This window comes from Pseudophryne corroboree, chromosome 10 (genome assembly GCF_028390025.1).
Source record: "Pseudophryne corroboree isolate aPseCor3 chromosome 10, aPseCor3.hap2, whole genome shotgun sequence".
Taxonomy (NCBI): domain Eukaryota; kingdom Metazoa; phylum Chordata; class Amphibia; order Anura; family Myobatrachidae; genus Pseudophryne; species Pseudophryne corroboree.
Window position 1 is genome coordinate 325,374,054 of NC_086453.1, and position 72,089 is coordinate 325,446,142.

General features: G+C 46.9%; 1 protein-coding gene across 1 annotated transcript; it reads right to left on the minus strand.

Annotated features, from left to right (window-relative positions):
- Positions 1–10,811: 10,811 nt before the first annotated feature.
- On the minus strand, positions 10,812–51,711 carry SLC45A1 (solute carrier family 45 member 1). Its single transcript, XM_063943556.1, has 9 exons — positions 51,484–51,711; positions 40,746–41,159; positions 38,049–38,141; positions 32,583–32,807; positions 27,881–28,611; positions 20,863–21,016; positions 19,349–19,525; positions 14,546–14,751; positions 10,812–11,236 (listed from the first exon to the last, which is right to left on the minus strand). Exons 2-9 carry the CDS (start codon positions 41,137–41,139, stop codon positions 10,970–10,972), a joined length of 2,247 nt encoding a protein of 748 aa, XP_063799626.1. The 5' UTR covers positions 41,140–41,159; positions 51,484–51,711; the 3' UTR covers positions 10,812–10,969.
- Positions 51,712–72,089: the final 20,378 nt, after the last annotated feature.

Here is a 72,089-nt window from a genome sequence, read left to right on the forward strand (position 1 = left end):
AGAGGGGGGGGATGGCTGCCTATTATATCAGTCCCGGGCCCCACAAATTGTGATGGCAGCCTGGCATAAGGTAATAAATCTTTACCTCATATCTGTATCAGGTCCATATGCAACATGGTCTTTTTCTGTGGCAATGATTTTAGAAGCTGTTTTTGAATTGACATGAGGTCTTTTTTATGGTGGCTGGCAGCCGTCGCAGTTTGCTCTTGTGGTGAGAACCTCCCCTATTCCAATTATAAATTGATTCAGCAATGTGCCTGTATTCTCCTTCATCATGCTGAATGTGAAGACACCCCTGGGAGGTCTGCAGCTGCTTGTGTGGGCCCCCCTTGGGGTGTATTACTTACTGGCGTGTGTGGGCCCCCCATGGGTGTACAGTATTACTTACTGACGTGTTTTGGCCCCCATGGGGTGTATTACTTGTTTAGAGGAGTGGGTGCTGTGAAGTTTCACTCGCAAATTAAATATACTACATTTATCCGTGACCCATGTTGGTACTCCTACTGACTGGTGCTAGGATAGTCCAGTCAGCAGGAGCACCATGAAAATGATGGAGAGTTTACACATGTACTGTATTTACTAACATATGCAACTGAGACTCCGCTTGTGTCATTATTGTAAAGGAAATTATAAATGTCATTTTTTTTTTTGCTATCAGCTGAGCTCAGGGCGATCTTGTGGGTTGGGGATATGTGACCGGCGGTCAGGACGATGGTGGGATCCCGGTATTTAGATCGCCGGCAGGGAAGGGGGGGTAGGGGTGAGCGCAACAAAGCCCCTTGCGGCCTCGCCACAGGTTCTACTCCCATTCTATGGGTGTGGTATGGAAGGTAGATAGTAAGTAGGTCAACAGTGTCTAGGTCGACCACTATTGGTCGACAGGGTCTCTAGGTCGACAGGTCAAAAGGTCGACATGAGTTTTGTATTTTTTTTTGTGTCATTTTCTTCGTAGAGTGACCGGGAACCCCAATTAGTGCACCGTGTCCCCTCGCATAGCTCGCTTTGCTCGCCATGCTTCAGGAAAGGTGCCTCGCTCCACTACCACTTCGCTCGGCACAGGTTACCGTTCCAATCGTAGTCCACGTGGATTGTTAGGTATTAAAAGGTTCAAAAAAATGAAAATATTGTGAAAAACTCATGTCGACCTTTTGACCTGTTGACCTAGAACATGTCGACCTAAAGACCCTGTCGACCTAGAAACCATGTCGACCTATTTACTGTCGACCAATAGTGGTCGACCTAGTTACTGTCGACCTAGAGACCGGATCCCGAGTCGGCACGCCGACCGTCAGGATAGTGAGGGTCCGGGATGTATGTGCCGAGACAGCCGCAAGGGGCTTCATTGCGCTCACCCCTACCCCCCTTCCCTACCGACAATCTAAATACTGGGATCCCACCATCGTCCCGATCTTACCGGGATCCCACCACATCCCGATCTTGTTTCAGCTGTTTTGTGTGATGCATTGTGTGATGCATTTAACGTGTGTAGATGGTAAATATATGTATATCTGTTTACAAAGAACCAAAACTAGCCTGAAACACGTTTTTTTGCGTGAGAACGCGCATCCACCTGTGTGCGGCTTACGGACCCTATTCTGCTTCAGGGCCAATAACATGCTGGAGGCCGGGCCAGCACAGGTCAAGGCCGCCCAGCATGGTAATTACCGCCAGCGATGCGATCACAGTTCCATTGCGATCACATCGCAGGGCGGGAAATTAAGGATGACATCCTGCATACAGCCTTTTCGCCGTCGCAGCGGCCGTGTGTGAAGTCATGCGGCAGCCCCAAAAAATGGTCCAGACATGCCTCTCTGGGCAGGACAACTCCCCTGACGCCAACTGCTGTCAATCACATGATGTGATCGCTGTGAGAATGGCTGCGCACGTGCGCTGCGGCCAGCTGTGCATGCACAAATGCCTGAATTCGCTCGTTAGCTATTTTCGAATATTTGCATCCCATACTGATGAGGGCCTATGTCTGAAAGGGTCTAACTGGGTTGAGAGTCCCGAATTTGCTACCCTGCTTGAGAACAGGGTTTTTCCTGGAACTTGCAACCTGGGTAGACGACCTGGCTAAGGTCTGAAAGACGCGATCCAAGTCTTGATGACCCGGGTAACGTCTAAGAGAAAATGATTGACCGGGGACAGTAGATGGAAAATGATCTTCAGTGCCCACTGAATGCCTGAAGACCCGTGTCCGGTGCAAAGGGGGATGACCCGGGAATAATCTGGGTCATCTCATCACCCATGTATGAAAAGGGTAACCCCGGCTTTAACTCAAGCTCTGTTTCCCAGGTCCGAGCCAGGTAGTATCACTGAGGCATAAAGAATTGAACTTATCTGGAAAATGCCTGTCTGGGACGTTATCACACACCCAGCACACCACTGCTACACCCCCATCTTGCTTTGAAGACCTCCAATAATGGGAGATTTGCTTATGCTTTGTCATTTTGCAGACTGGATGTTTCCCACAGTATTTAGAGGTCTATGTACTAAGTCTTGGAGAGAGATAAAGTGGATGGAGATAAAGTGCAAACCAATCAGCTTCTTACTGTCATTTTTCAAACCATGGCAGTTAGGAGCTGATTGGCTGGTTCTTTATTTCCATCCACTCTATCTCTCTTCAAGGATTAGTACATAGATCCCTTAATGTGCAGGTTCTCAAACTCGGTCCTCAGGACCCCACACAGTGCATGTTTTGCAGGTCTCCTCACAGAATCGCAAGTGAAATAATTAGCTCCACCTGTGGACCTTTTAAAATGTGTCCGTGAGTAATTAATACACCTGTGCATTTGCTGGGTTACCTGCAAAACATGCACTGTGTGGGGTCCTGAGGACCGAGTTTGAGAACCCCTGCCTTAATGTGTAGTGCTTTAGATCAGTGGTTCCCAACTTCGGTCCTCAAGTACCCCCAACAGTTCATGTTTTCCAGGTCTCCTCACAGGATTGCAAGTGAAATAATTAGCTCCACCTGATGGTTTTTAAAATGTGTCAGTGAGTAATGAATACACAAGTTCACCTGCTAGGTGATCTGGAAAACATGAACTGTTGGGGGTACTTGAGGACTGAGGTTGGGAACTGTTGCTTTAGATGATAAAAACATGGCTGGTATGGTGCGGTAGAAGCACATATTCAGATGGAGAGACCTACCATAAGGCTAGTTCAGGTTATAATGGTGCAATTAATGGTGGTAGATATAGATATAATGCAACTTTTATATACACTGTGAGTTGGCGCTTTAGCCCCTCACATTCTGAGGCTTGGGCCTACCAGGGAAGCGCTATGTAACGGAATGAGCATAAGGTTGAAGCAGGCACAACGGGGGCAAAAGATGCAAGGATGGCTGCTGGAAATCAGTGTCTTTCTCTTTTTTTTCCTGGTGCGCTCCTGATTTTATGAGCAAATCTCATTGTCCTGAAATTAGTGGTAAAAATCACATTATATTCAGTTTGCTATTTGTTCTGCAGAAGATCCACTTTATTCCACATTAACAATGATATTTCACATTTCTGTAGCACAAATTGGCCGAAGTACAGATTAGAAAATGAAAGCGGACATCTGATTGCTTTGTAAGGGCCCCACCACCGTTTCTTTTTATTCCCATAAACAGTTTGCCTCTTGTAGCTGCTTTCGATTACCGATTTACTGAGCAACTGATTACTCTTAGCTAAATTGCACCACCTTGTGGTTCAGTGCATGTGTGGTTCCGTCTGCGAATTAAAACTTCGGAAATATACATAAATACTACATTATATTGTAGCGCTGTAGTTCTACACCCGATTTGTACAAAAACCAGTGTTCATTATAGGTTATGCTTAATACATAGGCTATTTAACAACAGTTTTAGGTTTAGACGTCACTGGGAGAATTAGGGTTAGGCTGTGGTGGTGGGGGGAGGTTAGAGTTAGAGGTTGGTATTAGGGTTAAAGGGAAAATACTCACAAGAACACTGTGCATCAGCTGACTGCGCCACAGCTCCTTGTCACATGACCGCTGAGACCCTGAAGACGACGCTGCTGCATGTCGACATTCTGATGCATACCCACATGATAGCTGTCAAACTTACATACTACACCCCACCCCCAGGCCCTGTAATGGCCACATCCCTTGTAAAATGACATACCTACCTACAGTATATATATTACCCGCTATATCCAATGGACTACTATGTTATCTTCACTCAAAAGCTGTAAAGGCTACTATGCCAAATGCTAAAATAATAATTGTACACAATCAGCTGAAAGGTAGAATGATGTCGCGTCTGAGTCAGGGAAGTCCGGCCTGCTCCCCGTGCTAGTGGGATGTGTACGGTAAAACAAAATGTTGTTACTTTAATCATTCTAAAAACTGTCAAGGTAGAACCTGCTAATTTAAGGTTTTGAACATTCCATTGGCTGCTGTCTGCAAAGTTCCTCTGTACGGGATAGGAACAGCATCTTATTTTTCAAACTCACCTGATACATTTCGACTGGGGTTAGGTATGTAACACCGAAATCCAGAATGTCGACCCATAGTCTTGACATGGTCAGATTATTGACATTCAGGATGTTGACATGTTTAGAATGTTGTGATTTAGCAAGGTTGACACTGACAAAATGTGGACCTGCTCAATATGTTGACATTATGAGTGCCAGTAGTCAAGATGTCGGCACTCATGTTTTAGCCTAACCATAACCGCAGCCTAACCCTAACCGCAGCCTAACCCTAACCGCAACCTAACCCTAATCCTAAATGCAGCCTACCCCTAACCGCCACGTAACCCTAACCGCAGTCTAAGGGTGTGTACACACGGTGAGATAAATCTGTGAGATTTTGACTATATAGTCAAAATCTTATGAAAAGTTAGTGCATATCTCATGGTGCTAGGCAGCTTGCGATACAGATTCGATCCCGATGCGCGCTCCCGTGGGGTCGGTATCGTAAGGCTAGATAGACTGTGCAGGCAAGTCAATCTTGACTATCTACTCTACAATCTAGTACAAAGTATAGTCAAAATTGGCACTTAGTCAAAATCGTACATAGACAAAATCTCAAGCACAGATAGTCAAAATCTGTCCTATCTGTGCTATCTGGGCTCTGGGGGAGTTCAAGGGAAATCGCATAGTCAAAATCGAACATAGCAGGGTTCTCACCGTGTGTACACACCCTAACCCTAACTCTAACTGCAGCCTAACCATAATGCTAACTGCAGCCTAACCCTAACTGCAACCTAACCCTAACTGCAGCCTAACTCTAACCTTAACTGCAGCATAACCCTAACCCTAATTGCAGACTAACCGTAACCTTTATTGCAGCCTAACCACAGGCTAACTCTAACCCTAATTGCAGCCTAACCCTAATAATAATAATAATAATTATTATATTTATATAGCATTCCTTCTCCACTAGGACTCAAGGTGCTTAACAGATAGAATGAACATAATACAGTACAGAAACAATGAAGTACAGAAAAGCTTTTCATAAAATACAGAAAGCATGGAGATACTAAAGCAGGGGTGGGGAACCTTTTTTATGCCAAGGGCCATTTGGATTTTTTCGACATCATTCGCGGGCCATTTTTTAAGCGCCCCCCACCCCCATGCACACACTCTCCTAGGAAAGTAGGCGTGGCATTAAATCCCCTTCTCAAAGCAAGAGTATTTTCTACATTGAAACTTCTTGCCCACAGAAATACCCCTCGCTCACTGATTCCACTCACACTCCCTTCCCCTGCGTTGAACCACACTTGTCACGATCTAGGTAATTCCTTATCAGTATTTACCTTCCAAATGCCTCTTGAGACTGTCCCAGTGTTCCAAGCCTGGATTCCATCTGCACTGTCTGTGTGCAGCACACTGCATCTCATTGTCTCAAATCTCTTTACTGTGATTCTGGCAGCTTCATGGTTAAAGCTCACATTCAAGTTACAAACAATCTTTCCCTCCAAAAGCTACCATGGGCGCAGCCATGTTTTCCTAATCACATGTTACCTTTCAGCCTATCAGCTGCACTCTGCTCTCAGCCTGATTACACAGCAACTGCACTCTGGTCTCTGGTTAATCAGCCAGCCAATCCCTGCTTCCCAGCAGGTATAAATATCCTGTTCCTGGGGTGGAAAGATGTCAGTGCTTCAATTGTCTTCAGTGATTCCAGTGTGCAGTTCTCCCATGGACTGTCTCTGCAGTACAGCCTGACTCTGCAGTGTCTCAACATTGCACCCTGTGACTGGCAGTTAACCAACACCGGCTTCCAGCTTCTAGCTTCCAGCGGTGCTCTGCCCTGCCAGTAACCATCGGTGTTCCGCCATCGATCCCCAGTAATCATCGGTGTTCCGCCATCGATCCCAAGTCTCCATCGGTGTTCCGCCATCGATCCCAAGGTACACATATACCTCAGCCCCTACAACTGAGGCTTCCCCCTGGTCAGCACCAGCCCTCAGTTGTGACAGTAAGCACTGACCTAATGGATCCGGCCGGAGACCAGGTCCAAGCGACCAGGCCGATGCAAGAACTTGCAGCCTGCCTTGAACGTCAGGAGACTCCACAGGGCCATGTGATCCGCTGTCTCCAGGATCTCTCCTCTCGGCTGGATGGAATACAAGTAACCCTCCGTGGTTCAGGGGCGTCCAGTGTGCCGACTGCAGTACCTTTGGTGGTATCTCCACCCACCATTCCCGTTTCTGCTCCTTGTCTCCATTTACCGACACCTGCCAAGTTTGATGGTTCCCCAAAAGCCTGTCTGGGTTTCCTAAATCAGTGTGAGATATATTTTGAGTTACAGCCTGGCAGTTTCCCAACTGACCGCACCAAGGTTGCTTACATCATCTCCCTCCTCAGTGGCTCCGCCCTCGATTGGGTATCACCTCTATGGGAGAAGTCTGATGCCCTGCTCTCTTCATATGCAGATTTCGTGGCAACCTTCAGGCGCATCTTTGATGAACCAGGTCGTGTGACCTCTGCCTCCTCTGATATCCTCCGGCTACTTCAGGGGACACGAACAGTCGGTAAATATCTGGTACAGTACCAGATCCTAGCGTCCGAACTTTCCTGGAATGATGATGCTCTTTACTCAGCCCAAGGAGGGGCGTCTGTGTCTACAGCCCTAGGAGCGGTATCCAATGTTCAAGCTCTAGTAGGGGCATATGAGTCTTCTCAAAAAGGAGTTTCTGATCTGGCAACCCCAGGAGGGGTGCTGGAGAAAACAACCCTGAGAGAGGTGTCTGATTCATCAACCCCAGGAGGGGTCACCAAAGTTTCAGTCCCAAGGGAAGTATCCAGAGCCAAGTTCCCAGATGGAAATTTTTGTGCTACAGATGCAGTTATGAACTCCTGTTTGCCATCTTCAGAGAGCACCACCCTGTTGGCATCCAGCATGGACCAGGTCCAGGATGGTCTAACTGAACACTCGGATACCACTCATTCCGGTTCTAACCGGATTCTGACTCCTTCAGTTCCAGCTGATTCAACTGTCTTTAGACTCAATCCGGTTCCATCCGTCTGTCTGAAGATTCCTTCGGTTCCAGCCGATTCCGATATCTCTGGACCCAATCCGGTTCCATCCGTAGGTCCAAAGACTCCTTCAGTTCCAGCTGATTCAACCGTCAATCCGAAGACTCCTCCGGTCCCAGCCGGTTCAAGCTTTTCTGGACCCAATCCGGTCCCATCCGTCTGTCCGGATCAGCCTCCTTCGGTTCCAGCCGATTCCAATACCTTCGGATCTAATCCGGTCCTATCCGTCGGTCTAAAGTCTCTGCCGGTCTCAACCGGTTCAAGGTTGTCTGGACTTAATTTGGTCTCGTCCATAGATCCGGTACAGTCTCCTCTGGTCCCAGCCAGTTCAAGTTCATCAGGATTCAATCTAGATCCTTCCATTTGTTCAGGTAAAGAACTTATAAGAAGTGTCCTGGGGCCACTCCTAAAGGACGGGGTGCTGTCACGATCTAGGTAATTCCTTATCAGTATTTACCTTCCAAATGCCTCCTGAGACTGTCCCAGTGTTCCAAGCCTGGATTCCATCTGCACTGTCTGTGTGCGTGCTGCATCTCATTGTCTCAAATCTCTTTACTGTGATTCTGGCAGCTTCATGGTTAAAGCTCACATTCAAGTTACAAACAATCTTTCCCTCCAAAAGCTACCATGGGCGCAGCCATGTTTTCCTAATCACATGTTACCTTTCAGCCTATCAGCTGCACTCTGCTCTCAGCCTGATTACACAGCAGCTGCACTCTGGTCTCTGGTTAATCAGCCAGCCAATCCCTGCTTCCCAGCAGGTATAAATATCCTGTTCCTGGGGTGGAAAGATGTCAGTGCTTCAATTGTCTTCAGTGATTCCAGTGTGCAGTTCTCCCATGGACTTTCTCTGCAGTACAGCCTGACTCTGCAGTGTCTCAACATTGCACCATGTGACTGGCAGTTACCCGACACCGGCTTCCAGCTTCTAGCTTCCAGCGGTGCTCTGCCCTGCCAGTAACCATCGGTGTTCCGCCATCGATCCCCAGTAACCATCGGTGTTCCGCCATCGATCCCAAGTCTCCATCGGTGTTCCGCCATCGATCCCAAGGTACACATATACCTCAGCCCCTACAACTGAGGCTTCCCCCTGGTCAGCACCAGCCCTCAGTTGTGACAACACTGACACTCCACTCACATTCCCTCTCCCTGCACTGTACCACACACTGACCCCAACACACCCTCCCCTGCAACACACTGACACTCGCACTCCCTCCCCTGCCCTGTAACACACACTGACACTCACACTCCCTCCCCTGCCCTGTAACACACTGACACTCACACTCCCTCCCCTGCCCTGTAATACACTGACACTCACACTCCCTCCCCTGCCCTGTTACACACAATGACACTCACACTCCCTCCCATGCCCTGTAACACACTGACACTCACACTCCCTCCCCTGCCCTGTAACAGACACTGACACTCACATTCCCTCCCATGCCCTGTAACACACTGACACTCACACTCCCTCCCATGCCCTGTAACACACACTGACACTCACACTCCCTCCCCTGCCCTGTAACACACTGACACTCACACTCCCTCCCCTGCCCTGTAACACACTGACACTCACACTCCCTCCCATGCCCTGTAACACACTGACACTCACACTCCCTCCCATGCCCTGTAACACACTGACACTCACACTCCCTCCCCTGCCCTGTAACAGACACTGACACTCACATTCCCTCCCATGCCCTGTAACACACTGACACTCACACTCCCTCCCATGCCCTGTAACACACACTGACACTCACACTCCCTCCCCTGCCCTGTAACACACACTGACACTCACACTCCCTCCCCTGCGCTGTACCACACACTGACACTCACACTCCCTCCCCTGCGCTGTACCACACACTGACACACTCCCTCCCCTGCCCTGTAACACACTGACACTCCCTCCCCTGCTCTGTACCACACTAACGCTAACAGTTACACTCCCTCCCCCTTGCACTGTATATATTCTTACCGGCGGCTCCTGAGTATGCACCGGTCTTCCCTCAAGGTGGCCGCGCTGCTACCTGTAATGCTGGAGACGGGCGCGGAGCAAAGGCCCATGGGAAGGGCAGCTGCGGCATCAAGGGAGATGTAGTTCTCTCACAATGTACATTGAATACAGTGCACAGTGTGAGAAACTGCATCTCCCAGGAAGCCATGCACCGGGGACGGCTTTACACAGCTGCCTCATACCTCTCTGAGCCGTCTGCCGCGCACTGCATCATGGGAGATGTAGTTTACTCACACTGTACATTGAATACAGTGCACAGTGTAGAGAAAACTACATCTTCCAGGAAGCCGTGCGCCGCAAACGGCTTTACACTCGGCGGCTGCCTCCGGGTTGGTCAAGATGCCTCTCCGGGCCGGATAAGGCCCGTGGGCCGGAGGTTCCCCACCCCTGTACTAAAGGAACATTAAGGGAACGTGTGAGTAAACAGGAAAGTCTTGAGTCTGTTTTTGAAGGATTCTAGAATGGACGCCTCTTGAACTGTGTGGGGAAGTGAGTTCCATAGCGTCGGAGACACATGGCTAAAAGCTCGGCCCCCAGATGAATTTTGGGAGATTCTAGGTACTGCTAATAGTACTTCATCTACAGATTGCAGTAAGCGAGCGGGGCAGTATGGAATCACAAGCTGCTTCGGGTACCCTGGGCCCTAGTCATGTAGGGCTTTGAAAGTTGGTAAGCCAATCTTCAAAGCGATTCGCCATCGTACAGGCAGCCAGTGGGGGGAGTAGGGGATGGGTGAGTAGAGGTTGGGTAACAGCCTGGCAGCTGCATTTTTACCAGATGTAAGTGGTACAATTCTTTCGCTGGGAGACCCAGGCAGAGGGCATTGCAGTAGTCTAATCAACAAATGCATGTATGACTTGGCAGATCTTCAGAGGGAATTAAGTGCTTGATTCTCGCTATGTTCCTCAGAGAAAGGAATGAGGATTTGATTGATTATTTGTCAAACCACTATCCAGGACAACACCAAGATTCCGCACATGATCAGTGTTCTGGAACTCTGAACCCCCAAGTGTAAATCCAGTTGGTTGTACTTACAGACTATCCCTAACTACAGCCTAACTCTAACCCTAACTGCAACCTAACCTTAACTGCAGCCTAATCCTAACTATAGCCTAACCCTAATTTTATGGTGTCGACATTCTGACAGTTGACATGTTGACTACAACCCATCATCTGAAATCTGAAGGCTCATTTTTAAAACATTCCTTTTCAGTCTAGACCAGACTGCTAGTAGTAATTACTCCATTGACCTATCACTTTCCATGGGAGACGTTCTACAGGTACATCATACCAGTACTCACACACGTAGATGTTGTGACATTGATAATGCTTTATTTCGCACTATTTTATCACTAATTCATATTTTGTTACGGTTTTAGTAGGACACTGGGGCAAAATCACCCAAGAGCAGCTCAATATCCATCAAAGGGGTTTCTTTTAAAACAAAGTCACTGTTGTAAACTGTTCATCAGATATTAAGCAAAAGTGGTTGTTCCTCATCCTCGAGATCTCCACTTGGTGGAATGTCATAGATGACAAATAAGGAGGAGTAGAAACAGCCAACAAATGACATGAGGCTGGAAAAGTACATTACTCCATTGGCACTGCCAACCATTGATGTCAAAGGTCCCATCACAATCGATACGAGAATCTGTGCAAGAAAATACTGGCAGCTCAGCAGCGAGATGTCCACGCCCATACCACGCTTAGTTCCATCAGAACTCGAACCTACAAACTGAAAGGGAAAAAATTAGATTGTAAACAAAGGTGGGTACACAGATACATTTCTTAGCATTGGTGTGCTCAATGTTCCTTGTAATTTTGGTTCCTCAATAACAATTCAATTTGTGTTCAATTTTTGCCCCATGTCGTACAGACCAAATTTTGTTACTCAATCATAACTTTTTAGGAAATTGATCAATGTCAGCATGATTGTTGGTGGAACACACACAGAGCAACAAAACTGCACTATGGGCCTAATTCAAACCTGATCGTAGCCCTGCAAAATTTTGCAGGGCTACGATCAGTCACACAGACATGCTGGGGGACGCCCAGCACAGGGCTAGTCCGCCCCGGATGTCAGTCCCCCCCCCCTGCAGAAGTACAAAAACATCGCACGGCGTCACATGTGACATCACACGTGACAACACACGCAGCCGCTGCAGCCCGCTCCACGCACGGACCGGCCACACCTGCGTTGGCTGGACCGTGCCCACACAACGGTGTCCGAACGCCGCCGTGCCGCCCCCTCCCACCCAGCGACCACCTCTGCCTGTCAGTGAGGCAGAGGCAATCGCTAGGCAACGACAGCTGTCTGCTGTCAGCCATGCACCGGCGCACTGCGGCACCGGCGAATGCGCACTTCTGACCTGATCGCTGCGCTGCGATGAATGACAGCATGCGATCAGGTCAGAATGACCCCCTATGTGTAGCAAGATGTATGCACCAGTACTTTATTGTGCTTCCCATTATTTGGCACACTGTAGAGATAATTGAATGTATGAAAGTGCAAAAGTGCACTTGCTAAAAAAGTCCATTGATCTCTATAGGAGTGCATTTTGTATATACACACAGGGTGATTTAACCATTATAGTGCTGTCTTCTACTCATTCCTATAACCCATTTAGTTAATGGGTTTGTACAATAGATGTAGAAGCCCCATTGATTCTAATGGACTATTGACATGGATGGAACTGCATAAAAATGGTTATTCCCCCCCCCCCAAAAAAAAATAAATCTCTTACTAATCTCCATTGATGTGAGATCAAAGCAGGGGCCGAGTCTGCTGCCCCACACCCCAAATTGCCTACGTTATAGCACTCTCCACTGGGTGAAGTCCAGAGGAGAGGTGTTCCTGAGTGGAGGTGGGGCGGGGCCCGGCTCTATGTATCATTAGGCCCCGTCCTCTCGTGGGGAATGCCGCGATTCGAGGATCGCTTGTGAGGAGGCGAGGCCAATATGACGCTATTTACATAAAAATCCTCCCAGTAGTGCCCACTTCATTATGAGGTCAGCAGGTTGTGGGAGGACAACCCAGTCTTCTGGGAGTACAGGGAACTGCCACCAGGTTATCACATTGCGGGTAGCATGGGAATGGCTATTGACACTCCTGGCTTTGGTTGGAATACAATAAGAAATGATGGACAAGGGTTTGATGATTTAATTTAAATAAAGGCTGATTTCACAAACATGCTATTGTTTAATTTTCTTTTTTGTCTGTGTTTCTTTTTTTCTCTTTACAGCAGTGGTGCAGCCTTACAAAATGCCTGTGCTGGTACCACAATCACACACTAGGGCAATGGATTCCAAACTTTTTTAAATCACGGCACCCTAGAATATCAGAATTTTTTTCACGGCACCCCTAGGCCGAAAAATTCTTATTGAGAAATATTACATTAAGTAGATCGTGTTTATATGTCATCCTTAGGGTCAGTTGTGTGGTGAGGGACAAGATTTGCTTCTGTTTGACCACATATTTTATGACTGGCAGCCACCAGCACTGGTCTTTCCGATTATATTGACCATGAATAATTTGAATTGGTCCTGGACCACCAACCCAGGGCACCCCTGCAAGTGTCCCGAGGCACCCCAGGGAGCCACGGCACACAGTTTGGGAACCTCTGCACTAGGGTCTTTTTTATTTCAGTGGCCCATTCATTTACATGATGAGTCACTCACTGGAACCAATGTAATAAATCAGATATTGAAATGAATGGGGAAAGTTCTCTGCAGCCTCAAAAAAAAAAAAACTGCATGCAAGTGAAAGTGCCCAGCTTATGGGGGTCATTCCGAGTTGTTCGCTCGCAAGCTGCTTTTAACAGCTTTGCACACGCTAAGCCGCCGCCTACTGGGAGTGAATCTTAGCATATCAAAATTGCGAACGAAAGATTGGCAGAATTGCGAATAGACACTTCTTAGCAGTTTCTGAGTAGCTCCAGACTTACTCGGCATCTGCGATCAGTTCAGTGCTTGTCGTTCCTGGTTTGACGTCACAAACACACCCAGCGTTCGCCCAGACACTCCTCCGTTTCTCCAGCCACTCCCGCGTTTTTCCCAGAAACGGTAGCGTTTTTTCACACACTCCCATAAAACGGCCTGTTTCCGCCCAGAAACACCCACTTCCTGTCAATCACACTCCGATCACCAGAACGAAGAAAAAACCTTGTAATGCCGTGAGTAAAATTCCTAACTGCATAGCAAATTTACTTGACGCGGTCGCAGTGCGGACATTGCGCATGCGCATTAGCGACTAATCGCTCCGTTGCGAGAAAAAAATAACGAGCGAACAACTCGGAATGACCCCCTATGTCGTTTGTGGGTATACCACAAATGACACACATGTAAATGCATGTGCAGCACATAGCATTTTAGGCTTTTTCATGTGCAGTATACAGTTCAATTATTTCACGTGTGTTGGCAGAGTGTATTGGAATTGCCTGGTGCAGTGACGTCAGTCCACACACTTAATGACTTACACAGTAATGCAGGTTTATTCAGTGAACACAGGTGACTCGGATGTAATACTGATATAGGCAATTGGGCCCCTTATATCATACAAGGTAACAGCAGTGTAGCGGTACTTATCAGGAGTTGTCCCTGGTGGTAAGGAACGGAGGACTGCACAGCCGTGCAGTCTGACTCCCGCTGTAGAGAAGATGCGGCACCCGGCCCAGCATCAGCTCCGGAGCCGCGATACATGCACTGGGACACTGTGAGTCTCTATAGCTGAGATCCGCTCCCGGTCTCAGCTCTGCATGCTTGCACACAAGGCTAGCTCACTTACTCACTCTAAGATGGAGGAGCAGGGGATTACACATACTAAGCTCCGCCTCCGAGTGACATCCAGCACTAGGGGATTATCACTAGGGGATGCACCCATAGACCTCGCTGCAGAAGGAGACAGACACAGAGCGCACCATATACTAACAACGTGAACACAGGTAAAATATATCACATTGAATTGAAAGTCATAGATATGCTCAAAGGCCTCTCGTCACACCCCGAATATAGCTGAAAATGGGCGATATAAATAAACATTAGTTACCTTTTTATTCTGGTAGTAATCGCAGAGGAGTGAGTACGGCAGGATGCAGAGTGTAGAGAACAGGACGCCATGTGTGACGCAGAGGGACAGGATTATATATATATTGCTAGTCAATGTTGCTAGACCAGTGCCCAGGCCAAACGCCAGATATGCGATAAAGTACAGTGTGCGGGTGCTGAAATATTCTTCCAGTTTTTCCAGTATGGCTTACATGAAACGGAAAAATGAAAAAGTTAATTAGAAACAGATTATCTTTAATACAACAATATTTTTTTGCAAAGTAAAATCATCTATAGATTTATAAAGTCGCTGGCAGTACAGAGACCACCTGACCCTTCCAGCACGACACAGAACTGCTTGCTCAGTTGTGTCATCTCTGTGTACAACGTAGTTATATCCGCTGCCATCACAGGTCCCCTCCTATGGTTTTCTGCTCCCAGTGTTTACATCAATGCAGTGACCTGCAATAGTGTTGGGTCACCATGCTGAGAGATGCCCTTAAATGATGGTACCAGTAGCTGGCGAGTAATGGGCAGGTGATCTTGTGGACTTTTTGCCCATTTACTTTTTGGTTCTCCAGCAAAAAGCTGCCTAAGATCAGCTCTTGAGTGTTGGGATCAGTGGCAACGTGTATAAGGGGTCTCACCACTTGTATGTTGGTATGGGTGGGTGCGGGTTTTAGGGAGAGTGGTGCAGTGATTCAAAAAGTTTAGGAACCACGGCTCTAGGGGCTTTCATAATGGAGCAGAGACTTATGGGTAAATTTACTAAAGCTTTTAAAAGTGAAAAGTAGTGATGTTGCCCATAGCAACCAATCACATTATTTCTATCATTTTCTAGAATGCAATAAAGAATGAATAAACAGAATCTGATTGGTTGCTGTGGACAATGGGGGTCATTCTGAGTTGATCGTAGCTGTGCTAAATGTAGCACAGCGATGATCATCTTCCCTGACATGCGGGGGGACGCCCAGCACAGGGCTAGTCCGCCCCACATGTCAGTGCCGTCCCCCCCCATCCCCGCACAAATACAAAAGCATCGCACAGAAGCGATGCCTTTGTATTTGCGGCGTAACTCCCGGCCAGCGCAGCTCCTGCGGTTGACTGGGAGTTGTGTGTCACAGCCGCTGGCCGCAGCGGCACGCCCCCCCCCCCCCCCTACGGTCCAGCCATGCCTGCGTTGGCCGGACTGCGCCTACTAAACGGTGGCATAACGCCGCCGTTCAGCCCCCTCCCGCCCAGCAACCGCCTCTGTCTCAGAGGCTATCGCTAGGCAGCGACGACTGCCATGCGCCGGCGCATGTGCAGTTCCGATCCGATTGCTGCGCTGCGACAAACTGCAGCGAGCGATCGGGTCGGAATGACCCCTAATAGGCCTGATTCAGTAAGGATTGCAAATTCTGCTAATTAGCAGAATTTGCAATCCTTTGGATCACATGCTGACCGCCGCTCCCCCCGTTCAAAATGCAGAGATTGCGAACACATCAAAATTTCTGCTTGTTTGCAGAAACGGAGGAAGTCTCCTGTCGGCGCCCGCAGGAGACCCGCCGCCATGTTCTTGATCGCAGCGGCTGCGTGCGATGTCACGCCTGGCTGTGTTTCAAAAGTGACAGTTAGAAGCTGATTGGCTGGTACTTTATCTCCACGCACTTTATCTCCATCCAAGGCTTAGTAAATAGACCCCTAAGTAAATGTAACCCTCAGAGGTGAAAAGTTTAAAGTCCGTGTACAGCGCGGCGTGTGTCAGTGTAACGCCCGGCATGCTGTACAGTGACTGCCAGTGGCGTTTTACATTTTCATCTCAAAGCCGACGCTTGGGAAACAAAGGCCTTGGAGAAGCAGCACACCAGTGGAGGCCTCAAGGTAAATTGGAAGATACAGTATATAGGTTACATGTTTTTTTAAATTTCGCCCTACTGAAAACCTCCATTAGTGTATACCGTGTCCCCTCGCCACGCTTCAGGCAAGGACTATTCCCAATTGTAGTCCATGTGGATTGTAAACTATAAAACACGCAGAACCCCCCCCCCCCCCCCCCCCCACTGGAAAAAAAAACATGTTTCAATCATATGTGTGTCAACCATTGTTATGTCAACCTTTTGTACGATCTACCTTTTACATGTCGACCTTTTGACCCTGTCGACCTACTGCGTATCACCCATTTGGAGTCGACTCATTGCCTGTTGACCTTTTTAATATAGATCTATCATCCGGATACCCTGAAAATATCCTAACGGTGCTGCCCACTGACCTGTGTACATCTGACACACCGGTGATCGTCTGAGCATCCCGACGTTTTATCAGAATGTCCCTCGCAAGTAAATCTCCCGCAACCTTTACAGCTGCATCCGCATTCATAGCTGCAGGCTCAGACGTGCCCATGTCTGCGATTTTGTAGGCACCCCCATTACCTCCCCTAAATGCTCACTACCTCTCACTGGATCTGACGTCACTAATCAATTGCGCAAGTGTGCAGTATGACTGTGGCGCGCATACTGTACAGTACAAAGTAACACTCAAACGCCTAAACATCGGCCCTGCGTCCAACTCGTTATCAGGCACTGTTTCTTGCCTTTTAGCCTTTTTTTACCCTATTAGTTATTTATACATTTGTTTTATTTGAATATTAATATTTTATATACTGTAAGCTATCTATTTCTGTCATGTGGTTTTTATATTTGAGTCCTATTGGAGAAAGAGCGCTATATAAATAAAATTATTATTATTTTTATTTTCTAGGTGGACCACTAGGCAGTGTCTCCGCACTGGCTGCCTCTTCTGTGCTTTCATATGTATCGGTACTTGTAGATACTCAGGGCCTAATTCATATCTGATTGTAGATGTGCTAAATTTAGCACATCTACGATCAGTTTCTCTGACATGCGGGGGGGACTCCCAGCACAGGGCTAGTCCGCCCCACTTGGCGCAAAAGCATCGCACAGCGGCAATGCCAGTGCAGCTCCTGTGCGCTGGCAGGCGGCTACCCAACCCGTCCCAGGTCGCAGCAGCTGCGTGACGTCAGGCAACCGCCGCTGCCCGCCCCCGCAATGGTCTGTACTTTCCTGCGTTGTCCGGACTGCGTCCCGCCGAGCCGTTCTAACGCCATTGGCACGCCCCCTCCCGCCCCCGCCTCTGCCTGTCAATCAGGCAGAGGCGATGGCAGCCCTGAGATGCTTTTAGCCTCTCACTGAGCTCCCAGGGTGCGCACGCGCCCTCCACAAAGTAATTCAGACTGCAATCACTGCCGCTGCGGCGATCCAGTCTGAAGTACCCCCTAGCTTTCTTACTGAGTATGGGTAGGGAGCATACCTTTCCCTCTGTATGTGGTACATAATGATAGGGATCTTTATGAATAATGTTTCTAATTACATGAGGAGACCATTGAAAGGATGGCCAGGGGGAGTGAAACGCGTTGTGACACCATCCCAGCAGCTCAGTGGGCATGATTCAGATGCGGTTGGAGTTTCTGTCACTTCCTTGGAAGCAGCAGTGATAGCGCTATATAGTGATACAGCAGGAGGCGTCCATTACAAGCATACACCTCCACCTGCAGAAGTGATCCAAGCATCGGATATCTCACTTAACATCAGGCAGCTTGCGACACCCATGGTGTCCTATAACAGAGATCCCTGGCATCTTCCCTCCTCCTAAACGGAGGCTGTCGCTGCCTCCCAGATGGCAACAGACTGTCAATTACTGCTACCTTCATCACAGGACCCATTCATGCACACGCAGAACAGGTCCTGCGCGTGTGCAAAGTACAGATAGATGGTACTTTGTGCATCAGTATACAGACGCCGGCATCCCGACAATTGAAATCCAGACAGGGGTGAGGTAGGGCTAATCTCCCCTCTCCCCTACCCCTCCCTTCCCACAGCCTAACCCTAACCTCTCCTTCTATGACTAACCCTAACCTCCCCCGCCGGTACCTAAACCTAACCTCACCCCCCCGGAGGTGCCTAAACCTAACCTCCCCCCGCTGGTGCCTAAACCTAACCTCCCCCCCGCTGGTGCCTAGACCTAACCTCCCCCCCGCTGGTGCCTAGACCTACCCCCCTCCCCTTCCCCCGGTGGTGCCTAAACCTAACCCCCCCCCCCCAGTGGTGCCTAAACCTTACCTCCCCCACGGTGGTGCCTAAACCTTACCTCCCCCCCGGTGGTGCCTAAACCTAACCTCCCCCCGGTGGGCCTAAACCTAAACCTCCCCCCCTGCAGCCTGACCCTAACCTCTCCCCTCCCACAGCCTAACCCTATCCTCCTGGGGTGGCGCCTAAACCTAACCCCCCACCCCCAGCCCTAAACCTAATCCTACCTCTGTAATCACGGTCGGGACACCAGCTGTCGAGATTCCGGCATCAATAAATTCCGGCATCGGTATTCTTGACCAGAACCCAGCATAACAGATCAATTTCCTATAGTGTTTTATTTTTTAGCTTTATACTGTACAGTATTGCACTACATATGTGTGTGTATGAGAGAGAGCATACAATCTTACAAGCATGGATACTGAAGAGTTTGGGAAGATTGTGAGATTTACTAGCTTATGCTAAAGATAGAACCTGTAGTTATAATGTGGGGGTCTGCGCATCTGCAAGCGAAAAGCAGTGCTGACCAATCTGGCAGCCATCATTAGTACTGGCACATGCACAAGTTTTATGCCCCGTACACATGACTCACATGGAGCTTGTGACTCATGGCTGTATGTGCCGTGTGCTGTATGCTGAAACACACGTGTGCCCATGTGTTCCGACTCAGAACCAGCCACCAATAAATGCAATAGTTCAGTTTATGATGGATTACTTACCCGAGTAGAAAGCAGCACTGAAAGCATATATACACATCCCCCAGCATCCCACAGTAACTCCTGCATTGTATTTATGATATTCCTCGGAATTGTGAGGGGCCTTTGGATCCCCTTGAAAAATCACTTCGCCCATGAAGTCAGTATAAAATAGCAGCATTCCTTCAAATGACAGCCATCCTACAATGAGAGAAAAAGCTCTGAAAAGGTTTCATATTTTATATCACTGTTGACATTTGTACTGCCGAGAGAGACCGAGATATTACATACACAATTCGTACATATAATTAATAGTAATATTGTCTTCCACTTAAAACCCCAGGAAAATGTCTGATTGCAAAATAGACTGAATTTAGTAAAAGCTGGTTAATGGTTCCTGGGGGTATGGATGGAGAGAGAGGGTGGGCTACATTCATTAGGCCCATTGTGGGTCTTCAACCTGAGTATAGGCTAATTATTACCTGCACAAGAGGCTGATATAAGATGTGTCAGGGCTTTACTCAGGGTCTCGCTACCTGGGGAAACAGGTAGCAGGTTTATTAGGGGACACTGTGTTTTACTGACCGTGAGTACTGTGCCAATGCCTATGTTTGTGGTAGGGGCATTAGGTACTACCATCTTTTGAGAGAGGGGACCTGTTTGTTTAGTTAGTGCCCAGACGGGCTAGGGTTTATTTTTATGTTTTGTGGGTTTTTTTGTACTGCACAATGAAACTAGCTACTGCTAGGTTGCACAAAAACCCTGGACGGTGTGCTGTTTCCTGGCTGCTGTGTGTTGGGAAGTGACCATCTACCCCAGGTGAGGACACCCTACCTTGATCTGCTCACAATATGCACAGAATCATATGACGGAAGGAAGACAAAACCACAACCACATACCTACCTCTCATGCCCAGCATCAGTATCAACTAGAAGCTGAACCACTAAGGAGGATATGTATCATCTAAAGAGATATTTCATCACAATGATATACACATTCAATTAAGAACTTCACTTCTTTATATAATTCATCCTGTAAATGTAGTACTTCAACCTATTCTCTTTGCTGGAGCTTCCGTTACCTAGTTGCAGCTGCTGGTATATGGAGGAACAGGCAGCTTTGATTGTGAAGGACAAGCCTTGTCAGATAATTTAAATCCTTATGCACTGAAGGTGTGTAGTGTATGCATCACCTCATTGGACAGGGGAGGTAACCAATCCCATCAGGTGCTCTGTATACCTCTTGTCCTACTGGACTGAATTTTGAAGATCATATTAGTCTCTTGTGTTGAAGTTCCCTGCTCTTACATGGCATTGTAACAGAAGAGGATGGGCAAAGTAATACATGGGGCGTACTACGTAAAGAGAAGGACTTTTTTCCAAACTGGACGACTCCATAAAGACCCTTACATGTCTTACAAATTTTACCGAACAACCGTGAAAGGACCATACCAAACTAATATCGTATATAGCAAAAGTTAATGCACTGGATTCCTTCCACACAAAGGTCCTCTGGACACTCATGGCCATAGTAATTACCTAAGAAGTGGTTGATGCACAGGTTACGCAGCGCCTTAGGGATGTGGCAGATGGATGAACACAGAAGTTTCATCGAAAGTGGCCGCTGGGATATCTCCATCGATCCATTAAGTTCACTTTCGTACTTTACGCCATTCAGCAATATATTAGCCACCTGCACCATAAGAACTCCACATCAGCATACAATACAGTGAGAAATACCTAGAAATCAAACCATGTAACATTAAGTCATGCACTGTAGCCTTCATCGGATCTCAAAGTTATCAACATAAAGCAAAGACTCAACCAAATGATGTGTACAATTGCATTATAGACAGTGCGGGCGAAGCAGAGCTGAATGCAAGTTGGTTTGGCGTCCGTGTCTTGTGTGTTCTCACCTTGTACGTGGTCTGCAGCCAAGTGTATGCAGGTCAGGGCGATGCACCGTTGTATGCAACTTAATCAAAATTCCACTGATGGCTAAAGGAGAGCAGCTGATAGTAACGGCGCGTTCACACCTATGCATAGTGAAGGCACATTGAAGGAATTACGGGATATGTAGAGTTCTGCTTAAGAGGGCAGGGTTGGACTGGCCATGTGACACTTCTGCCAAATGCAATGATAATGATGGCGACTAAGAAACCAAGCATATAAATGGAGATGGTCCAGAGGCAGAGATGCGTATACCTCTGCATTTGGGAGAATATCCACATTTAGTTTTAACGCACACAACGTGTGAGCAATAACGTCTGTCTTGCATTCAATTCTTCATCGGCCACAATGTCTACATGTCAAAGAAATAAAAACTTTTCCACCAGCACTCATCTGGCACGGAATCACCTACATTCAACAAAATAGTAGGCTTGCAAAAGTATTCAATCCCCCCCCCATCCCAAAAAAAGGGGCCATTTGCCTAATTCAGGGGTAGCCAACCCTGGTCCTCGAGAGCTACGAACAGTTCACGTTTTCCAGGTCTCCTCACAGAATCACAAATGAAGTAATTAGCTCCAACTGTGGATCTTTTAAAATGTGTCAATTGGTAATGACTACACCTGTGCACCTGCTAGGTGAGCTGGAAAACGTGAACTGTTGGTAGCTCTCGAGGACCAGGGTTGGCTACCACTGGCCTAATTCATCCAAGGTTATTTGACCAATATATTGAGGGCACAGTCTGCCTTACTATAATCTCAAAGCAGGAAACCAGCCCAATCCACGCATTAAATAAAGTGATATCCGCCCTATCCTTTCTTGATATAACATGCACCACATAGAGCAAATAGGTGGTGTACCTCAAAACTCCCCAATCACCTGTGCTGGAGGATTCTACTTATCCATACTATATTCATACAGCTCCACTGAAGAGCTAAAGATGGATTGAAATAGAACCTTCTGCCCAAATCATGCCCCTAAAACAGGTCAAAGTGTGTGCCGTGGCACCCTGGGACACTTGCAGGAGTGCCTTGGATTGGTGGTCCAGGACCAATTCAAATTATTTATGATCAATGTAATAGGCTAAAGCAGTGCTGGTGGCTGTCATCCATAAAACACGTGGACAAGCAGAAGCTAATATTGTCCCTCACCACACAATAGAACCTATGGATGACATATAAACACAATTTGCTTAATTTAATATTTGTTTCCAAATTTCTCAATAGGAAACTTTGGGCCTAGGGGTGCCATGAAAAAGATTCTGCTGCTCTAGGGTGCCGTGATTCAAAAAAGTTTGGGAACCTCTGCCCTAAATTGTAGCATGCATGATCATGTTATCAGCCAATCAGCTCCTAACTGTCATGTTATAGGCTGGGTTTGAAAAATGGCAGGTAGGAGCGGGTTGGTTGGTACTTTATCTCTCTCCAAGGCTGAGTACATAGACCCCAATCAGCTATCATCATTTTGGCCATAGCAGCAAAATGTTACAGATTTTCTCTAGCATCCATAAGGGATATTGGGGAATCTAGTACCATTGGTATAGACGGGCTCCAAAGGAGCCAGTGCACTTAAAATTTTCTTCACTGGGTGTGCTGGCTCCTCCCCTCTATGCCCCCTCCCACAGGCAGTTTAGATACAAGTGCCCTCAGGAGAGGATGAGCACTATGGAGCTCCAGAGAGTTTTCTTCAATTTCTTTGTTTTCGGTTTGTTATATTCGGTATGCTGTCTGGGCAACAGCATACCTGCACCATGGGAGTTGGGGAGTGGGGGTCACCAGCCTTACGAGGTGCAGAGCCGCTTTCCCGCTGCAGGACCACCGTCCTGAGGGGTTGTTGTTCAGCGGGGCACTGCGCCTTGGCTGCCACAACCGCAGCACGCCGCACACCCCTAAAGCTGCCTGAAGGTGACGTCGGTAGTGAGTACAAACCGGGGGCCCCACTAGGGGACACTCTCTGTGTATATGTGATTGTGCTTACTGTGAAACATGGGTAAACACAAACTGTGCAGTGTATGTCACGCCAGATTCTCTCCATTATATAATGACTCTGTTTCATGTGAACAATGCAGTCAATCTTCACATACCAGTGAAGGGGCTGGGGGAGAGGGTCCAGAGCCCCACTGGTTAGGGTCTCTTAAATCAATGATGTCAAATATGTCATCCCAGCTCACTGCTAATGTGCAGAAGACTCAGCTACTACAACAAGCTTTTGCAGATTTAGCTGCTAGAGCAGATGCACAGCCCTTCCCTCTCTCATGCAGGTCCACAGAAACGTGGGTTACCTGCTCTACTCTCTGATACAGATGATGACATACCGGAGGATGGGGATGACCTGGACCCCGTTAGTTGAGATCCTGATTCTGTTCAGGGTATTGAACCCCTAATTCTGGCTATACGGGACGTGTTAAAGCTCCCTCTAGAGGACGCTGCGTCACAGCAGTCGTTTTTCTTTATACAAAACAAGCCTAATGTCACTTTCCCTGACTCTACAGAGTAGATGACCTATTCAAGCAGGCCTGCAAAAAGCCAGACAAAAAATTCCAAGTGTCCAAACATTTTTTGCGCACTTTCCCATTTGCTCCTGAAGGTAGAAAATTTTGTGAGGAACCCCCTGGGGTGGATGTATCAGTCTCTCGCCTGTCTAAAAGGGCGGTGCTGCCTGCCCCGGGCTCCTTTACCATGTAGGATCCTGGGGATAGAAAGATAGAGACTACACTAAAGCCTATATACACAGCAGCAGGTATATCACAAAGGCCGGTCATTGTGGGTTGCTGGATAACCCATGCCATTCATTCATGGCCCACTCAAATTCAGGGGGGTCTCACGGGGGATATGCCCTTGGTTACTATGGTAACCCTCATAAAACACATTCAGGACACTACACGTGTCCTCTGTGATCCGCTCAAGGAGATGGGGAACATTAATGCTAGGACTTCTGCTATGGCAGTGTCGGCGCGCAGGGCCTTGTGGCTGCCTCAGTGGATAGCGGACACAGAATCCAAACATAGTGTGGAATCCCTCCCCTTTTCTGGGGAGTGGCTTTTTGGCGTTGAATTGGATACCTGGATTTCCAAAGTTACGGCTGGGGAATCCACGTTTCTCCCCTCTGGGGCCCTGCCGATGAGACGTTCCTACCCAGGGCCGTCTGTCCAGTCCTTTCATTCTCACAGATTTCGATCTAAGGCCAGAGGTGCCTCCAATGCGACTAGAGGCACCAGAGGTAAGTCTAGAAAGCCTGCAAGCACCAGCTCTCAGGAACAGACCACCAGTTCTGCTTCCACTAAGGCCTCAGCATGACGGTGCCCACCCACCCTGAGGGGATCTCGAGGTGGTGGCTTGACTGCGTCACTTCAGCCGCGTCTGGGATGCCTGGGTCAGAAATCTTATTTCTCAAGGCTACAAGCTTGAGTTCGACAGTACTCCTCCCCAACGATTTTTCAAATCAAGCTTACCAGCTTTGGAGGATATGCAAGTTACGTTGCAACAGGCCATCCAAAAGTTGGTCCACTCTCACGTTGTTGTTACAGTACCAATACCGCAACGCGGCAAGGGGTTTTACTCCAACCTATTTGTGGTACCAAAACCGGACAGTTCGGTAAGACCCATTTTAAATCTAAAATCCTTGAATCCATATTTGAAGGTGTTCAAGTTTAAAATGGAATCCCTGCAAACTGTGATTGCGGGCCTGGAGGAACAGGAATTCATGATCTCCTTGGATATAAAGGACGCCTACCTCCATAATCCGATTTGGCCGCCTCATCAGGTGTACCTGCGGTTTGCCCTGCTGGATGATCATTTCCAATTCCAGGCACTGCCCTTCAGCCTGTCCACAGCCCCGAGGGTATTCACTAAGGTGATGGGGGAAATGATGTTCCAACTCTGGATCCTGGGGGTCAATGTGGTCCCTTACCTGGATGATCTTCTGATCAAAGCAAGATCCAGGGAGCTTTTGTTGCTCCATATGGACCGCTCTATCCAACTTCTGTCACACCATGGGTGGATCCTCAACTTACAAAAGTCCAACCTGGAGCCAACTCGAGTGTCCATCCATCTTTGCATAAGATTGTTGGGAAAGATGGTCCCCTCATACGAGGCAATCCAATATGGGAGGTTCCGGGCCAGAACTTTTCAGCTGGATCTCCTGAGCAAATGGTCCGGATTACATCTTCAGATGCATTGGAGAATACGGCTGTTGCCTCGGGCCAGGATTTCCCTCCTGTGGTGGCTGCAGTCCTCCAATCTACTGGAGGGCCGGAGTTTCAGGATCCAGGATTGGACCCTCCTCACGACGGATGCGAGTCTACGTGGATGGGGAGCTGTCACCCAAGGGGCGTATTTTCAGGGCTGGTGGTCGGCCCACGAAAGCCTCCTTCCGATCAACATTCTGGAACTTCGGGCGATCTACAATGCTCTGCTTCAGGCCTCTCCTCTGCTCAAGTATCACGCAATCCAAGTACAGTCGGACAACGCCACAGCAGTGGGGTACATCAATTGTCAAGGATGGACAAAAGCAGAGCCTGCCTGCGAGAGGTGTCAAGGATACTCCTCTGGGCAGAAAGAAATGCAAGAGCAATGTCCGCAATCTTTATTCCGGGAGTGGACAACTGGGAAGTGGACTTCCTGAGTCATCACGATCTCCACCCGGGGGAGTGGGGTCTCCACCAGCAGGTGTTCCAGCAGATCATCCACCGGTGGGGCTGCCCACAGATAGACATGATGGCTTCTCATCTCAACAAGTAGCTTCCTTGGTATTGCTCACGAAGCAGGGACCCTCGGGCGAGGGCAGTGGCCTTGACCTTACAGGCTGGTCTACCTGTTTCCTATGATTCCATTGCTCCCAAGGGTGATAAAGCAAATCAGGAATCAAAGAGTCCAGGCAATTCTGAATGCCCTGGATTGGCCTTGGAGGGCGTGGTACGCGGTTCTTCTGGGAATGTCCATCGAAGACCCTTAGCATCTACCACTAAGAAGCGATCTTCTTCAACAAGGACCGTTCGTCTACCCGGACTTACGGCGACTTCATATGACGACATGGAGGATGAGTGGAACATCCTAGCTCACAAGGGCCTTTCCAAAAAGGTTATTGCTACCATGGTTCAGGCCAGGAAACCTGTGATGTCAAAACACTATCATCATACTGTATCTGGAGGAGATATGTCTCTTGGTGCAACTTGCTGAGTTTCACTTGGGACGTTTCTTATGTTTCCTGCAGGCTGGTGTGGATAAGGGCTTATGTCTGGGTTCCATTAAGGTTCAGATTTCAGCCCTCTTCATTTTCTTCTAGAAGAAATTGGCAGTGTTGCCAGAAATTCAGACCTTCTTGCAAGGGGTACTCCACATACAACCTCCTTTTGTGCTGCCTACGGCACCCTGGGATCTGGATGTGGTGTTGGAATTTCTACAGTCCTCCTGGTTTGAACCTTTGATGACGTTAGAAGACAAGTACCTCACGTGGAAGACGATGATGTTACTGGCCCTGGCTTCTGCTCGATGTGTATCAGAATTGGGGGCCTTGTCGTGTAAACATCCATATTTGGTCTTTTACGAGGACAGAGCGGAGTTTCGGACTAGACAGCAGTTCCTGCCGAAGGTTGTCTCTGCGTTTCACTTGAATCAACCTCTTGTGATTCTGTCCTGTTCGGGCGCTTCTGCTCCTCTGGATGCATTGGATGCTGTGCGAGCCTTGAAGATCTATGTCAAGAGAACGGCTCGGATAAGGAAGACGGATTCCTTGTTCGTGCTTTATGATGCACAGAAAAAGGGTTGTCCTGCTTCAAAGCAGTCCATTGCTCGTTGGATTAGGTTTACTATCCAACAGGCCTATGTGTCGGCAGCCTTACCTGTTCCTAAGTCTCTGAAGACCCACTCTACAAGATCTGTGGGATCTTGTTGGGCGCCTGCCCGTGGAGTCTCGGCTTTACAACTTTGCCGAGCTGCTACTTGGTCGGAGAACACTTTTGTTAAGTTCTACAAGTTTGATACCCTGGCCAAAGAGGATACCCAGTTTGGGCAGGTGGTGCTGTAGCAGTCTCTGCATGTTCCCACCCGTTCTGGAAGCTTTGGGACGTCCCCATCGTACTAGATTTCCCCAATATCCCTTATGGATGCTAGAGAAAATAGGATTTTAATTACCTACCGATAAATCCTTTTCTTGTAGTTCATAAGGGCTATTGGGCGCCCGCCTCAGTGTGGTGACTTTTCTGCAGGTTCTCTTTTGTGTGGTTACCTGTTGCTGTTATTTCCAGCCGTTGCTGGTAGTTGTATGTTAGTGGTGTGCTGGTGTGTAAATCTCACCACTCCTTGTTGTCATATTTCCTTCCCTCATATATGTCCTTTCTCCTTCTGGCACATTTTTACCTATAACTGCCTGTGGGAGGGGGCATAGAGGGGAGGAGCCAGCACACCCAGTGAAGAAAATTTAAAGTGCACTGGCTCCTTTGGACCCCGTCTATACCCCATCGTACTAGATTTCCCCAATATCCCTTATGGACTACGAGTAAAGGATTTACCGGTAGGTATTTAAAATCCTATTATATAATATAATGAGAATTACATTTATCCAAGGAAACTTTTAGTAAAGAAACAGTTACTACAGATTTTGTAAATTTTACCTGTTGACTGAATGTCACATTTCGCCTCCGGCTGCTCTCAGGGCATGTTCCTGTCACTATATCCGGGATAGCTAATGTCTGCGGCCTTTTCAATATTCCTGAAGATCTAGGCTTTGGTGCGTCAAGTGACCCAACTCTTAAGTTACCTCGCTCTGTGCCAGGACTTAAGTTGTCTACAGAGTCCAGGCTTCTGTTTCCACTGCAGTACAAACTTTCAGGAACTCGGGGAAGACTACTTGCTTGTCTCGGCAAGCTACCGGAGGTCGAAGAGAAACCCTCGTGTCCTCCGGTAAAGCAGTCAATAAGAACACTATCAATATTGGTGGTTCCAAAAGAGGAAGCAAACTCGTTAATCCCTGTTAAAGAATTGTCTCGGCTGATCAAACTGCCATACTTTGGTGTGAGTGGACTGAGGGGAGAGATGGGGCTGGTGAAGGTTGCATACGAGTGGTTTGAGTTTTGTGAAGGTGCACTTTGATTTTCATGTTCTTCAAAGAAAACTGGTGGTGATGGGGGCAACGGGAGACTAGGGCTTTTCATCACCACTTTCTTTTTGTTAAAGTATTGGAGAGGTCTCTCGGGAATGCTGATCAATGTTAGGATGGTAGTGATGGACAGTGTTATTGACGTGAAGATATAGATGACTCGTAACTGTCCTCCCATTGCTTTCCCAAAACTTGTCTTGTTCCAGTTTATGCCACCAACGACATAGCCAAAGCCACCGCCAAGTCCTGGGGAAATTAAGGAGCATTGGTTAAATTTTTCCAAAAATATTTTTCATCCATATCTAATTTTTTATAGCCAGTACTATTAAAATACAAATTTTGCAGGACAGTCAATGCATATGACAAAGTTGTGCTGTGTGCCTTTTAACATTAATTATGTGCTAGGTTGCCGTAATTAGTGACATCGATATCCCAAGTTCAGTCTCTGCTGTGCTTTATTGATCTGGATCTGTGTGTGTGCAGTCATTTAGTAGCTTGCTTGGTCCTTTCCTTCTTTAAAACATCAAAGGCAAGCTGGGTGAAGTAGCATCTCCACTACTACTCAGTTAATAAACTGATTTCAGGCTTAGTGAAAGTATGGCAAATATGAACTTAACAGTGTAAAATTATTAATTATAAATATGGGTTTCAATTATTTTTCTCAATGGGTAATTACTGGTAGTACAGGTTGAGTATCCCTTATCCAAAATGCTTGGGACTGGAAGTATTTTGGATATCGGATTTTTCCGTATTTTGGAATAAATGCATAACATAATGAGATATCATGGTGATGGGACCTAAATTTAAGCACAGAATGCATTTATGTTACATATACACCTTATACACACAGCCTGAAGGTCATTTTAGCCATTATTTTTTTATAACTTTGTGCATTAAACAAAGTGTGTCTACATTCACACAATTCATTTATGTTTCATATACACCTTATACACACAGCCTGAAGGTCATTTAATACAATATTTTTAATAACCTTGTGTATTAAACAAAGTTTGTGTACATTGAGCCATCAAAAAACAAAGGTTTCATTATCTCACTCTCACTCAAAAAAGCCCGTATTTCGGAATATTCCGTATTTCGGAATATTTGGATATGGGATACTCAACCTTTATAAACAAACCTCCTAAGGTGCTCCACATGCCGGGAGGGAAAAATGAGATGTAAAATCAATGTGTATAGAGTAGTCATAGACAGATTAAGGAGGGGGAACTGGAGATACTGTACCCCGGGCCCCCCTCTGTCAGGGGGTTCCCTGGCCAGAGCACAATGACATCACTATCTCTCTCTCTCTCTTGTGCAGCAGCAGAACCAAGCAGCCAGAATGTGAGAAGGACAGTATGTAATGCAGGCAGAGACACAGGAGTATTAGGTTTCATGCCCTACCACTGAAACTTCCCAACCAGTAGAGAGATAGGAGGGTGGAGAGGACTGTAAGTGCCCCAGGGATCCCTACTTCTCCTCCTCACCTGTGTTGAAATACCTTTTTTATCAATTAAATAGTTCAACACAGGTGACGCCAGTCCAGGAGCAGAGCATTTTGTCCCTCCTGGAAAGGGTCATGTTGGGAGGTATGCATAATATATATCCCACCTTCCCCCGGGCCCCCTGTCTTAAATGCCTCATGCCCTCCAAGGCTTATTCCGGCCCTGAGAGCAATACACTTACTCTTTAGGTATCTGAACTGAAGAGACCAGTCATACAGAATTTTTTTGTTTTACATTATGAAGAGATATAAAACATGACAAATGTCCTACATGCAACCACAATGCATGGTCATTGAACCACATGAAATGCCAATTGACTACACACTAATGCAGACCACATATGCTGTGATATACTGGATCTTATGCCAGTAATAAAAATCAGATTAAAGTCAATTAAAATATATTCAGGCATGTTGGTAAGTGAGGTTGTGAGATGACCAAAGCCAGGTTCCATCATCCTGGAAGTGTGTGGTCAACACATGCTGTGGAGCTGCTGGAATGGAGACCTTTGTGTGGCGCAATGTTAATGGATGAGAATCAATAAGTGAATTATACATAGAATACTTCAGCTGGCCACCCTCTGTTTGACTTGGCAGGAATGATGCATTGTGGTCCAACCACATGGCAATAAAAAAATTGGTAAAATACGTGTGTTGTGTCCATTTAATTGATTCTAATTAAATAGGATAGGAAATAACATACTGTTTTTCGCTATATTTTTTTAAAATTCATTTTGGAATAACTTTGTATGTCGACTGTGTCTCCTCAACTATCCTGCTGCCACACAAGGACGGGATCACGCAAAAAGATCTCTTCTCGCATCACAGGGACCTGGTTAATATTTCTATCTTACACATTTGATTAGGTTTGGACGTCTTATTTTCTTTACCATTTTGTTTTCAGACATTCTGAATTAGAACTCAATGCACAGTCAAGAACGAAAACAAAAGCTAAACTGTAAGTTTTTTATTTTCACATTTTTGCAAATTTGTAAGTTTACTGTGATAGTAGAAAGAATAGAATTAGTAGAAAATTGCATAAATGTGGTTTACATTTTCCTTGAATCAGTTGTTAATTCTCTGTGTTGATGGGAAATATTTTTTAGAACTACAGAATTTATCTCTGATGAATTGTCAGTCAAGTAGACGGCAACCAGGACATAACTGATTCTGCCTTGGGTGCTCTCTGCAGAGCCGGCCTTAGGCATAGGCAAACTAGGCAAATGCCTAGGGCATTTGGTATGCTTAGGGGCACCAGCAGCTTCTGCTGATTAAAATGATATGCAGCATGCCTATATTCTGTGTGTGACTGCGGCTGTATCTGCATACAAAGTGCTACGTTTCAGTGTATTCCTGGAAATCACTGTAATGTAGCATTTCATATGCAGATACAGCCGCAGTCGCACACAGAATATAGGCATGCTGCATATCATTTTAATCAGCAGAAGCAGCTTGTGCGTCCTAGCCACATAGTAATGCAAATAAGATGCATTTTCATAAACAAAAGGCACCCGACGTTAGCAGAGCTGCCAGCTGACTCATGCCAGGCATTTCCTGCAGAACTAGCGGCGGTGATAGGGGGCACCAGCCAAAATCTTGCCTAGGGCATCATATTGGTTAGGGCCGGCTCTGGCTCTCTGTGTGCCGCCTGTCGTCTCAATAGAGTTTTCTTTTATCTAATTCACTGGTTTCCAAACTCGGTCCTCAGGACCCCACACAGTTCATGTTTTCCAGGTCTCCTCGCAGAATCACTAGTGAAATTATTAGCTCCACCAGTGGATCTTTTAAAATGTGCCAGTGAGTAATGAATGCACCTGTGCACCTGCTGGGTGACCTGGAAAACAGGGACTGTTGGGGGTCCTTGAGCACAGAGTTTGGGACCCACTGATCTAACTCATGGACTACCTTGGATCAAGGAAAGAAGAATAGTGTATGTAAGTACTTACTGACACCACTGCCCTATGGAATGTGTTATCAGTCGAAAACGTAAAATTGCTTAGACATCAATAAAGCAACCCATTAATTATTAAAATGAATAAGCATCAAACTCTTAAAAAATAAAAAAGGGGTACAGTTAATTATTTACTCTGATGAAGGAGCAAAAGTATTAACGTCAATAAGGGATCGACAATTATTTGATAAACTAAAAAAAGGGCGCATTTACACTTAATAAAATAAATGAAAGGGGTGCTATCAGGGTAATAAGTGGGGGTGTGCAGCCAGTGCCACTGCACAGAGCACCGCCCAACAGCTCTTGCTTGTGGCTAGCAGGGCGCTTGGAACAACAACAATGCCATTTCTGCAGTCACTTGGAGCATGCTCTTCCCCGGTGCTGGTGGCCCGGCACAGAGCGCTACGAAACCATGTCACAGTGCTGGGTGCTAATATCTATAAAAAGGCCATTATTAGTTAATAACACAAACGTAGGGGGCAATATTATTTAATACAATAAACAAACAGAGCCCTACTAGTTTATAACACAAAAGGGGCACTTCTAGCCATTTTTTTCGGGCAGGTTTTCCTGTGGTTTGTGAAACTGAATGATAGAATATCCAGCAATTTGTAGTTGCCTGTTTCGAACATGGCACATTTTTGTAAATTTTCCATCAGTTTTGCCTTTAATAGATCCGGTGATTTGAAAACCTGCCATAAACACCTTTACCTCTGAGAGTTACATCCATTTCTTATGCCTATAATTAGTGGATTTAGCACTTACCTCCTAGCAGAGCATGAATGTTGAGTCCCCTGTCTTGATCCTCTGGTGTGCACACGTCCATCATGTAGGCATGGCTGGGATTATCTGCAGAGTCTGCGCTGAAATCCATGAGAACCACACCGCAGATTGTAAGAATGAGACCCCATTTATGATTGCTAAGAGTATCCGACGCAGATAGTCCTATGTCTCTTCCATTCAGCAGAAGGGTGAGGCCAAATAAGGCGCCTAGGAGAAAGAGAGACATCATATCTTCTGACAACACCATGGAAACCTAAATCACTATCAGTGCACAGTAATAGTCTTGCATCTATAGAATACCTACACACAATGAGGCAGAGGGAAATGCTGGCAGATGTATGACACCAAATGTACAGTATCCTATAACTGGATTCTGAAGCCGACCCTATGACCAGGCGAGAATACAACACAAGAGCCAAGAGCAGTTTTGAGTTTTCATCTGAAATGATCAGATCTCTAGAACCTCCAGGTTTCAGTTCCAAGAAAATAAATACAGCAAAGTCTACTTATCACCAGGAGCAGGTGACAACAACCCGACACAGAAGCCCTACATAGACTGTATACTCACAATATATGTTTTTACATAGACATGAACAAGGGGTTACCACCGTGACCTCCACTGAAAGTCACTAGCAAAATCTCCTCTTTGTCCTTGCCCTGCATACCTGTCTCCCAGTAGCATTCTGACATGAATAATAATGAGACAGATACATTTATTTATTACCAGTTATTTATATAGCGCACACATATTCCGCAGCGCTTTACAGAGAATATTTGGCCATTCACATCAGTCCCTGCCCCAGTGGACTATAATCTATATTCCCTAGCACATTTATATGCACACACAGACTGTGGAAGGAAACCGGAGTACCAGGAGGAAACTCACACAAGTATGGGGAGAATATACAAACTCCACACAGTCAGGGCCATGGTGGGAATTGAACCCATGACCTTAAGAGCCCCATACACTAGAACGATAATCCCCGATTTCATCCAATTTCGGGCATTCGGGCCGATATATCGGGTGAAATCGGGCATTTTGGAGGTGTATTCGATCCGATGCGCGTTACCGTGAGGGTCGGGTCGGCTCCCCTAGATCGTTAGTGCTGCACTCGTGATATGTCGTTTCCCGCAGGCATGGCTGGGATCGCATACGATATATCTCATGCAAAATGTACCAAATCTTATGGAATCGTATGAAACCACTCCCGGAAGAGTTCAAGGGAAATCGCCTCCGACTTCAGCCTCAGACATATCGTTGTAGTGTATGGGGCCCTTTAGTGCTGTGAGGAAGTAATGCTAACCATTACACCATGTGTACTGCCCTGGATACATGGATGGAGAGATAAGTGACACTGATGGACACGAGCAAGATTGGTAGACATTAGTGACATTGGCCCTCATTCCGAGTTGTTCGCTCGCAAGCTGCTTTTAGCAGCATTGCACACGCTAAGCCGCCGCCTACTGGGAGTGAATCTTAGCTTATCAAAATTGCGAACGAAAGATTCTCAAAATTGCGAATAGAAATTTCTTTGCAGTTTCTGAGTAGCTCGACACTTACTCTGCCACTGCGATCAGTTCAGTCAGTTTCGTTCCTGGTTTGACGTCACAAACACACCCAGAATTCGCCCAGACACTCCCGTGTTTTTCCCAAAAATGGTAGCGTTTTTTCAAACACTCCCATAAAACGGCCAGTTTCCGCCCAGAAACACCCACTTCCTGTCAATCACATTACGATCACCAGAACGAAGAAAAAACCTCGTAATGCCGTGAGTAAAATACCTAACTGCATAGCAAATTTACTTAACGCAGTCGCAGTGCGAACATTGCGCATGCGCAGTTAGCGGAAAATCGCTGCGATGCGAAGAAAATTGCCGAGCGAACAACTCGGAATGACCACCATTGATAGAAATGAACAAAATATGAGAGATTAGCTAGATAGCCTATATATTTTTTTATCTTGATCTTTTATACCTTTTTTTTATTGTATAGATTTCTTTAGCCCATATATCTTCATTTCAGCTTGTGAGAAATTAAAATATAATAAAATATAACTTTTCCATTGTACAGGAAAGACGTTTAGAAAACAAAGATTTAAATTCGAATTACTGTGGCGGATTAGCGCATCTGGATTGCAGAAAAATCCCCGGTGCACCATCTACCGTATGAATATATGGACCTAAGGGAGGAGGGGGGAGATGGCTGGAGGGGCATATACGCTCCATGGACTGGCCATATCCATAGGGCGCATGCTATTTACGGTATTCCTACATAAACCAGTCACTGCAGAAAAGCTGAGTTTGTTTTCTATTGATCCCTCACCTAGACAATTATCAGGGAAGAGATATTGCTGCGTGGACTGTCATACGGGTGTTAGCTTAGCTGGTGAGTACACAAAGGCGTTTTAGCACTCTTGTCTATCAGCTTATAGTTACAGTATAATCACGCTGGCCCAGAATTCCTGCTTTGTTTTTTCATGCAATTTTATCTGATTTCTGTCTTAGGTAAATGGCGTGACTTTGGTTAATAAACCTTGTACATTTGTTTTTACTGCAAATAAACATACAGGTAATCTTTCACGTTTTAAACATTTCTTTGCCATGTATTATTATAAAATACTGTATAAAAATAGAAATAAATATGAAATGCTGTATTGCAATTTGCTTGTTTTCTGTGTTCGACTGTGCATTGTCTTGTATACTATGGCCCAAATTTATCAAGCCTTGGAGAGTGATAGTTTCCACAGTGATAAAGTACCAGCCAATCAGCTCCTAACTGCCATGTTACATGCTGTGTTTGAAAAATGACAGTTAGTAGCTGATTGGTTGGTACTTTATCACTGTGCTATTTATCACTCTCCAAGGCTTGATAAATCTGGGCCTATGTTACCACACTATAGTCCAGATTTATCAAGCCTTGGGGAGAGTGATAAATAGTACAAGTTAATCAGCTCATAACTGTCAGTTTTCAAACACAGCCTGTGACATGTCAGTTAGGAGCTGATTGGCTGGTACTTTATCACCGTGCAATTTATCTCCATGGTGTGGCTGCGACTTTCAATTGTATACAGTATCCCTTATCCAAAATGCTTGGGACCAGAGGTATTTTGGATATCGGATTTTTCCGTATTTTGGAATAATTGCATACCATAATGAGATATCATGGTATTGGGACCTAAATCTAAGCACAGAATGCATTTATGTTACATATACACCTTATACACACAGCCTGAAGGTCATTTAGCCAATATTTTTTGTAACTTTGTGCATTAAACAAAGTGTGTGTATATTCACACAATTCATTTATGTTTCATATACACCTTATACACACAGCCTGAAGGTCATTTAATACAATATTTTTAATAACTTTGTGTATTAAACAAAGTTTGTGTACATTGAGCCATCAAAAAACAAAGATTTCACTATCTCACTCTCACTAAAAAAAGTCCGTATTTCGGAATATTTGGATATAGGATACTCAACCTGTATTGAGAATGGAGGAACCACAAATACAGCAACAACATAATGCAACAATTAGCGACTACTGTCATAAGAATTCTACAACATAACATCTATTACTGGTTATAAAGATGGCGAGTGCAAAAAGGAGGCACTGAATGGGTCCCAGGTAAAGTATTTGCTTACACATGAAGATTGCCAGCTCAAAGATGATGCAAAATGACTGTATGCCACACATCAAAGGAATTTACATGCACTCAACCGATCCCCTTATCTAATAACATACAAAGGCACTGAACCACCTGATGAAGTGCACTATAAGGCAGTCACTGCACCTAACTCCTTGACTTTGGCAAACATCTTCTCCTTAAATTTCATCACTGAACTAATATTTAAGACAAGCAGCGGGATATATAATGTCGTCCGTGTTTGCATGAGTTGCGGGATGCCGACTTAACTCGGACATTTTTCTAAAGTGGCAGTCATTTACGAGGCAAAACAATGCCTTATAAATGACTGTCGCTTTAAAAAAAGTCAGCATTCGGCCGGCAACCTGCACATTCGGCAAACTCAGATGCCATTGCATCCCGCTGAAGATATTGTCCCCTAAGTATTTTTTCCTCTCTTTCCTCCTGTGTCTCTCTTTTCTCCTCTTCCTTTTTTGCTCTCTTTCTCACTGTCTCTAGTGATTCTCACTTTTTTCTCCTCCTCTTTCTTCCCCTTTTACTCCTTCTGTCTCTCTTTTACATAATCTATTTTTCTTATCATCACTTGATTTTATTATATAGCTTATCCCTAGCCTTGACATTTTACTTTTCATCTTTAATATAGTACTTTTCTCTTTTCTTTTTTACGGTGTTTTTCTTTGAGTACAGTATGTGGCCTGTGCATCTCTGCGTGCTTTGTCCTTTGTGCTAATGGTGTGATGTTCTCCTTGGGTATATACCAGAAGTGGTTGTGTTTTCATGAGGTGGTGTTGGAAATAACGGAAGCGGTTGGAGACTGTAGATGTGTGTTATGCCGGAACGCAACTACCGGTCAGTAAGTTACTCAGGGGTATAATTACTAATCATTAGGTTTCAAACCGAATAACTAGAATTTCTTATCGCCTCTATTTGTGGCAATAATAATAATTCACAAGCTCCCAAACATATAAGTTCACATGCAGGGACAGGGGCTCTGAAAAGAGTCAATCCTGCGATGTGTAAAGAACTACAGTATCACTTCCATTCTACTACATCAGGAGCCGAGGCCGCTCTGCGCAGGCACGATCAGCAGACCACGCATGTGCGGAACCCTCTCCAAGTGACTTCTGCAAAATAGTAGCACATAGGCTACTAATGGGTGAAACGGGTAATTCTGCGCATTGAATTATACTAACGGGAAAGCAGCCCCCAGAGAATTCTATGGAGGTTGCGATGGCTCCTGTCTGATACGGAGAGACTGCAGCAGATATATGATAAATAGGTCCCTCAGTTCTGTTGCTGGATGCTAGTGAATGCATGCATTCCTATGAATATTGCTGGTGCCCACATAATGGTTGCCTCCTGTGTGTGTAGATAGACACAAAGCTATGATCAAGCGTCTCAAAGTGATTGTTTAACCTGCTGAAATCCACCCAAAGTTGAGTTCTCAGCTCCCTCCTAGCAGCCTCATTGGTGCTCACTGCTGCTGTTTCTCTGTAGGCTCCTCCGCTCCTCTTACCGCTCCAGCTGGAAGCCAAGGGGGTGGGGCTTGAGTAGGAGATTGCAGCTTTTGATTGGTCCTCTCTCTCACGCACCTTTTACTAGACAATAGTGCACCTTTGCAGTGTGAAATATTTTATGATTAAATGAATTAGATGCCCCTGAAATTAGGGAGTTATCACGACCCAAGAATGATGTATGGGCTGATTTTGCTGCACAATAAAATTAGAAATGTGACATCAGGTCCACAGGATTCAATTTATCTGTTAAATACAGTGTTTTGTATATTTCAGCTGAGCACCTACCTATGGCAAGGACAAGGATGAACGGCCTCCTCCTTCCGAATCTGGATGTGCAGGTGTCGCTCCATGCGCCCAGTAATGGCTGGAGCAGAAAACCTTAACAGGGGAGAAAAAACATGTCCACATGACAGAGACAGGCATGACAATTCCCCAATATGTCATTTGTAGCCTCCTTCTTGCAGGGCGCAGTATACAATATCTGCGACTATGGGTGACATGTTTGGATCTTTGTGGCCTGAAATGACTCTCAGACAAGACTTATATATGCAGAAATCTGCATAAAAGATTCAGGATTTTTAGGAGTTTGTTAAATGGCTATTTAAGTTGAAATTGGAAACACTATTCTAACTGTTTAACATTTCTTCAATGCTAATTGTATCAGTCTCCATGATATCTCCTATTAATTACAACTACTGATACCATTTATAATAAACAGAAAGGGGGGGGGGGGTTTGCAAATCCCACCCCTACATTTCCCTTCAGCACGCTAAGAAATTCAGACAGAGAGCTAACTTACCCAGGAGCCACCCCCAGCATTTGGAGGGCATGCTGTTCCTTGTAGTGCCAATGGGAGATACTGGGGGTGGCTCCTGGGTAAGTTAGCTCTCTGTCTGAATGTGTTGTAGTAATAGCCTTTATCATGAGGCCTACTGTGTCAAATTACATGGCCCTATGTGGGCACTGCTATCATGTAGTGTTAGGACTGTTGATATCAGAGAAGCCGTGAAGTGGCTCAGCAGCTTAAACATGAGTTTGCAAACATGTGTAAACTAATTCTCTGTATTTCTATTACCAGATAGGTTCAGGTATGGTTACAGGTAATGTTTTAGTGTGCTGAAGGGAAATGTAGGGGTGGGATTTGCAAACCCCACCCATCTCTGTCTGTGACCCCTCCCCCTTTCTAGCACCTGATACATAATTATTTCCAGGAATGACTGAGCAACTACCAATGTTTGACCATTTCTATTAAGAAAGACATTCAGTCCATTATTCCATTCTGTTAGTGAATTTGCCTCCACAATATCACAGGTTAACCACCTTTACCGTAAAGATCCCTTCCTATGATGATGGTCAAAACATCATTCTTCTATTTGCAACTGATATCCCCTATCCATGGGTCTTGGTATGAAAAGATGTTAAGCAAGTCTTTGTATTGACCTCAAATTCATTTATAAATAGTTATTAGTTTACCTCTAACAAACTTTTTTCCCATTGTAAACAATTCTATATTTCTAACTTATTTGTATAATATAATCTTTTTATTTCCTCTATTAATTATGTTGGCCACCTCTGAATCCTCTGTAGTTCTCCTACATCTATCTTACAGTAACCTGACCATTGTACCACATATCATAATTGTATATTCTCCAGGAATGTCCTAGATTCTCCTGAATATTGGAAGTTATCCCGCTCTTCCGAGAGAATAGATTAGCCTCCTGTATCCTGCCCACTACTCCAGTGAAGTGGCCAGTCAGGGGCTATCATGTCCCCGCCCCCAATGGTGACCCCACAATTGTGAAGTACGAGGTTGTGTTGATGGGATGCTCATGCTGCAACCCGCCACTTCTCTCACCTCTATTACACCTCTAGGAAATTTCAGTTAAGTATGTCCCATATTCAATATGTGTTCTAATTGGTAACTTATATAATAGTATACTATGGGGGGTATTCAATGCTTGTCGGATCCTTTCTGATGGAAAAGATCGACAATGCAGTATTCAATGTGGCCGTTTCCGACAATGCCAACACAACTTTTTTTTAAAGTCGGATTGACATTGTCGGAAACAGGGCTAAAACCTGTTGGATTTGGACGCGCTTCCGACAAAACACCTGGATCTGCGGCTATTCCGCCGAGCCACGTGTTTTCCAACAAGTCGGAATTGCTGACTTGTCGGAAAAACGGCAGGGGCAATGAATAGGTTTTCAACCTAAAAAAGTCGGAAATTGACAAGACGTCAGTTCTGACAGTCATTGAATACCTCCCTATGAGTGGATCATGTGCTTATGGTATCCTTCTTTAAAGTGCCCTTGTCATCTACACACAGTAGAGCCAGCAATTAGGTGGGGAAAACGCTTCCTGTCGTCGCCCACTCCGTGTCACCAAATGGCTGCAACCTGTTAATCAGGGATGCGATCAAGATCCCGCCGGACAGAATCCCGGCGGTCGGAATTCCGAAACCGGAATCCTGACCAGCACAATCCCGGCATATTCTCCCTCTGTGAGTGTCCACGACACCCATAGAGGGGAGAATAAATTAGTGTGCCGACCGTAGCGAGGCACCGTGCCCACAGCATGGCGAGCGCAGCGAGGCCACAAGGGTCTGCGTTGCGCTCGCCCCCCTGTCGGGATTGTGCTGGTCGGGATTCCGGTGTCGGTATTCCGACCGCCGTTATCCCGTCCAGCGGGATTTGGTACTGATCCCGTCAATCAGCCTGTGGCCATCCGATTAACAGGCTGCGGCTTAGGGCGCACTGCATCCGATTGTGAATACACAAAACATTGGAAATGTAAGTAAACCATCAGTTTGTGTACATGTCTGAATCAGGCCCGATGTTAAATGTTCTTATTAAATTCATAGGCTGTATTCTACGATTTGGAGCAGGACACACAATGGCTGCCTCCGCTGTGTAGAGATGACAGGTGCACTTTAAGCTTGTTTCACGATTTCTATGAAAATGTCAAGTAAAAATAATAATTACCCAAAATAGGGCTGATAAACCACACCATACTATAGAACTCATCCGGAAGACCCATTTGGAGTAGAACCGGGGTGACGTAAGCCGTTTCCATTGCATAACAGAACTCTATTCCGAATAATATGCACCCATTAAACATGAGTTCTGTAAAAGATCTTCGAGGATGAAGGTCCACAAAATCAATCAGATCAAGCGGGCACGGGGTGTTTGGGGGCGGAGGAGGTGACGGGCGGATTCGTTTTCTTCTCTTTGGATGTCTTTTGAAATTGTTGGCACGATGGCTGATATGACCCGTTACGGATGAAGTGTAGCCACACACCTGTGACCTCCAGAATTCTTGGGAGACCATGTTTGGAAGAGCGGGGTCAGCTGACTGCGACGTTACGGTTGACGACATGGTGAGCGGACACTTTACTTCTGTAAAGAAAAACCTAGTTACTTAAAATATTTGTGATTATTACAGTATTTAGGAGACAACTAAAGGATTTTCCAGCCTCTAGAGGCTGTTTATTGTTTTGTTCTTGCCCTCAAAGAACTTTTACTAAACACGTTGCTTTTTCTTTCTAGCTTCACTGCATTTTTGCCATGCCTTTATATCATCAGAGTTCTATTTGTTGCTATGGAAAATGACACAGGGCTGCTCTTTGAGATTTCATTCAGTGAGCAGAGCATACCAGAGCTGTGCCATATTCTGTGGCAGTGTTTCCCAAATCCAATCCTCAGGGACCCCAAACAGTGCATGCTTTACATACCTCCTAGTGGGTGCACAGGTGTAGCTATTACTGGCTGAGACATTGAAAAAGATCCACAGGTGGATCAGTTGTGAGATACCGACGAGATATGTTAAAGATGCACTGTTAGGGGTCGCTGAGGACTGGAGTAGGACAACACGATTCTTGGGCCATGGAAGTATACAACACTATCTGATAAATGCATGGATGAAAAGCACAGAACTGAGAAATACATGTGTTTGCAGGGAGACACATGCAGATTAAGGCACTAGGAGTGGAAACTACTTAAAGTTAAATTAAACTTAACAAGTCAAAATCCTTATTACACAAGTTCAAGTAACTGATATCTAAAACACAAAACATTAGTATTCTATGTGGACATCTGTTCAACAATCTCTCAAATTAGTTGGCATTGTGTATGATAAAAGCTATAAGAATTAAATAAAAACGTGACTTTCTTTCAGTGCTTGTTCTATCCAGTGGCAGAACTACAAAGGATGAGCCCACTGAGGGGTTCGGCAGTGAGGATGGTCCATGCTCAGACAGCTTGTGCGCAGAAGAGAAAATAGGATTTTAATTACCTACCGGTAAATCCTTTTCTCGTAGTCCGTAGAGGATATGGGGGATCCATTTAGTACCATGTGGTATAGATGCAGGGCCGGTTCCGGGGCTTCTGGCGCCCGGGGCGGCATTAGGGGGTGTGGCTTCGTACAGGGGGCGTGGTCATTTACGCCCCCTGTACAGACTGAAATGATGTGCGGTGCGCGTTGACGTCATCGCGCACCGCACAGCAAAGGTTCTCTCCACGCGTCTAGTTTCCCTTCGTGGAGAGGACCTTTGCTGTGCGGTGCGCGATGACGTCATCACGCATCGCACAGTAAAGGACCTCTCCACGAAGGGAAACTAGACGCGTACGCGTCTAGTTTTCCTTCCCAGCGGCAGCAGGGGGGCAGCGGCCAGCGCCAGCAGGGGGGCAGCGGGGGTCACACAGCAGCAGCGGATCTTTCCCTGGTGCGGCGCCCTCTGGATGGCGCCCTGCGCCCTCCGGAAGGCGGCGCCCCGGGCAAAAGTCCTGCTTGCCCGTGGCAAGATTCGCTACTGTATAGATGGGTCCACTAGGAGCCATGGGCACTTTAAGAATTTGATAGTGTGATCTGTCTCCACCCTCTATGCCCCTCCTACCAGACTCAGTCTAGGAAACTGTGCCTGAGTAGACGGACATACTTTGTGCCTGAGTAAGGCCAAGACACTGTGGGCAGCTGCCCAAGAAGAACCCACCGACCTAGTCGAATGGGCCTGTACAGATTTAGGAACCGGCAATCTCTGCCATCACCTTGGTGAACACCCTTGGTGCCGTGGAGAGACCAAATGGCAGGGCCTGGAACTGGTAGTGACAGTCCTGTAGTGCATAGCATAGGTAAGCCTGGTGAGGCGTCCAGATCGGAATGTGAAGGTACGCATCCTTGATATCCAGAGACATTAGGAATTCCCCCTCCTCCAGACCTGAGATCACCGCCCTCAGAGACTCCAACTTGAAATACACTCGTAAGTACGGGTTCAACGATTTTAGATTCAAAATCGGTTTCACCGAACCTTCCGGTTTCGGTACTACAAACAAGTTGGAATAGTACCCCTTGTTTTGCAGATGAGGTGGAACTGGAACAATGACCTGAATCTGTACCAGTCTTTAAATGGCATCCTGTAAGGTTATACTTGCCTCTTGTGAAGCTGGTAAGCCTGATTTGAAGAATCTGTGAGGTGGGAGCTCCTGGAACTCCAGTCTGTAGCCCTGGGAAATAAGATCTATGACCAAGAGATCCTGGCATGATGCTGTCCAGATGTGACTGAAATTTCTTAGTCGGGCTCCCACCTGCCAGTTCTCCATACCACGCGGTCCACCGTCATGCAGAATGCTTTGAGGAAGCAGAACTGGAGCACTGTTCCTGAGAACCGGCAGTTGCTGGCTTGCGTGGTTTACCTATAGCGCCTCTGTTGGCAGTAGAAGATCCTAGACTTTGCTCTTAAACTTGGCAGTCCGAAAGAACTGTAGGGTAGGTCCTGAGTAGGTCTTCCTGGTTGGGGGAGCTGCAGAAGGAAGATATGTGGACTTACCCTCAGTAGCTTTGGGGATCTATTTGTCCAGTACATCTCCAAATAAGGCCTCACCTGTGAAGGGTAGGCCTTCCACGCCTTTCCTGGAGTCCGCGTCCGCAGTCCACAGGCGTAACCATAAGCCCCTGCATGCTGATACTGCCTTAGAAGTAGTGCGTGCATTAAGCAAACCTACTTCCTTTATGGCTTGCACCATAAAGTTCGCAGAATCCTGTATATGCTGCAGGAGCAACACACTCTCCCCCCTAGATAATGAATCCAACCCCTCAATAAGGCTACCTGACCATTCAGCAATGGCTTTAGTAATCCACGCACATGCTATAGTGGGTCTCTGGACCACCCCAGCAGCTATGTACAAGGATTTGAGTGTAGTCTCAATCTTATGATCAGCTGTGTCTTTCAGGGAGGCTGCACCAGGGACGGGTGACAACCTGGATATGAACAACCTGGATACGGATGCATCCACTATCGGTGGACTTTCCCATTTTTTCCTATCCACAGGAGGAAAAGGAAAAGATAGGAGTAATATTTTAGGGATATGAAAATTTCTTATCAGGATTAACCCACGGTTTTTCAGTTCCTTTGACACAGGAAAAGTGACTGAGGACTTCTTTTTTACATTAAAATAAGATTCCTCACACTCCTCTGTCACTTTATCAGGAATTTGTAGCACTTCCCTGATAGCTGTATTCCCTGTGACAGAGCAGCGTCACCCCCTTCTGAATCCACCTCCCCCTCCTTCATGTATGACCCCTCAGTGTCAGAGTCAGACTGCAGGATATGGGCCAGAGTTTGTTTTTGTGGACAAATGGCAAGGGACTGAGATGCTTGTTTGGGGACTAAGTCTCTGTTCATAATCTCATCCACAGACTGTCTTAAGTATTGCGTCTCTTTCTCATTGCGGGGCAATTTATTAGAGATATTAGAAATAATTCCTTTGAGGGAATCCAGCCACACTGGTTCAGCCCCGCTAGCCTAAGAAGGTGCACTACACTGAGTACATAGTAGTGAGCTCCCTGGGGAAGAGGAACACTCTGCCGTACATGAAACACACTCTTTGCCGGACATATTGTAAATGTCACAGCACAAACACACAGGAAAGGTTAAAACCACAATTAACCCACAAAGAGCCCTTCCAGGGAGACACAGAGGTATTTGGAGCCAGTACACCGTGCCCTTATCACTTGTGCCAAGCTTAGCTGGGTCGCAGACTAAGTATACAGATTGGGGATTTAGTACACTAATAATCGCTCACCCCCTACTATGACCCCCTGGTACCACGGAGGTAATCTGGAGTCACACAGGAGAAGCTGTGCATCCCTGTCAGTCAGCATCTGTGTCCACTGCAGAGGGAAAATGGCGCTGGTGAGCTGCTGGATCCTCTCATAGTGAAGCCCCGCCCCTTGAACTGGCTGAGGTAATTTGTGCTTAAAATGGAGACAAAACCGTTTTAAGGCTTTGGTTGCCAGTGTGGGTACTGTGTACAGTGTACTGAGACCCAGTTGTGTACTGAGTCTGGAGACGCAGTCCGCCCTGATTAGAAGTCGCGCGTCTCCGTACCCTCATGCCGCCATAATGGCGGGTGATCCGCTAACCAGGACGCCGGCTTAGTACTCACCACTCTTCTTTCTTCTGGCTCTGTTAGGGGTGGTGGCGTGCTGCGGGAATGTACGCTCGCTGTGGACCTCCCCCCCCCCCCGTCCCCCCAATGTCCCACGAAGCAGGCAGGCTGGTGCCATCCAGTCCTGCCAGAAAATAACAAACAGAAAAAATAAATGCAGAAAACTCTTCAGTAGCTTCCATAAGCGTGACCGGCTCCTCCGGGCACATTTTCTAAACTGAGTCTGGTAGGAGGGGCATAGAGGGAGGAGCCAGCCCACACTATCAAATTATCAAAGTGCCCATGGCTCCTAGTGGACCCGTCTATACCCCATGGTACTAAATGGATCCCCAGTATCCTCTAGGACGTAAGAGGAAAACCCAACCTCGACCAGTCCTCACCCACTATCTACCACCCAATTTATCTTCTCCCTTTCGCCTCCAAACCACTTGAGTGGCTTGTCTACAACCATCTCACCAGCTACCTCTCTGACAACTGCATCCTTGATCCTCTCCTATCTGGCTTTCGCCCGCTTGACACCACTGAAACTGCCCTTGTCAAAGTCACCAATTAATTTCTTTCGGCCAACACCAGGGGCCACTTCTCTCTGCTCATCCTCTCTGGACCTCTCTGCAGCCTTCGAAACTGTGTATTATACTTTCCTCTACTGCACCCTTCAGACAATTGGCCTCTCTAGCACTGTCCATGCTTGGTTAACCCCTTATCTCACCAACCGCTCATTCTCTGTGTCTGCCTCCAACCTCACCTCACTCCCTTTCATCCTTCCCATTGGCGTCCCACAGAGTTCTGTTCCTGGGCCCCCTGCTCTTCTTCTTGTACTCCTCTTCCCTGGGAGAACTAATCAGTTCCATCACCTTCCAATACCATCTCTATGCCCATGCTATGCAAGTATACCTCTCCTCTCCTAACCTCTCCCCTGCTATCCTCTCTTGAGTATCCAGCTAACTCTCTGCCATCTCCTCCTGGATGTCCAAGTGCTCTATGAAGCTCAACATGGACAAAACTGAACTCATCATCTTACCCCCTAACAGAGTCTCCAGTCCCCCAATCTCTTTATTACTGTTTACCACACCATCATCTGCCCTGTTCCCCAACTCAGCTTCTTGGATTTCACCCTTGACTCCACTCTCTGCTTCGTCCCAGACATCCAATCTCTGTCTCAATCCTGTTGGTTCCAGCTACTCAACATCTTTCGCATCAGGCAGTTTCTCTTCCAGAATGCTACCAAACTGATCGTCCACTCACTAATCATTTCTCAGCTCAACTCTTGCTACCTTCTCCTCACTAGCCTCCCACGTTCCCATCTTGCTCCCCTCCAATCTGCTCTCAACACTGCAGCTAGATTTATGTTCCTCTCCCGTTGTTCCACAACCTCCACTCCTCTCTGCCAAAACCTGCACTGAATCCCTTTCCTTTAAAAATCCTCTTCAAGCTCATCACCCTCACATAGACGGCACTCGCTAACTCTGCTGCTCCCTACATCTCCAACCTCATCTCGTACTCCTTCACACCTCTCTGGTCGGCCAGTGACCATCACCTTTCCTCTACCATAGTTAATGCATCTCACACTCGACTCCAAGATTTTGCCTGTGCGGCTCCCCCCTTCACTGGAACGAGCCCCCTCACTCGATCAGGCTCTCCCCAACCTTGCATAGCTTTAAATGTACAATGAAAACCCACCTGTTCATCAAAGTGTACCCTTCCATCACATACTGTAACCTTGTCAACTGTCAACAGGTTGCTCACCCCACTCTCCTACCTCAGACGGCAAATAAGAACCCCCTGGCCCATCTAGAATGCCCCTTTTTTAACCATATTGTTACCTCAAACCCTATTTGAATCTTATTTCTTTGTAAAGATATCCTTATGTCTATCCCATGAATGTTTAAATTCCTCTACTGTATTAGTCTCTACCAACTGTGATGGGAGGCTATTCCACTTGTCCACTACCCTTTTCATTAAGTCATTTTACCTCAAATTTCTCTTGAACCTCCCTCCCTCCAGTTTCAGTGCATGTCCTCGTGTTCTAATACTTCTCTTCCTTTGAAGAATGTTTGATGAAAGTGCGGGCCATGCAGAATTGGGCAGAAGCATATATATGGAAGAGTGTCTGTCTGTCTGTCTGCAAATGAGATCTTACGTTTTATGCAAGATCTCACACACGCGCATTGAGACCATCCATGGGTCAAGACGTAGTGTATTAATACTAGGTTGCCGAGAAAAGAGGAGGTGGGAGTATTCTCTCCCCCAATCCAGCATGTAGGGAGCTGGGAATGGGGTAAGTGCATGTTGGGATCTGGGAATGGGGTAAGTGCATGTTGGGATCTGGGAATGGGATAAGTGCATGTTGGGAGCTGAGAATGGGATCAGTGCATTTTGGGAGCTAGGAATGGTAAGTTCATGGTGGGAGCTGGAAATGGGACCAGTGCATGGTGGGAGCTGGGATGGGGATCAGTGTGAGCTAGGAATAGGAACAGCGTGAGATGAGAATGGGATCAGTGTGAGATCAGAGCTGGAAATAAGTACATAGCTGGCATTAACTGAAAAATGGAATACAGTAAATGCATGTTGGGTTCTGGGAATTGGATAAGTGCATGTTGGGAGCAGGGAATTGGATCGGAGTGTATTGAGAGCTGGGAATGTGATCAGTGTATTTTAGGAGCTAGGAATGGTATAAGTCCATGTTGATAGCTGGCAATGGGATCAGTGCATGTTGGGAGCTGGTGATGGGATCAGTGCATATTAAGAGTTTGTAATGTGATTAGTGCATGTTGGGAGCTAGGAATGGTATAAGTGCATGGTGGGAATAGGATCAGTGGGAGATGGGAATGGAATCAGTGTGAGATAGGAATAGGATCAGTGCATGTTGGGAGCTGGTAATTGGATGAGAGCAAGATGGGAGCTGGAAATGGAATAAATACATGTTGGGAGCTGGGAATGGGACCAATGGGAGATGGGAATGGGTTCAGCACAAGATGGGAATGGGATCAGTGATAAATGTGAATGGAATCCTTGCAAGAGGGAAGCTGGGGATAGGATAAGAGTATGTTGGGAGCTGGAAATGGGATAAGTGTATGTTGGTAGCTGGGAATGGGATCAGTGGGAGCTGGGAATGGGATAAGTGCAGGTTGGGAGCTGGGAATGGAATAAGTGCATGTTGGTAGCTGGAAATGGGATCTGTGGGAGCTGGGAGATGGGAATGGGATCAGTGGGAGATGGGAATGGGATCAGTGGGAGCTGGGAGATGGGAATGGGATCAGTGCATGTTGGTAACTGGGAATGGAATCAGTGTATGTTGGAAACTGGTAATGGATAAGTGCATGTTGGGAGCTGGGAATAGGAGCAGTGTGAGGGGTCTGGGACTCAGGGTCGACAGCACAAAGGTCGACACACTTTAGGTCGACGCCAATTGGTCGACACACCTTAGGTCGACATGGACAAAAGGTCGACATGGTCAAAAGGTCGACAGGAACAAGGTCGACATGGACAAAAGGTCGACATGAGTTTTTTATGTTTTTTTGGTGTCGTTTTCTTCGTAGAGTGACCGGGAACCCGAATTAGTGCACCGCGTCCCCTCGCATGGCTCGCTTCGCTCGCCATGCTTCGGGCATGGTGCCTTCGCTCCGCTACCGCTTCGCTCGGCACACTTTACCGTTCCAATCGTAGTCCACGTGGATCGTTAAGTATGAAAAGGTTCAAAAAAAGAAAAAAATCGGGAAAAACTCATGTCGACCTTTTTCCATGTCGACCTTGTTCCTGGCGACCTTTTGACCATGTCGACATCTTGTCCATGTCGACCTAAGGCGTGTCGACCAATTGGCGTCGACCTAAAGTGTGTCGACCTTTGTGCTGTCGACCTGGAGTCCGGATACCAGTGTGAGATGGGAATGGGATCAGTGCATGTTGGTAACTGGGAATGGGATCAGTGCAATATGGAAGCTGGTAATTGGGTAAGTGCATGTTGGGAGCTGGGAATAGGAGCAGTGTGAGATGGGAATGGGATCAGTGCATGTTGGTAACTGGGAATGGGATCAGTGCAAGATGGAAGCTGGGAATCCGATAAGTGCATGTTGGGAGCTGGGAATAGGAGCAGTGTTTGATTGGAGATGTGAATGGGATCAGTCCATGGGGGTGATTCCGAGTTGTTCGCTCGCTAGCTGCTTTTAGCAGCATTGCACACGCTAAGCCGCCGCCCTCTGGGAGTGTATCTTAGCTTAGCAGAATTGCGAACGAAAGATTAGCAGAATTGCAAATAGAAATTTCTTAGCAGTTTCTGAGTAGCTCCAGACTTACTCAGCCATTGCGACCAGCTCAGTCCTTTTCGTTTCTGGTTTGACGTCACAAACACACCCAGCGTTTGCCCAACCACTCCCCCGTTTCTCCAGCCACTCCTGCGTTTTGCAACTCGATCGCCAGCGTTTTTCCGCACACTCCCATAAAACGGCCAGTTTCCGCCCAGAAACACCCACTTCCTGTCAATCACACTCCGATCAGCACAGCGATGAAAAAGCTTCATTATGCCGTGAGTAAAATACCTAATTATTGTGTAAAATAACTAAGCGCATGCGCTCTGCGAACCTTGCGCATGTGCAGTAAGCGACTAATCGCAGTATAGTGAAAATCGGCAACTAGCGAACAACTCGGAATGACCTCCCATGTTGGGAACTATGTTGGGAGCTGAGAATGGTATCAGTGTGAGAAGGGAATGAGAGATGGAAAAGGGATAAGTGGGTGTTGGGAACTGGGAATGGGATTAGTGGAGATGGGAATGGGATCAGTGGAGATGGTAATGGGATCAGTGGAGATGGTAATGGGATCAGTGGAGATGGGAATGGGATGAGTTGAGATGGGAATGGGAAAGTGGAGATGGGAATGGGATCAGTGGAGATGGGAATGGGATCAGTGGAGATGGGAATGGGATCAGTGGGAGATTGGAGATGGAAATGGAATAAATACATGTTGGGAGCTGGGAATGTGATAACTGTTACCCGCCGCCGGCCACCTGCTCTGTGCCATGTAACAGGCATGGTATGTAATTATCTAGCTTCTCTCCCAGCCTCATGAACATGTCTAAACCCACGTCCACACTTTTATGCCACGGACATCAAACCGGTCACCTTTGCTAGTTTATTATAATTTTTATGTGTTAAAATGTTTTTGTTTTCTAATACGATCAGATACATTTCATCATAGCTGTAGGAAACCTACTGCCTGGAAGTGTTAATTACTACAAATGGAAGCTGAATATGATCGGGCCACGGAGATAGAATCACTGTCAGCCAACAGCTGAGTCAGCACAGAACCATGAGGCTAGGCCAGGCGATGAGCTATATCATGGGAACACAGACTCGCTTACCTAGCAGGGATAATTGTCAGGAAACCGAACAGCCCTTTCCAGAAACATATTTCATATGAACGCCGAGTATCCCAAAATCAAACATACACTGTGTGTAAATAGAAATATTGTGCATTAAAGCGGGGAACGGGGAAAGTACTTTGGGGAACGGTTCAGGGGCCCTACCAGTATTTCACTGTAGAAAATGCTGCAAACTTATATTCACCCGTCTGTCTGATATATTCTGCAGTAATCTGTCTTTTATACATATAGTCAGTGCATTTAATACGTTTACAAGAAGATCCCCATTACAGTTGTAGTGCTGTTTTGTAATTAATTATAAGTAATTAAGATTAAAAATATAAAGTGATGATGGGATTTGCATTAATATAGGATGATATCTCCTAAATATAAGGAATAGAAAGAACACAGGCAATAGATACAATAAATGTTTTAAATCAACACTAGAAAAAACAAAATCAAGAACTGATAATAAATATATCACTATCTCTGCCATAACGATACCGGGTCACATAAGATTTCCTGATGTAAAACCTGTGTCAGACTGATGTTACCGGCTCTGGTGTATGTCACATAAGTGCAGCACATGTATCACTGTGTAACCCCACATAGCATTAGCTGGAGAGTGACTCTACGTACATCTCCTCACTGTATCACACCATGCACAGTACCAGCCGGAATCTCTGCCCAGATCTTCTCTCACTGTCCAATGAAATCGTCAAACGTTACTTATTTTTTTATTGTATTCTACGGCAATGCAGCACAAGTTAAATAACCATTGTAATATAATAAAAGTAGAACAAAAGGAACCCATCCATCAAATTCTGGAATAACAGCACATTGCAATATCAGAATAAAATGATAGAAATAATAGAGTGGTAAGGTCTGCAGGAAGCTGGGATAGAGGCAGCTGGGGGTTACCTGTGGTTTTAAAGACATTCTTTTCCGAGGCTGGGTTGCAGCAGCATGGATAAGGAGGGACAGGGATCCCCAGGCTGCCTCTGCTGCATCCACCCTCCCTGTACCCAAGGAGTCTTCCTTCTGGCTGTGTGGAGGAGGGGGGAGGTGTGTGCGCTCTGACATCAGCCGCTGCTCCTCTCTCTCCGTCTCCAGTCTGATGCCTGTCTCCTGCTGTCTCCTATTGTTCTGCGCACCTTGCACGGGGGAGGACTTCTGGTTGGTGCAGGACAGTGCAGCTATCAACCTGGAAAGAGAGAAGGTTTAATGCAAAGAGGATAGCATCCTAGTCACCACAACCGGGGACATATAGAACAATGCTGCATGGATGGCAATACACACATTCTAGCACAGATGGATAAATATCATATTTTATGTATTTTTTAATTGAGAACAGGTAGAAACGTGTTTTTTTATTTTTTATTTTTAGAATTGCTTTTTCTCTGACGTCCTAGTGGATGCTGGGAACTCCGTAAGGACCATGGGGAATAGACGGGCTCCGCAGGAGACTGGGCACTCTAAAAGAAAGATTAGGTACTATCTGGTGTGCACTGGCTCCTCCCTCTATGCCCCTCCTCCAGACCTCAGTTAGATTTCTGTGCCCGGCCGAGCTGGATGCACACTAGGGGCTCTCCTGAGCTCCTAGAAAGAAAGTATATTTTAGGTTTTTTATTTTACAGTGAGACCTGCTGGCAACAGGCTCACTGCAACGAGGGACTAAGGGGAGAAGAAGCGAACCTACCTGCTTGCAGCTAGCTTGGGCTTCTTAGGCTACTGGACACCATTAGCTCCAGGGGGATCGACCGCAGGACCCGTCCTTGGTGTTCGTTCCCGGAGCCGCGCCGCCGTCCCCCTTACAGAGCCAGAAGCTAGAAGAGGTCCGGAAAAATCGGCGGCAGAAGACTTCAGTCTTCACCAAGGTAGCGCACAGCACTGCAGCTGTGCGCCATTGCTCCTCTTGTACATTTCACACTCCGGTCACTGATGGGTGCAGGGCGCTGGGGGGGGGGGGGGGGGCGCCCGCGCCCTGAGCAGCAATAATTAGACCTTGGCTGGCAAAATAATCACAATATATAGCCCCAGAGGCTATATATGTGATAAATACCCCTGCCATATCCCATAAAAAAGCGGGAGAAAAGTCCGCCAAAAAAGGGACGGAGCTATCTCCCTCAGCACACTGGCGCCATTTCTCCCTCACAGCTCCGCTGGAAGGAAGCTCCCTGGCTCTCCCCTGCAGTCTGCACTACAGAAAGGTAAAAAAGAGAGGGGGGGCACTAAATTTAGGCGCAGTATATAATTTATAGCAGCTATAAGGGGATATAATTCAGTTAGTCCCTGTATTATATAGCGCTCTGGTGTGTGCTGGCATACTCTCTCTCTGTCTCCCCAAAGGGCTTTTTGTGGGGTCCTGTCCTCTGTCAGAGCATTCCCTGTGTGTGTGCGGTGTGTCGGTACGGCTGTGTCGACATGTTTGATGAGGAGGCTTATGTGGAGGCAGAGCAGATGCCTATAAATGTGATGTCACCCCCTGCGGGGCAGACACCTGAGTGGATGGACTTATGGAAGGAATTACGTGCAAGTGTCGACTCCTTACATAAAAAATTTGACGACATGCCAAATGCGGGACAGCCGGCTTCTCAGCTCGTGCCTGCCCAGACGACTCAAAGGCCATCAGGGGCTCTAAAGCGCCCGCTACCTCAGATGGCAGACACAGATGTCGACACGGATACTGATACCAGTGTCGACGACGAAGAGTCTAATTTAATGTCCACTAGGGCCATTCGTTGCATGATTGAGGCAATGAAAGAGGTATTACACATTTCTGATATAAACCCAGGTACCTCAAAAAAGGGTATTATGTTTGGGGAGAAAAAACTACCAATAGTTTTTCCCCCATCTGAAGAATTAAATGAAGTGTGTGAAGAAGCGTGGGCTTCCCCCGATAAAAAATTGGTAATTTCTAAAAAGTTACTAATGGCGTTCCCTTTCTCGCCAGAGGATAGGTCACGTTGGGAAACACCCCCTAGGGTGGATAAAGCGCTCACACGCTTGTCAAAAAAGGTGGCACTACCGTCTCCGGATACGGCCGCTCTAAAGGAGCCTGCTGATAGAAAGCAGGAGGTGATCCTGAAGTCTGTATATACACACTCAGGCATTATACTGAGACCAGCAATTGCTTCAGCATGGATGTGCAGTGCTGCAGCTGCGTGGTCAGATTCCCTGTCGGAAAATATTGACACCCTAGACAGGGACACTATTCTGCTAACCGTAGAGCATATAAAAGACTCAGTCTTATACATGAGAGATGCACAGAGGGAGATCTGCCGACTGGCATCTAAAATAAGTGCTCTGTCCATCTCTGCTAGGAGAGGCTTATGGACTCGGCAGTGGACAGGGGATGCAGATTCGAAAAGGCACATGGAAGTTTTGCCTTATAAGGGTGAGGAGTTATTCGGGGATGGTCTCTCAGACCTAGTTTCCACAGCAACAGCTGGGAAGTCAGCATTTTTGCCCCATGTCCCCTCACAACCTAAGAAAGCGCCGTATTATCAGGTACAGTCCTTTCGACCCCAGAAAAACAGGCGGGGAAAAGGCGGGTCCTTTCTGTCCAGAGGCAGAGGTAGGGGAAAAAAGCTGCAACAAACAGCAGGTTCCCAGGAACAAAAGTCCTCCCCCGCTTCTTCCAAGTCCGCCGCATGACGGTGGGGCTCCACAGGCGGAGCCAGGTACGGTGGGGGGCCGCCTAAAAAATTTCAGCGATCAGTGGGCTCGCTCACAGGTGGATCCCTGGATCCTTCAAGTAGTATCTCAGGGGTACAAGCTGGAATTTGAGGCGCCTCCCCACCGCCGTTTCCTCAAATCTGCCTTGCCGACAACTCCCTCGGGCAGGGAGGCTGTGCTAGAGGCAATTCACAAGCTGTATTCCCAGCAGGTGATAGTCAAGGTGCCCCTACTTCAACAAGGACGGGGTTACTATTCCACACTGTTTGTGGTACCGAATCCGGACGGTTCGGTGAGACCCATTTTAAATTTGAAATCCTTGAACACATACATAAAAAAAGTCAAGTTCAAGATGGAATCGCTCAGGGCGGTTATTGCAAGCCTGGACGAGGGGGATTACATGGTATCCCTGGCAGGGCCGGTTCTTGCCCTTGTGGCGCCCCGGGCAAAAGATAGGGGCGTGGCTTAATACGGGGGCGTGGTCAGTCACGCCCCCATTTGTAGCACCGCTGAAAGGAAACAAAAAACAAAAAAAACAAAGTATACTTACTATACCCCGCTCCTGATTCCAGACCTGCAGACCTCCGCCGGTGCCGCTCTTCTCCTCGGATCTATGGGAGAGACGTCAGTCATGACGTCTCTCCCATAGCACAGTATAGGCACTAGAGGTCAATTATGACCCCTAGCGTCTGTGCCACAGCAAAGGTCCTCTCCATGAAGGGAAACTAGACGCTTAGCATCTGATTCCCTTCACAGCGGGGTGGGGGGGACCAGCGGCACAAAGGGAAACTAGACGCGTAGCGTCTGGTTCCCTTCTCACAGCGGGGCGGGGGGCACTGCTGGGGGGCACACTGCACAGTGGCGGATCTTGCCCGGGCAAAAGTCCTGCTTGCCCGTGCCAAGATCCGCCACTGATCCCTGGACATCAAGGATGCTTACCTGCATGTCCCCATTTACCATCCTCACCAGGAGTACCTCAGATTTGTGGTACAGGATTGCCATTACCAATTCCAGACACTGCCGTTTGGACTGTCCACGGCACCAAGGGTGTTTACCAAGGTAATGGCAGAAATGATGATACTCCTTCGAAAAAAGGGAGTTTTAATTATCCCATACTTGGACGATATCCTTATAAAGGCGAGGTCCAAGGAGCAGTTGTTGGTCGGAGTAGCACTATCTCGGGAGGTGCTACAACAGCACGGATGGATTCTAAACATTCCAAAGTCACAGCTGGTTCCTTCCACACGCCTACTGTTCCTGGGGATGGTTCTGTACACAGAACAGAAAAAAGTGTTTCTCCCGCAGGAGAAAGCCAAGGAGCTGTCATGTCTAGTCAGAGACCTCCTGAAACCAAAACAGGTATCGGTGCATCACTGCACACGAGTCCTCAGAAAAATGGTAGCTTCATACGAAGCAATTCCATTCGGCAGGTTCCATGCAAGAACCTTTCAGTGGGACCTCTTGGACAAGTGGTCGGGATCGCATCTTCAGATACATCGGCTGATAACCTTGTCTCCAAGGACCAGGGTGTCTCTGCTGTGGTGGCTGCAGAGTGCTCATCTTCTAGAGGGCCGCAGATTCGGCATACAGGACTGGGTCCTGGTGCCCACGGATGCCAGCCTTCGAGGCTGGGGGGCAGTCACACAGGGAAGAAATTTCCAAGGACTTTGGTCAAGTCAGGAGTCATCCCTACACATAAATATTCTGGAACTGAGGGCCATTTACAATGCCCTAAGTCAGGCAAGGCCCCTGCTTCAAAACCAGCCGGTACTGATCCAATCAGACAACATCACGGCAGTTGCCCATGTAAACCGACAGGGCGGCACAAGAAGCAGGATGGCGATGGCAGAAGCCACAAGGATTCTCCGATGGGCGGAAAATCACGTCTTAGCACTGTCAGCAGTATTCATTCCGGGAGTGGACAACTGGGAAGCAGACTTCCTCAGCAGACACGACCTACACCCGGGAGAGTGGGGACTTCATCCAGAAGTCTTCCAACTGTTGGTAAACCGTTGGGAAAGGCCACAGATGGACATGATGGCGTCCCGCCTCAACAAAAAGCTAAAGAGATATTGCGCCAGGTCAAGGGACCCTCAGGCGATAGCTGTGGATGCTCTAGTGACACCGTGGGTGTACCAGTCGGTTTATGTGTTCCCTCCTCTGCCTCTCATACCAAAGGTACTGAGAATAATAAGAAGGCGAGAAGTAAGAACGATACTCGTGGTTCCGGATTGGCCAAGAAGAGCTTGGTACCCAGAACTTCAAGAAATGATATCAGAGGACCCATGGCCTCTACCGCTCAGACAGGATCTGCTACAGCAGGGGCCCTGTCTGTTCCAAGACTTACCGCGGCTGCGTTCGACGGCATGGCGGTTGAATTCCGGATCCTAAAGGAAAAGGGCATTCCGGAGGAAGTCATTCCTACGCTGATAAAAGCTAGGAAAGAAGTAACCGCAAACCATTATCACCGTATTTGGCGAAAATATGTTGCGTGGTGTGAGGCCAGGAAGGCCCCTACTGAGGAATTTCAGCTGGGTCGTTTTCTGCACTTCCTACAGTCGGGAGTGACTATGGGCCTAAAATTGGGTTCCATTAAGGTCCAGATTTCGGCTCTGTCGATTTTCTTCCAGAAAGAACTGGCTTCACTGCCTGAAGTTCAGACATTTGTAAAGGGTGTGCTACATATTCAGCCCCCTTTTGTGCCTCCTGTGGCACCTTGGGATCTCAACGTGGTGTTGAGTTTCCTGAAATCACATTGGTTTGAGCCACTTAAAACTGTGGATCTGAAATATCTCACGTGGAAAGTGGTCATGTTATTGGCCTTGGCTTCGGCCAGGCGTGTGTCAGAATTGGCGGCTTTGTCATGTAAAAGCCCTTATCTGATTTTCCATATGGATAGGGCAGAATTGAGGACTCGTCCCCAGTTTCTCCCTAAGGTGGTAGCAGCTTTTCACTTGAACCAACCTATTGTAGTGCCTGCGGCTACTAGGGACTTGGAAGATTCCAAGTTACAGGACGTAGTCAGGGCCTTGAAAATTTATGCTTCCAGGACGGCTGGAGTCAGGAAAACTGACTCGCTTTTTATCCTGTATGCACCCAACAAACTAGGTGCTCCTGCTTCTAAGCAGACTATTGCTCGCTGGATTTGTAGCACAATTCAGCTGGCGCATTCTGCGGCTGGATTGCCGCATCCTAAATCAGTAAAAGCCCATTCCACAAGGAAAGTGGGCTCATCTTGGGCGGCTGCCCGAGGGGTCTCGGCTTTACAACTTTGCCGAGCTGCAACTTGGTCAGGGGCAAACAGGTTTGCTAAATTCTACAAATTTGATACCCTGGCTGAGGAGGACCTTGAGTTCTCTCATTCGGTGCTGCAGAGTCATCCGCACTCTCGTTTGGGAGCTTTGGTATAATCCCCATGGTCCTTACTGAGTTCCCAGCATCCACTAGGACGTCAGAGAAAATAAGATTTTACTCACCGGTAAATCTATTTCTCGTAGTCCGTAGTGGATGCTGGGCGCCCATCCCAAGTGCGGATTGTCTGCAATACTTGTATATAGTTATTGCCTAACTAAAGGGTTTTCTCTATCGTCCTAGTGGATGCTGGGGTTCCTGAAAGGACCATGGGGAATAGCGGCTCCGCAGGAGACAGGGCACAAAAAGTAAAGCTTTTCCGATCAGGTGGTGTGCACTGGCTCCTCCCCCTATGACCCTCCTCCAGACTCCAGTTAGATTTTTGTGCCCGGCCGAGAAGGGTGCAATCTAGGTGGCTCTCCTAAAGAGCTGCTTAGAGAAAGTTTAGCTAGGTTTTTTATGTTACAGTGATTCCTGCTGGCAACAGGATCACTGCAGCGAGGGACTGAGGGGAGAAGGAGTCAACTCACCTGCGTGCAGGATGGATTGGCTTCTTGGCTACTGGACATCAAGCTCCAGAGGGACGATCACAGGTACAGCCTGGATGGTCACCGGAGCCGCGCCGCCGGCCCCCTTGCAGATGCTGAAGACAGAAGAGGTCCAGAATCGGCGGCTGAAGACTCCTGCAGTCTTCTAAAGGTAGCGCACAGCACTGCAGCTGTGCGCCATTTTCCTCTCAGCACACTTCACACGGCAGTCACTGAGGGTGCAGGGCGCTGGGAGGGGGGCGCCCTGGGAGGCAAAATGAGTACCTATAAAGGCTAAAAATACCTCACATATAGCCCTAGAGGCTATATGGAGATATTTAACCCCTGCCTGATTTCTCAAAATAGCGGGAGACGAGCCCGCCGGAAAAGGGGCGGGGCCTATCTCCTCAGCACACGGCGCCATTTCCTCTCACAGCTCCGCTGGTCAGGACGGCTCCCAGGTCTCTCCCCTGCACTGCACTACAGAAACAGGGTAAAACAGAGAGGGGGGGCAAATTTATGGCGATATTTTTATATAACAAAGCAGCTATAGGGGAGCACTTATTATAAGGCTATCCCTGATATATATATATAGCGCTTTTGGTGTGTGCTGGCAAACTCTCCCTCTGTCTCCCCAAAGGGCTAGTGGGTCCTGTCTTCATTAGGAGCATTCCCTGTGTGTCTGCTGTGTGTCGGTACGTGTGTGTCGACATGTATGAGGACGATATTGGTGTGGAGGCGGAGCAATTGCCAAATATGGGGATGTCACCTCCTAGGGGGTCGACACCAGAATGGATGCCTTTATTTATGGAACTACGGGATAGTGTCAACACGCTAAAGCAGTCGTTTGACGACATGAGACGGCCGGACAATCAATTAGTGCCTGTCCAGGCGACTCAAACACCGTCAGGGGCTGTGAAACGCCCTTTGCCTCAGTCGGTCGACACAGACCCAGACACAGGCGATGACTCCAGTGGTGACGGTGACGAATCAACCGTATTTTCCAGTAGGGCCACACGTTATATGATTTTGGCAATGAAGGAGGCGTTACATTTAGCTGATACTACAGGTACCACTAAACAGGGTATTATGTGGGGTATGAAAAAACTACCTATAGTTTTTCCTGAATCAGAAGAACTAAATGACGTGTGTAATGAAGCGTGGGTTGCCCCTGATAAAAAGCTGATAATTTCAAAGAAATTATTGGCATTATACCCTTTCCCGCCAGAGGTTAGGGAGCGCTGGGAAACACCTCCTAGGGTGGACAAGGCGCTAACACGCTTATCTAAACAAGTGGCGTTACCCTCTCCTGAGACGGCCGCACTTAAAGATCCATCAGATAGGAGGATGGAAAATATCCAAAAAAGTATATACACACATGCAGGTGTTATACTACGACCAGCTGTAGCAACTGCCTGGATGGGCAGTGCGGGGGTAGTTTGGTCAGAATCCCTGATTGAAAATATTGATACCCTGGACAGGGACAATATTTTACTGTCGTTAGAACAAATAAAGGATGCATTTCTTTATATGCGTGATGCACAGAGGGATATATGCACACTGGCATCACGGGTAAGTGCTATGTCCATTTCGGCCAGAAGAGCTTTATGGACACGACAGTGGACAGGCGATGCGGATTCAAAACGGCATATGGAAGTTTTGCCGTATAAGGGGGAGGAGTTATTTGGAGTCGGTCTATCAGATTTGGTGGCCACGGCTACAGCCGGGAAATCCACCTTTCTACCTCAAGTCACTCCCCAACAGAAAAAGGCACCGACTTTTCAACCGCAGCCCTTTCGTTCCTTTAAAAATAAGAGAGCAAAGGGCTATTCATATTTGCCACGAGGCAAAGGTCGAGGGAAGAGACAGCAACACGCAGCTCCTTCCCAGGATCAGAAGCCCTCCCCGGCTTCTACAAAAGCCTCAGCATGACGCTGGGGCTTCTCAAGCGGACTCGGGGACGGTGGGCGGTCGTCTCAAAAATTACAGCGCGCAGTGGGCTCACTCGCAAGTAGATCCCTGGATCCTGCAGATAATATCTCAGGGATACAGGTTGGAATTAGAGACAGATCCACCTCGCCGTTTCCTGAGGTCTGCTTTACCAACGTCCCCCTCCGAAAGGGAGACGGTGTTGGAAGCCATTCACAAGCTGTACTCTCAGCAGGTGATAGTCAAGGTACCTCTTCTGCAACAAGGGAAGGGGTATTATTCCACTCTTTTTGTGGTACCGAAGCCGGATGGCTCGGTAAGGCCTATTCTAAATCTGAAGTCCTTGAACCTGTACATAAAGAAGTTCAAGTTCAAAATGGAGTCACTCAGAGCAGTGATAGCGAACCTGGAAGAGGGGGACTTTATGGTATCCTTGGACATCAAGGATGCGTATCTCCACGTTCCAATTTACCCCTCACACCAGGGGTACCTCAGGTTCGTTGTACAAAACTGTCACTATCAGTTTCAGACGCTGCCGTTCGGATTGTCCACGGCACCTCGGATCTTTACAAAGGTAATGGCCGAGATGATGATTCTTCTTCGAAGAAAAGGCGTATTAATTATCCCATACTTGGACGATCTCCTAATAAGGGCGAGGTCCAGAGAACAGCTAGAGATGGGATTAGCACTGTCTCAAGAAGTGCTAAAACAGCACGGGTGGATTCTGAATATTCCAAAATCCCAGTTAATGCCGACAACTCGTCTGCTGTTCCTAGGGATGATTCTGGACACGGTTCAGAAAAAGGTTTTTCTCCCGGAGGAAAAAGCCAAGGAGTTATCCGAGCTTGTCAGGAACCTCCTAAAACCAGGAAAGGTGTCTGTACATCAATGCACAAGAGTCCTGGGAAAAATGGTGGCTTCTTACGAAGCGATTCCATTCGGCAGATTCCACGCAAGAATTTTCCAAAGGGATCTGTTGGACAAATGGTCAGGGTCGCATCTTCAGATGCACCTACGGATAACCCTGTCTCCAAGGACAAGGGTGTCTCTTCTGTGGTGGTTGCAGAGTGCTCATCTATTGGAGGGCCGCAGATTCGGCATACAGGATTGGATCCTGGTGACCACGGACGCCAGCCTGAGAGGCTGGGGAGCAGTCACACAAGGAAGAAACTTCCAGGGAGTATGGACGAGCCTGGAAACGTCTCTTCACATAAACATTCTGGAACTAAGAGCAATATACAATGCTCTAAACCAGGCAGAACCTCTGCTTCAGGGAAAACCGGTATTGATCCAGTCGGACAACATCACGGCAGTCGCCCATGTGAACAGACAGGGCGGCACAAGAAGCAGGAGGGCAATGGCAGAAGCTGCAAGGATTCTTCGCTGGGCAGAGAATCATGTGATAGCACTGTCAGCAGTGTTCATCCCGGGAGTGGACAACTGGGAAGCAGACTTCCTCAGCAGACACGATCTTCACCCGGGAGAGTGGGGACTTCATCCAGAAGTCTTCCACATGCTGGTAACCCGTTGGGAAAGACCAATGGTGGACATGATGGCGTCTCGCCTCAACAAAAAACTGGACAGGTATTGCGCCAGGTCAAGAGATCCGCAGGCAATAGCTGTGGACGCGCTGGTAACGCCTTGGGTGTACCAGTCGGTGTATGTGTTTCCTCCTCTGCCTCTCATACCAAAAGTATTGAGAATTATACGGCAAAGAGGCGTAAGAACGATACTAGTGGTTCCGGATTGGCCAAGGAGGACTTGGTACCCGGAACTTCAAGAGATGATCACGGAAGATCCGTGGCCTCTACCTCTAAGGAGGGACTTGCTTCAGCAGGGTCCCTGTCTGTTTCAAGACTTACCGCGGCTGCGTTTGACGGCATGGCGGTTGAACCCCGGATCCTAAAGGAAAGAGGCATGCCGGAAGAAGTCATTCCTACTTTGATTAAAGCAAGGAAGGAAGTAACCGTGCAACATTATCACCGAATTTGGCGAAAATATGTTGCGTGGTGCGAAGATCGGAGTGCTCCGACGGAGGAATTTCAACTGGGTCGATTCCTACATTTCCTGCAATCAGGATTGTCAATGGGTCTCAAATTGGGATCTATTAAGGTTCAAATTTCGGCCCTGTCGATTTTCTTTCAAAAAGAATTGGCTTCAGTCCCTGAAGTCCAGACCTTTGTTAAGGGAGTGCTGCATATACAGCCTCCTGTGGTGCCTCCAGTGGCACCGTGGGATCTAAATGTGGTTTTGGACTTCCTAAAATCTCATTGGTTTGAACCACTAAAAAAGGTGGATTTGAAATATCTCACATGGAAAGTGACCATGCTTCTAGCCCTGGCTTCTGCCAGGAGAGTGTCAGAATTGGCAGCTTTATCTTACAAAAGCCCATATCTGATTTTCCATTCGGACAGGGCAGAACTGCGGACTCGTCCGCATTTTCTCCCTAAGGTGGTGTCAGCATTTCATCTGAACCAGCCTATTGTAGTGCCTGCGGCTACAAGTAACTTGGAGGACTCCAAGTTACTGGACGTTGTCAGAGCATTAAAAAATATATATTGCAAGGACAGCTGGAGTCAGAAAATCTGACTCGTTGTTTATATTGTATGCACCCAACAAGATGGGTGCTCCTGCGTCTAAGCAGACGATTGCTCGTTGGATCTGTAGCACAATCCAACTTGCACATTCTGTGGCAGGCTTGCCACAGCCTAAATCTGTAAAGGCCCACTCCACAAGGAAGGTGGGCTCATCTTGGGCGGCTGCCCGAGGGGTCTCGGCATTACAACTTTGCCGAGCAGCTACGTGGTCAGGGGAGAACACGTTTGTAAAATTTTACAAATTTGATACTCTGGCTAAGGAGGACCTGGAGTTCTCTCATTCGGTGCTGCAGAGTCATCCGCACTCTCCCGCCCGTTTGGGAGCTTTGGTATAATCCCCATGGTCCTTTCAGGAACCCCAGCATCCACTAGGACGATAGAGAAAATAAGATTTTACTTACCGATAAATCTATTTCTCGGAGTCCGTAGTGGATGCTGGGCGCCCATCCCAAGTGCGGATTATCTGCATAAGTTGTACATAGTTATTGTTAACTAATTCGGGTTATTGTTAAAGGAAGCCATCTTTCAGAGGCTCCGCTGTTATCATACTGTTAACTGGGTTTAGATCACAAGTTGTACGGTGTGATTGGTGTGGCTGGTATGAGTCTTACCCGGGATTCAAAATCCTCCCTTATTGTGTACGCTCGTCCGGGCACAGTACCTAACTGGAGTCTGGAGGAGGGTCATAGGGGGAGGAGCCAGTGCACACCACCTGATCGGAAAAGCTTTACTTTTTGTGCCCTGTCTCCTGCGGAGCCGCTATTCCCCATGGTCCTTTCAGGAACCCCAGCATCCACTACGGACTCCGAGAAATAGATTTATCGGTAAGTAAAATCTTATTATTGTTGAGCCATCTGTTGAGAGGTTCAGTTATATTTCATACTGTTAACTGGGTATAGTATCACGAGTTATACGGTGTGATTGGTGTGGCTGGTATGAGTCTTACCCGGGATTCAAAATCCTTCCTTATTGTGTCAGCTCTTCCGGGCACAGTATCCTAACTGAGGTCTGGAGGAGGGGCATAGAGGGAGGAGCCAGTGCACACCAGATAGTACCTAATCTTTCTTTTAGAGTGCCCAGTCTCCTGCGGAGCCCGTCTATTCCCCATGGTCCTTACGGAGTTCCCAGCATCCACTACGGACTACGAGAAATAGATTTACCGGTGAGTACAATCTTATTTTTTCATTATTACTGTACAAACGTCTTAGAACTTTCATATAAAATCATTAGGGATCCAGGTGATTGGATGAATCAAGATTATTGGAGAGGTTCAGATTGGTCACGTTCTTAGGATTTGGCGGATAAGGCGGCCCTTTGGGTTTTTAATGCCGGGAAGCATTGAGCGTCCTCAGGAGGCTCAGGTGCTGCCTGGCTCCCTCCTTCCGGCTCACCCTGCGCATCTTGACGTGAAGCCAGAGGTCACGCTGCGCAGTCAGCCGCCCGCCAGCCGCTGCCGAGCCTGAAGAAAAGCCGCCTGTCATCCGCCGCCGAGCCCGAAGGAAGTGGGCCACCCTCCCACCCCCGTAGTATGGTGAGTTATGTGTGCGGTGCGGGGTACGGGGGACGGTTGGACACACATGAAAAAAGACACCCTACACGGGAGTCAGCCTACACGCCCACAAGAGGGATCTGTCCTATGCGTTCGCACCATAGCTGCCGAGTTAATGCGAAACAGATGGATCAGTCCCCTTTCAGTCTCTGTGCATCTAATTGGTTGCTATTGACAACATCTCCACTTCTAAAACCTGCACTGTAGTAAATATATCCCCTAAGAACACATAGGCTTACCTTACAATCCCTTTAACCACTGACAACTTTTTTTTTCCAAAAATCACTCAGAAATTGTACATTTTTGTTATTTGTTAAAATTTCAAGTGTTTTTAATTATATATTTAATTATTTTATTAAAAAAAAATATATATACAGTACTTTGGGGGTGTTTCGCACCCACCCATCCCCCATGTCCGTAGGCCCCCATTATAAAATCACTTCCTTGCAACCAATTTTGGACAACCGCAGGTATGCGTGCTCCTGATAGCCATGGTATCCTATAAAAAAAAGTGGTTGCAGAGTTTTCAGCATGAAAAACAAAAACTAAAAAACCCCATTCACCTATCCGGTGGTCTCCCAGGCTCCCGGTGGTCTCCGCTCCATCTTGACACTGGAGGGGGGCTGCTGGGAGTCCCAAGCGCTGCCGGGCGGTGCAAGGGCTGCTGGGAAATGTATGGCTCCAGGGGGATTACACTGCAGGAGTGGGGTCACACATACCGGGGGTCACTCAAATACACACTCATGCCTACTTACACACACTCACACACACACTTGCAAAAACTCACAGACACTCTACACACAAACACTACATACAGTACTCATCGCTGCTACAGAGGACCAGCTCCCAACGCTGGAAGACGAAGACCCTGATTTGGAAGGTAATTACTGACTAACTAAACGAATTGGAAACATCCAATTGCTTAATTAGTCCTCAGAAGGGGTGCCAGAGCAAGTCTACATGATTTTTCCTAAAAATAACAATTTTAGGAAAAATCAGACTTGATCTGGAGGTGTGAGAAAAAGACACAGTGATTTGTACAGAAATCACTGCGTCCCATTTTCTGTCCTGTTATTGAAGAGCAAAGCCCTGCGGCTGCTTCTTCTTAGCACGTCCCATCCACCACGTCAAGGTGAACCCCATTAATTGCTAATATCAATTATATCAATTAATTAAAGACTTACCATAATAGTTTCCATTTGAAATGTTAACAGCAATCCTGGAACTTGTGCTGATTAAATTGACCTAAGGGCAGAGGGGAGGGGTGCTAGTTCCAAGCAATCCTCTCCTGCCTTTACTCTGTATTTGTGTATATAAAGTACACTTGAAGGCTAGGATCCCTTCTGCTTGGTACTGGCATCGATACCATCTGCCCTTAGGTAATCTAAGTTAGCACAGGTATTAGTAATGGAGGGCATGGAGGATTACTGTAACCAGGTGTGATTTAAGAGAGGAGGGGGCCCGTGTGCAGCCTCTGTCGTGGACCCCCTCCTTTCCGGCAGCAGTAGTGGCATAATGCCAGAGTCTACTGCACATGCGCAGGTCTCCGGGAATATGACACCCGTGCCTTGTTCCCGGGAGACATCTCCAGTGCGCATGTGCAAATCACTCGGAAATGGCAGCGTCAGACATTTTTCAGGTGATTTGCATCCGCACTGCAGGGCCGCCGACATGGGACTCTGGACAGTAAGTATAATATATGGGTGCAGAGTGTACTGTGCTGTGTGGGCCTCCCTGAACCCAGGTGCCCGTGTGCAACGCACACACTGCGCCCATTATATAAAACGCCTATGACTTTCACCTATTTTAATTATACTTATGTTCCCGGAACGGCCAGGAGGCTCCCGAAAATTGGGTGGCGCTTCCACCGGACCCGCTGTCAAAGTCAGAAAAATATCACGCTACACACTGCCATATTTGCACCTCATGCGAGTGCCTGTTGCACGTTCATGAGCCCTGCCGTGCGTGCGCATACTCGCCGCTGCGGGCACCCGCAGGCGCACGGTGTGCGCATTTACGGTAAAGTTTATGTGCGTCTAGCGGGCGACTCGTTCGTTACATATTTTAACTATATAATGTATTTTGTAGATCATGGTCCCCTTGATAGATTCTGAAAGTTTAGTTAATATAGCATGTTCATGGACAAAGAGATCCCTCTTTGTTTGATACGAAGGGTCAGACATGGGTCATACAGTGGTGTTTAGTATCCATCGGAAGAGTATTTAATTAGCAATATTCCGGTGTTGGTTTGAAGCGGATTAATCGCTCGTGCGAATAGTTATGGACATAAGAAGTTTATGTACTTTTACTATTATTTGCACTTACTTATCCATGCGGCGGGAAACCTAGTTTCCCACCCACCTGAGCAGTTGGAAATGGTCTCAGCCCACCTGTATGAATCAACCTATGACCTTTTGTTATAATGCGAAGACGAATTCCTGTGTCCAATGAACAATGAGATTGTAGGGACCATTGAATTGTATTGTGTGTGGGGCATAAATAGACAAGCCGATCATATCCAGCTCACTCTCTTCAACGGTTCTCATCACTGATAATCGGGAGCTGGATATTCAGAAAGGCGCATGCGATCGTTCCCCTTGTGCGTAAGTTTTCTCCGCAATCATATTGTCTTTATTGTTATTGTGAGCCATATCTCTCTCTATCTCTCTCTCTCTCTCTCTCTCTCTCCTCCTCTTTCTCTCTCATTTTTCCTTAAACGTAATTGTATTGTATTTCCTGTGTAGTTATCTGGTTAGTTAGTCTATGTTATATTGTAGTGTATGACTTGTATTGTATTATTCTTTTGCAAGTATAACATTCATATAAGGCGTTAGACCCTAAGCCCGGTATTTGTGTATTTCTTATAGTGTTAAGTATTCTCAGAGCGTCGGTGACGCTCGAACAGCTTTTGAGTTAATAAGGTTACACTGTGTTGCATCTACACTCTATCATTTCACTAAGGTTTTCCTGTATAATACATTGTTCATGGTTTACATATAAAGGTTTAACATTGTGAGCGTCAGCACCGCTGGTGATCTCCTCGTGGTCCCGAGCGTTCGCTACGCTATAGCGAACCATTACGTTAGTCGGCAGCCAATAGCGTGCCTGCCTGTGATCTCTTGGCCGTGAGCGAACGTGATGCTTGAGCGTCTCGACTACGGCTAAGCGATTGTTACGCAACGTGCGTACCCTTACGGTATTCCATACGTCAATAGCGTACAGTGTTCTTAGACCTCTTAAAGGGTTTTAAGTAAGATAAATATTTAGCTTTATCAATTGGCTGCTCGTCCGTCCTTCACATATCTGCACTAGGTAATTTCAGCAGACATTATCCATCAGCAAAGGGCGGGAGGTCATATTCCTCGTAGTGCTGTCTGGATAAGCGTCTGCTTTGCTTAGTAAAGGGTGCTGAGGGAATCCGGAACCGGAGGTAAGAACAACACGCTAGTGTCTTTTAAAACTGTTTATTTCTGTCTTGCGTACGCACACACGCGTACGCACACACGCATATCTGCATTTCTTTTATTCGTGTATTTTCATATATCACTCTCCTGTTTGCCATTTTATAATTGATAAACGTGCTAAGAGAGATTTGTCGCTATTTCATAGTTAAAGTGTAAAAGTAATACATTAAGGGATAAATTGCAAAGCTCGCACACAGCTCTACCTAAAGATACAAGGAGAGATTGGTGTGGTGCTCAGTAGATGATCGAGGATCATCTACATTGATAAACGTGTTAATTGTGTTACGGTGAATTTCTGCTTTGCGTGCACGTGTCTCTAACAAAAGACTGAGACTCGCGTACGCAACGCAAAGGCCGACGCACGCAGCGTATATTACGCAACGGAGCGTCCGGGTACGCCCACGTAACTCAAATCACACGCTAGTGTTATTTTTAACAGGCGAAAAGGTGGCAACGCGATAAATAGCGCAAGTCTATTTTAGTGTCCGAAATTTAGACTAACAGATCCTTCTCCAAATTTACAACACATCTGGTCTAAAGGAAAGAAATTTCTGCGCAGAAATAGAAATAGAAACAAAAGTGTACATGTGGTGAGTGAGTGTTTGCAATTATATAAGTTATACAATTTTTGAGGTTGAACCACAAGAAGTCGAGTTCTCGTGAGGTACATGCATGTAAGTGACGTACATGGTGGCTAGGGAGGCATCCCTTGTTAAACATAAAATTTGAGCATTAGAGTGTAGCAGACCAGGAGGTCACACTGTAGCAGCAGACCAGGAGGTCTTATAACAAGACCAGGAGGTCCAGTTACAGCAGACTAAAAAAGTCCGCTATAAAGACAAGTAGCACAACACCAGGAAGGGTTGGTGCGGAACCCATATAGGCCATAAAGCTCTGGCTGAAGGAATTCGCAGCCGTAATTTTCGATTCCACTGGTCGCTCCGCACATAAGATTAGTTGCTTATGTACTGAACGATTGTACCGCACGTAATTGTGTGCATTAGTTAGTCTGACCAGTGCCATTTGTGTACAAAACGGGTCATAAACGCTATTTGTACATTCTAACGTGATTTGTGTAATTTTTTTTTATTTTAAGGGAGGTTCGCCAGTCACTTGGGAACTATCCAGCAACCAATAGTTACTGGAAAGAGTAAGTGCTCTGCGGATCACCCTCACATGTTCCAGTAAATAGCGGTTCAGGTTGCAGGGGCCCTGGGTCGAGTACGCCAGCACTAGGACAGTGTGTAGGTCGTATTGGTCGGCGTGGGCGAGTGAGTGGGGTACTCGGTAAACCGCCACCGTCAGCCTATCGTGAACATTTTGGTTTTGTAAGGGTTCGCTGAAGAAAAGCAACACCTGCAGGTATGGGGGCCAATTGTTCAGGTAGGGGGCGATCAACCTCGGTTCGGGTTGATTCAGTAAACCGACCAATCGGGTCGGCAAGGTATGTAATGTGTGAAAAATACGGGTCACACACAGAAGTTTTATGTGATGAATGGGAGAGAATGACGGTACATGACGGGGAGAAGTTCCCAAGAGTAGGCAGCTTTAGCCCAGAAGTGTTACAAAATCTAAGGAGGAGGATATGTCTCATTAAATCAACAAAGAGACGGATCAAACATTATGATTATTTGCAGTTATGGCAACAGGAGGGTGAAATACAGAGAGGATTGGCTCAGGCGGCGGGATCTAATCCTATCAGGAAACTGATAGCCACGGCCCCGCCGCCACCATACATATCAGGAGAGAAATTGGTTGCGGAGAATGACGCACTAGGGTGTAACAAACAAACACTTAGCAACTGTGTAAATGTTAATAAGTTAACCAATGCAAGTATTAACCCGTGCAAGTTGTACCCTGTTTTGAACTTTCCCCATGAGTGTGATCAAGAGGACGAATCGGCAACAATATCGGCGCTCTCTCTAGCAGCCACCATATCAGAAACTACAGTAGGCACGGCCCAACCCTTAAGATTAGTAACAAAGGCCCCTAGCGGAGGGACAGGTGAGGTCGTATCTACGGGTAAGTACGGCACCATACACTATGCTGAAACCATTTCACCACAGGCTGTAGAATCTACACAGAATGATGTTGCTAGACTTAATCCTGTTAGGGTGATAGCTGTTCCAAATGGGAAAACAGACACCACAGGAGTCACTCCCATTAGGAACATTGCCATGTATAGCCCATTTTCCCGAATGGAATTAAGAACCATAGTGTCTGAATTCCCTGACCCTAGGAAAGACTTAGTTGCTAGCCAGAAATACATCAGAGACCTAGGGAACACTTTAGAGCCCAATAACAAAGACTGGCAGGTATTGCTGAGGGCTTGTTTACCCTCCAATGTCGACTCGGCTCAATTTTTAGCTGACTGTGGATTGGATCAGGATGTACCTCTTACAGATGTGTACAACAAAGATAATGTAAAAAGGATAAGTTTACAGTTAAAGGAGTATTTCCCAGCTGTAGTTAAATGGAACAAGATATTCTCCATTAAACAAAAGGAGTCAGAAACAGCTGCAGAGTATTTTCACAGGGCATTACTAGATATGGCTAAATACACAGGCATAGAGGACATTAAAACAAACATAAACCATCGAGAAGTAGCAGTATCTGTACTAATGGATGGTTTAAAAGAAGCATTAAAGACAAGGGTAGAGACCACGCAACCATGTTGGCGAGGTCTGTCGGTGGCTACTTTGAGAGAGGCAGCTATTGATCACGATCGGAATATCACCAGACACAGGGAATTACAAGGTGATAAATTAATGGCCGTAAGTATACAGGCCCTGACCACAAGGCAGCCTTTGTATAAATCACCAAACCCTGTGGGTAAGTCAAATGTGGTAACTTGTTATTCTTGTCATAGACAGGGACACATGGCACGAGACTGTAGAGTGAAAAATTCACAAAACTCATACCAACCCCCTAGACCACGACATGACACACGACATTGGGATCAGGGTCCACAGAGACGTTATGAGCCACATACAGGGGAAACAAAAAGATATCCCCCAAAAGGAGGCTGGCAAGCTACTGGCAGTTCCCAGTTAACCCCTTCTCAAGTAGTTGCTGCCAGCGGGATTCAGGGAGGTCACCATACCCAATAGGGATGTGGCCATACCTGTAATCTGCAGCCAGTAAAATTGATTGCAAGTCTTGGAAGTGAACCCGAAATTGCAATTAATGTAGCTGGTAAATCATTAAACTTTCTTGTAGATACGGGGGCGGCCAAATCAGTGATAAATTCGACAGTGGGCATGAGAACCACTGGTAAGACAATTCCAGCCATGGGAGTAACGGGAGTAGTCCAGCACTACCCTGTTAGCAAACCAGCCGAGATTACAATAGGGCCTTTACATACCAAGCATTCCTTTTTGCTGGCTGCATCGGCACCGACTAATCTCCTGGGAAGAGACTTATTGTGTAAAATGGGGTGCGTCATTTATTGTACTCCTGAAGGTGTATTCTTGGACATACCTGAGAATCACGCTCAGGAAGTGCGAGACATGTTAGACTCCCCATCAAAATTAATGTCACATACCATTATGACAAATAGGACTCCCTCCCAGGTAGAAGAAATGACATCCCAGATACCAGAGTCACTTTGGACTAAAGATGGACAGGACACTGGATTAATGGCAAACGTAGCTCCGGTAGTTGTACAAGTAAAAGATGGTTGGATAGCTCCAAAAATCCCACAGTACCCTCTGAAGCCAGAGGTGGAGTTAGGAGTGTATCCCGTAATAGAGCGCTTGCTACAACAGGGCATTCTGGTAAGAACATCCAGCACTGCCAATAGTCCCATCTTCCCTGTGAAAAAGAGTGGGGGGAGGGGTTACCGGCTAGTGCAGGATCTAAGGGGGATTAACAAAATAGTTGAGAGTCAGTTCCCCGTAGTGCCAAATCCAGCTGTCATCCTTATGCAAATCCCTCCCACTGCGAAATTTTTCACTGTTATTGACCTCTGCTCCGCTTTCTTTTCGGTACCCCTACATCCTGACAGTCAATATTTGTTTGCATTTACATACAGAGGAGTCCAATACACATGGACTCGATTACCACAAGGATTCATAGACAGCCCAAGTATATTTTCCCAGGCTTTGCATGATTGTTTACAGTCTTTCCAACCAGAGAGTGGATCAGTATTGATACAGTATGTGGATGATTTACTACTGTGTTCAGATTCATTGGAAGCGTCCCTGAAGGATACGAAACAGCTCCTGTTTCATCTTTCAGACACAGGACACAAGGTTTCCAAAGACAAGTTACAATTATGCCAAACTAAAGTAAAATATTTGGGACACTGTCTAACACAAGGACTGAGACACCTGACCGCTGATAGAATTCAAGCAATTAGAGACATGACTCTGCCTCAAACCCAGCAACAGATCAGAACGTTTTTAGGAATGTGTGGGTATTGCCGTAACTG

Bases quoted from the DNA above. Each gene is read 5' to 3' on its own strand.
- SLC45A1 (XM_063943556.1), bottom strand. From the start codon at position 41,139: ATGTCGTCAACCGTAACGTCGCAGTCAGCTGACCCCGCTCTTCCAAAC. The intron at 28,612-32,582 runs GTAAGTGCTAAA...TAATTTCCCCAG, and splicing joins CATTCATGCTCTGCTAGGAG to GACTTGGCGGTGGCTTTGGC. The intron at 21,017-27,880 runs GTAAAATTTACA...CTTATGGTGCAG, and splicing joins ATGTGACATTCAGTCAACAG to GTGGCTAATATATTGCTGAA.